Raw genomic sequence first — 72089 nt, forward strand, 5'->3', positions numbered from 1 at the left:
AAGAATGGGAGTTTTCAACAGAACAAAAAGTGTTCTCTCTCCAGAGCCATACTAACAGAGAACTCCTTAGACTGAGGAAGTGTAACTGAGATTCTAGAAGCTACCATGATAGGAAGGAAGAAGGACACACTTGTTGTAGTTAGGATGAGGTATCAGAGTTATTTCATTTGGATACTTAAAAGATCAGATCCTTTTTTTTAAGTTCCCTGAGTTGGTAACTTAGGATGGTTTCTTATTTACACCTCAGTATTTTGGAGACAGGATAGCATAATGATTAAGAATATATATTCTGGAGCTAAACTGCCTGGATTTAAACCCTGGTTCTGTCACTTACAAGCATTGTGACTTGTGCTTCAGTCTCCTCAAATGTGAAATCAGGCTGGTAATACTGAACTCATGGGATGTAGGGAGGAGTGAAGAAAGCTAATGTATATAGTGCCTGACACATAATAAGTGCTCACTAAATGTCAGGTAGTAATATTGCCTTTTTTTTTTTTTTTCCCCTAGAGATCTTGCATCCCCAGTGGAAACGGAGGCTCCCAAAAGGTTCCCAGAACAGGCTGAGTATGCTTACAATCAACTCTTAATGATGGAGCCCTTTCTTCAAAAGAAAGAGACTGAGATGAAAAGAAACAGAATGCCAGAATTCAGTTTGATATTAGTGTTTCCAGCTGAGGGTTATTTTGAAGTACGAGCAGATACTGTCACAAAGACTTGGGAGCAGCTCAGGGATCTCCCAGAGACATCACTGGCAAGCACATTATTGAGCAGAACCTGGGTGTTTCTCCGAGATCCAGGCGGGGGCCCCAAGCTAGATTACTTTTGTTTCCATTTCTAAGGTGAAGCTGGAAGGGAGGGGAACTTGGATTCAGAGAGTAAAATGAGGGCACTGGATGGGATGATCTCTAAAGACTGTTCCAGAATTCTGCAAGGCACTGAGTCTGTGATCATGACTAAAAGAAGGGAGATTAAAAAATATTCAAGGCAGGAGAATTCAGGCAGATGCTCAGGAAAATATGTCCCTACCAAATTCCTGCTGAGTCTCAGAATACCCTTGTAAGGGAAATGATGGGACTTTCATACTCGGTGTTACGGAAAATAAAGTGAAGCACATAAAGTTGGGGGGAAAACTTACACTGGTAGAGATAAGATTTTTATCCAGCTAGTCTCTCCTCATTTCACCATGGCTTAAAGTTATGTTCTATCAAAGGAAGCTTTCAAAGAATTTGGATGGACACGCTCAACAGTGGCTATAATCAAATTATTCCTATTGTCTTTTCAAATCCCGTTTGAGTGATAGTTATTAGGCCTAGACTTACAAGGGTAAAATAATTCATGAAATATATTCAAGTGTGACTGTCAGAAGATCTTAGGAATAATGTAATGGTCCCACATGTCTCTAAAAAGCAGTCCAAATAGTTGTGATATGCAGTATAGTTTGTGCGCTATAAGGTAATGAAGTTAGACTGTAAAACTCCATTTGATGGATAAGGATCTTAAAATGGAATTAAAGTATTGTTGCAAGAGAGGAATTCTTGTGCTTCAAGAGATGAAAGATGGGGGAAGCTTTGGCAAGTCCAGGGGCGAGACAAGCAGCTGCTGTACAAATCTCTTCGCTATTACTCTATCAGAGCACCCCTAAAGTTTCCAGTTCAGGATCTCTTGCCCTACACAAGCACCAATAATTCTGCCAAGATGTTGGCTCAACATTCAATGTAAGAGCTGAAGCCTCTCAATTCGGCCCATCAGCAAAGCCTCAGATTCATCATGCTCCTTCTCTCTTAGCCATTCTGTGTCCCTAAGATGGTCTTTGTCACCCTGCTTACCATTCTTTCTTTGGAGGAAAGGAGGGAAAGGAAGAGAAACCTTATAAGGTATCAACTGAAATCTGAGATAAGATAGCAGTCGTTTCCTAGTGCTGGCTTTCTACTCACACCAAACTTCAGCATCTTAAAGCACAGCACAATTTTGAAAAGCAAAGTAAAATTGTTAATTGTTAAGCATTAATGTTATAACTCCAGCTTGGGCAATCTTGAGGCACAGAGGACATGCCTATTAACACAGATTCCCTTTATCTCCAGCTATCAGCCTCTTTGGGAAAGGGATTCTCATGTGAGAATGACCTCTGACAAGACCAACTATACTGGTTCCTTACCATTTTGGAAGAAGTGGTTACACCCATGCAGGTTAGCACACCAGGTAGAGAAAATATACATTAAAAACAAAAATGGGCCCCACCTCTCAGTCACTTAGTGACTCCGATTTCCTACCTGAAAATTACAAAACTGGCATGAGCCAGTGTCTCTGGCTCACCAAAATGTCTGAATATTTGAAAATATGTGGATGTGGGGTACCAAGTACACTCATCCAGAGGACTGACTCACATTTTTGGCAGCTGGGTAATGCCAAATAGCATCTCGGTCAAAGATTTCATGGAATTAAAAAAAAGTCAGCAAAAGTAATTTTTGGCGTAAACAAAACAGACCCAATTGTTTGTTATAATTTTGTGAACCCCCGGGGCTGATTTAGCTCTGAGTGTGCCTTGGTTCGTTTGCTTCCAGGACACCTGCCTCACTTCCTCAACCTTTAGTATAACACGTGCAGTAAAAAAAAAAAAACATCTAAAAGTTGGGTTCAAATTCCAGCCTACTAGGAAAGTTTTTGGCCACCCTGAACCTCAACTGTATCATCTGTAAAGTGGGAATGAGTATAACTTACCCTGTGGTATTATTGTGAGGAGTAAACACACAACACAGCTTTCCCCCTCGCAGCATACCCTCAATAAATAAATAGTAGCTTAATGAGGGCAAACACAGTGTGAATTAGCACGTGCAGAGGCAGAATCAGTTATCAGGAACCTGCTGTTTAAAGTCCCTCCTACTGTCCCAGGGCTTGTCAAAAGTGTGATCTCTGACCATTTGCTGCAAAAACCCTCAGGGTGCGTATAAGAGAGACTTCCGGTCTCCATCCCAGATGTGGGATGTATAAGAGAGACTTCCAGTCCCCATCCCAGATGTGGCAAATCAGAATCCCTGGGAATCACCATTTCTAACGTCTCCCTAGTCTTCAGATGATTGTTTAGTATCTTAAAATTTGAGAACCACTGAATTAGAGTGCTAGTTAAAATGTATTACTCTTTTCAGTCATTGGTTGGTAAAGAAATAGACAAGCTATAAGTTTCAATGATTTTAAAGCACTCTCTGCAGTTCCTGAGTCCTGAGGTCCACAGATCCTCTGAAAGATTAGATAATATGGTCAATTGGGGGATGTTAAAAGCTAGTCCAGGTAGTTCGTAGGGAAGCTTTTTATTTTTCCTTGACTTGCTGGTCAACTGAGTAATTCTGGGCTATTATTTAGGCCCAATGGGCAGCACTTACCCAATTCCCTGGACTATTAACCACAGTTTTATAGTATTTGCTCATTTAGCTTGCTTAATAAAACTCCAACTACTGTAGACGATGCCTGGTCTAAAATCCACTTACTCTTAGACTCAATAGTCCTAAAGAAACTCTTGACCCAGGATCACTGAAGTCTTGAACTTACAGCTGAACAGAGAAAAATTATTTAGCAGCCATGAGACACTGGGCTAATGCAGATACATGTTGGCACAAAGGTGAGAGTCTGAACAGCAAACACTAGTCATTTTGGTTGGCAATGGATAAGTGTGGCCCTGGAGTCTCTGCTGAAAAAGTAAAAATAGAGTTGGCAGAGCGGTCAGGCTACCACTGTTCGTCTAGCAGTGAAACCAGGGAAGCACCATGAAGCCTGAAAAGTGAGCCAGTTTCACTGGCAAAGACTAGGAGCTCCCCCTCAGCATTAGTGGAGCCTTTATTAAATGGGCCCCACAGCTGAGTAGTGATATGGAGAATTTGGAGAAGGGCCATGAAGAGCAATCAAGATCAATCAGGCTTCAGAGGAATAAATTCTTTGAGGGTCTGTCTTCCTTTAGACCACAGTGAAGGAGTCGTGGGCTGGGAGGGTGAGTGCGAGGGGGAGATTAACAGTGCATTTAGATGGCTAAGTGGTAGTTAGGAGTGAAAATATTTCTACTAAGAAGATCAAAAGAAAAAGCTTGGGGTGCACTTCAGCAGAAATTGGGCCGAAAATTGAAGACCTGGCTGTGAGGCAGAGGGTTATTCTCTTTGAGTGTGTTAGGGAAAGCTCTAATGCTGCTTTCCCACTTCAGAGCACCCTCTCTCCTCCGCCCCCCTCTTGCCTCATCCCCTCACTCCAGTAGCTGCCACCCGTTCTTCATTTAGGGCCAAAAATATGCCAGATATGGGGCTAACTGCCTTACATTTCCATCTCATTTAATCTTCACAGACACCCTGCAAGGAGGGGAGCAGAGTGCTCATTTATAGAAAACAGGTTCCATGAGATTAAGCAACTTTCTCAGAGTCATACAGTCACAAAGTGGCAGACCCCGATGTGTCTTATTCCAAATCTCTAAGCACTGTTTTACCCTGTCCACTTGCCCATAGCCCAGAAGGCTAGTGTGGCTGGAAGCAAGAGAGTGAGGCAAGGGTTGGAAATGAGGACAGAAATATGATGGGGTGGGTGTGGCGACCTGATGGTAAGTGCCCTACAAGGCCATGGAGGATGCTGGATTTTCTTCTGAATATGAAAGGAAGCCACTGGAGGGTTTTGCACGGAGAAACACTAATCTAGGTTTTAAATAGATCTGTATTTTAGGGGAGAAGGGGCAAAAACCAGGAAAATAGTTGTGTATATACTTTAATAGTCCAGATGTGAGAAGGTGGCTTGCACTAGGTGTGAGTGGTAAAGACGTAGGGAAGTGGGTGGATTCTGGAGACATTTCGAGAGTAAAAACAGCATGTGATGAATTGGTAAGTGATATGCCCAAGGTCACATAGGTAATAAGGCTGGACTAGGCTGGAGTTGGAACAAGCCTCTATCTGACGCCAAACCCTGTGATCTTTCCCTAACTACAGTGAGCCATGCCACAGGTTCCTGAGAAAGGGATTTCCTGAACCTGAGGCCAAAATATAGATAGTTTCTAGCATGTAAAACTTACGACTCAGTTGTGTGTGAGTGCCTGTGTATGTATCCTGTATGTCCATGGCCTCTTCTCTTCACATACCAAAAAAGAGGAGAGGTGACAGCAGATTATCCAGAACACAGATAAAGAAACAATTACCAACCGTCTATCCAAACGTTTTAGCCCACTCTGATGACTACTAGAGCGAGGTCAGCTGACGCCTAGAATAGCTACCATGGGCATGGTGAAAGGTAAATGTTATGTTTTAAGCTGTACTAGGTAGAGGATGGGAGGAGCCACTTAACAGAAATGAAGAGACCCTGTGGCCACATTTACACAGCAAAAGCCAAGTGGAAGATTGAGCAATTACTCAGTAAGTGCAGGCTGGGGAGTCAGCCAATTTGGGTAACTCTGATAAAAGCATGTGCTTTGGATGCTTTCTCTTGCCTGAATTACTCAATAATGGTCCAACTGTCTATTCTGCTTAGTTGAAGAGAACAAAAAACAGGTCCATCTGAGTCAGAGACCTTCCGTGGACCATGGTGCAGCCCAGGCTGAGAAGCCAGCAGGGGAAGGCTGCCCACAGGAGCCCGCCTCCAAGCTGGGACAATGTAGCGAGCCTTGATAAAGAGCTTGCTCTGTCAGTGCCTTCTGCGAGGTTCTACAGACCCTAAAACGAACAGTCTTTATTCTGATGTTTCTCAAAGTCTAGTCTTGAGACAAACTTGAGAAAGAATAATTGTAATAATGTGTGTGAAGTATAGAGGTAGTCTTTTAGGAAATGATAGGAACACAAAGGCGGCAACTGACCTGCACTGGGATGGGCTGGGGAACAGTCGGGAAGGCTCCCTGGAGGACATGATGCCGGGGAGGTGGGGGGGTCCTGCAAGATGAAGAGTTAGTAGCTAGGAAGAGAGAAATGGAGAAGGGAGAGGGAAGGCTAATGGGAAAGCTGGTGGCATTTTTTCCTCTGGTGATAAGAGTTTACCCCAAAATAATATTCAATAGATGATATTCAGGCTTTACGACGCAGCAGACACATTACTAAGCACTTTATAGGCATTGTCTTATTGCATCTTCACAACAACCATTTGGGAATGGCACTGTTATAATCTTATTCTGTCTTGTGTGTGAGAAAACTGAGGCACGCAACAGCTCAATCACTTGCCCACAGTCACACCAGTGGGGTGTGGCAAAACCAGGACTTCAGGCTATATGACTTCAGAGTTTTTGCAATGCTTCTCCCTGTCCTGGTTTTGTCTGTAACATGGCTTCTGTAGCCCTCGGTGCTGCCATGCAGTTTCCACACATGCCCATGACAGATCAGAATAAACTCGTGCTTCACTGAGGCCAGAAGTCTGCTCTCAGGGTAGAACTCTAGCAGGCAAATGACACACAGAGGCAGCAACTTCGCCTTTGACCTGCCTGCTCAGCACCACCTCAACTCTGCCCTCTTTGCTGCCTGGCACCTTGTCCCCTGCCTTATGTGAGCTCAGGATGCTCCTCAGAACCCATGAATTCCTGGCAGACTCGGGCCCCCTCCACTTAGTTTCACCACAGTCTCCTTCCTTCCATCCTAACAGGAATACAAGCCCATCGGAGGGTGGGATCTATGTCTTGGTTAGAATTTTCCTGATTCCTCTCTCACCTTCCTTCCATTACTGATCTCCTACAAGTGCCATGCTCTGCTAAGGAGTCTGTGAAGCCAGCTTTGCCCACCAAGACTCCTGAGACATGTTTTTATCATTGTCGTAAAAAGCACCAGACCATGTTCCGAAAGATAAATGATTAACTAAGAATTGCACATGGTCTCACTTGGAGGAGTTTCAACCAAAGATGAAATTTTGTGATTCAGAACCATGCTGGCAAAGTAACAGACTTATTCCAGTGCATCTCAAAGAAATGAGCTGATAACTAGTAGTGGTCCTCTAGAGACTTTACCCTTGTTCCAGGAAATACATATTCTGAAATTGAATTTGTAGCAATGATTTCCATTTTCACATATAGCATCATCATTCCTTTAGATTTAAAAACTATTTTTGGAAACATTCACATCACCTCTGCAAGGTAAATTATATATAGGTTTTATCTACCCAAATCACAGAAGGTGACACCTCTACTTGCCTGAAAAGCTTTCTAAGATGAAGAAGGGATTCATGTGGACAATGAAAGATGTTTTCCATTTGTACTGAGGTTAAGAGGAAAACATCATTTGAGAACATGGAACTCATTACCAGTATAGATGCCCCACCTCTGACTTTATTTAAAGAAATGGATAGGGCACTGTCCTTCTGGGGTTGCTTGGGGTTGGGCAGTGCTTGCCAGACTTCTGGTGCTCTAATAGCCCAGCCTCAGTTTGCCTGATCTCCTGCTACTAGCCCCACCCTACTAAATTAATAGATCATGTTTTTACCACGTCTTTTCCATTTATCATCTCACATTAGTCTCATAAAAATCTTCCTTTTACTGTTGAGGAAACCGGCATCCAAGGAGGCTAAGTGTCCTTGTTCTACAGTTCACTGGTGTCAGAAATTGCTAAAACCGGGTGTCCCACATCTTAAGCTAAATGGTGTAAAAAGAATATAAAATGCAAAAGGTATATAAAAAATATTTGCTGAAGGAAGAACATTGCGAGAATTTAAGAAGAGTTCTTTCAGAATTTGAAGTTATCCTAGGATGCTCAAGCATGAGTATTATGCTAATTATTTTCCTACCCACCTCATTCAATCAATGAATTCAGTGAATGTTTACTGAACAATGGGAATGCAAGTCCCTCGCAGGACTCACTATCCCTTACTTCTTAACATACTCCCTACTTTTGTCCTGTGATAACCCCCACCACACACACACACGGTCTACCCCTAAACTCTGCTCTTAGCCCCCACCAAGTACAGATCCTTGGTAGGTCCTTAGTAAGTACTGTTGATACAATTAGAGAGGGAGAAGGGCATTTCCTGCAGGGGGCTTCACATCCTCTCAGCCTATGAAAGTCTATCTTCCTTGGAGCTGCTTATGAAACTCAAGCAATTGGGAACCACTTACAAATTTATTCTCCTGAGATCTCTACAGAGTTATAAAAATAATCTGATGCTCTGAAGAACTCTTGCATATTAAAACTAAAGGCCTAATTATGTTAATCAAAGTTCCCTAAATTTTAATTCCTTCGTCTGCTGAATGGGGACACGATGTACAGAAAAACATTTGAAAAGCATGAAGGGCTTTGTAAAAAAAAAAAAAAAAAGATACCAATAAAATCATCAACAAAGCTAATAAAATATGTTATAAAGAGTTCCAGGTGCTAAAGTAAAATATTTGATGTCAAGTAAACGATACCTCAGCTGAACAAATGCTAAAGAATGTTCACTTAGCCGTGTATGCAGAACAACTGAAGGAAGTCATAAAAGTGGTTGCTTGTGTTTAACTTTACCCCTTTTACAAGAAACTAGATCTCTGAAATGTAAATTAAAATTTCTTATCAAGTAATAAATAAGGCTTTAAAAATTATCTTTTTGACTATCATATTGGAAAAATAATCGATATTAATTCCACTGGTAGGCAAGATGGACAAGTGCTCTGGAAAGCACCTCAAACACAGCTGGTGGAGATGTAAATTAGTATAGCATTCTGGAAACAATTAATGAACTTCAAGAGTCTTAAAACTATTCATGCACATCTATTCCACTTCTAAGAATTCATAGTGGGGAAATAAGAATATGAATAAAAGGGTGGCTATCGAATGCTCATCATGGTGTTACCTAACATATAGTGAATGCTTCAAGTACAAAAGTTAAGAAGATGGTATCTGGAGTCACTCTGCAGCTAGATTCAAATCCTGGCTTTGTTACTTCTCACGGATATACTGGATGTACTACTTTTAATTTCCACAATTGTAAAATAAGGGTTATAGTAACAAAAACTGTTTCATGAGCTGGTTGTGAATATTGAACAAAATATATTTAAGGCTCTCAGGACAAACTGAAAGTGCTCACAATGTTAGATTATGTTCATTATAACGAAAACTTAAAAACAATCTACATATATAATTGTTTTTTCCAAGTAATGTAGTGCTGTGTACCAATTAAAATGATGCTGCAGGTGAGTAGTTCGCTTTGAAAGATTATTATATTAAAGGGGAAAAGCAGGCTATAAAATAGTTTCTACTATGTGACTGAATCCAAGCAGACATTTATTAGACATTATCCAGTGTACTTGTTTTGAATTCAGGTCCATTTCTTCTCTAAAAATTTGGTTGTATTTCAAAAGAGCAAAATCAAATAGTGCTAATTTCAGTTCCTTTATCTCCTGGAATGGAGATCACTGAGAATTTTTCCTGGGCTAATATACTTTTGGTACTTAGCGTATTGCAATCCAAATGACTTCTGTTCTAAATAAGAAAGTAGACTCATTTCTTTCACTAACAGGTAAAGTCCTTCATGCCACAACACAGTCCCAAGATCCCATTTAGTCTCATATAGCTACTAGAGTAATTATATACATAATTAACCAAGTCAAGAAATACTATAGCTATAAGTTTTCAAATGCTTATAACAATTTTTAACAGCATGAGCTATAATTCTAACAATATGTATTATGAGATATTCAAAACACATGTACTTTAATTTAAAGTAATGTGGAATTTAAGAATGACATTTGCATAATGTACAATTACTGCTAAATGTTAAAGCTACCCTGTCTTACTAAGAAGAATCACTTAAGGGTATAGACTTAGTGTGACTTCATTTTTAATGTCTGAATTGATGAATTCAATTGATTGCAGAGCAAGAAAGTTATCTTTACCCTCTTACAGCTCATGAATCTCTGAATGCCTAAGAGACAACTTATTTGTTACCCAGGTCTTCGCTAGTCCAACAATAAAACTTCTTCCTCCAAGCCTCACAATAGTCGTTTGATCACACCCTAATTTCAAGCAAATAAGTACTGTGCCTACATGCTTACACTGAGTATTACTAATATATAAATAATTCAGTTTTTCCCTAATTTAAAGTTATAAATTAGGACCTCTGACTTCCACTGACAGAAATGAAAACATAGTCATATATTTGTAACACATGCAAAATATTTTTAGTATTTTCTTATCTATCGTATTTTATTATTAACAACTTTATATGCTGGATATATAAGTCTCATTCATTCTGACAGCTTTGAAGCTCTCTGTTATGGAAAGTTTACTTCAACTTTGGGCATTCATCCTTGGAACTAAAAAGGGTAGTGATGTGGTTCGTAAAATTTCTCTGAACACTCAGAGGGTGGTGAGTATAGGAAAAACACAAGAGAGAGGAGGAGGAACATTCACAATCAAGCACCTCCCAAGATAAATGGTGCCAATTATATGCAGCTGGGAAATGCTATAAGCTGCTAACAGTGCAGAGGTTGGCTAGACTACAAGTGCTTTCCTCCACATCTGGTAAAGGTAAAGCTGACCTCACCACTTTGTGCCTGGGACAGGTAAACAAAAACACAAGGAGATTAGCATCAATTTCACAAGATCGGATGGAGTGACTACTGGCTATGTTTTTTGTTTTTTGGCCAGAAGGATTCTAACTGGAGTAGAAAGTTTAAAGAAAAACAAAACACTTTATTTCCTCCTTTCTCCCATAGTGGAACTTAGGATTGTTGCTTCTGGTTTGAGGTAGATAGTAAGTTACTGACATCCACATGACTGCTTTCTGGTTGCTTTTATGATTACTAGAATAGAATTACAAATACTCCACTATTACTTCCAGTCCTCAGCCAGATGTGAATCCGCCACGTTAAAGATGCAAACTTAAGATTCTTAAGATTTTTTTCTCACTACCTTTTTTTGCCCTGATTGGTATATAAAAGACAAGAAGTGAGTACTGATTAAATTCTTTAAACCCCAAAATTAGTGAGGGTGGCACTACTTACTTTTGTATTTCCGAGACAAGTGTCCACTGCTACATAGGATAAAGTCCTGAGGTTTAGATTTCAGCTCTCAGAATCACAATCCCTAAAGAAGGTTCACTAGGAAGAAAAAGTAAAGAGTCTCTGCTCTAGAAGCGTTGATCACAAACTCCAAATATTTCTAGTCCTCCTTTTTCAACCCTGAAGAAAAATATTCCTATGGCCCACATTTCATTTCTGATTTGGGACAGACACCCCAAAAGGTCATTTTGAAAAGTGCTCTGCCTTTTCCTTCATATTAATTTTATTAGATAGTTCAAAAGGGACAATCTGCCAAATTAGATATTTTCATGTATTCTTTTGTTGAGTAAGTGCAATCATCTACAAATAAGTTTTCTATTAAAATGTACTCACAACACAGCTCAAAACAAAATGACTTTTTAAAATTAAGAATTGTTATATTTGAAAGAGGCTAACGTCAACTTACTGCTGAAAACACACACACACACAAAGGATTAATTGGTTGAAACTTTCACAAGAATGGAAAATGTTTAATAAACTTAGAATGATGGGCTTATTAAACTATAGTGTTATTTACAGCCATAGTTCATCAACCACAAACACAATAATGTGTTTGCATGGCATGCTACAACAGAAGCTTTATTCAGTTCATTCAGAAAACATTGGCAAAATAAATTTCAGTTGCAAATTCACAGATACAAGCTTCAAAGTATAAAGCTGTATATAACAAAAAATACAGGTAATATTTATAACAATAACTTACAGATACAAACTAATGATACACTACAATTTCACAAAGGATTGTAAACATTTTGCACACTTGTCAGTCCTTTCTTTTAGGCAAAGTGCTCTTTTGATGACAAATAAATTAACAGATACACACTCGAGTGAACTATTTCCATACAATACAAAAAAAAGTTTTGATTTGTTTTCTTCTTGTAAACATAAGTTTTACAAAAAAATGAAGAATCAATAAAAGTGTCTTGCAGGCCAACTAGAGATACATACCTGGGCAGCAAAGTGATGTTGGAAATGCTTTGGATGTTAAATAAAAAATTAACATTAATATATTTTCAATGGTATTTTATACATAATAAATGACAAGTTTATATCCTTAATCATTTCTATCCCTGAAAAAAGGAATTAGGTATGACTTATTGGCAGTTGTGTCATTGAATGGGGTAACAAGGGCTGGAGTCCAAGGGTTGTTGGTGAATGAGCTACAAAATAGAAAGAAATTTGTGGATCAGTTTTGTAGGGTAAATAAAACTGATTTAAAAAACAAACAAAAAGCAATCCGAGGCAATGTTCTCTCACTACTGATTTTATAGCTGAGGGCACCAAGCTACACTCATTCCACTGACCTCAGCAGGAGCATTAGCTTATTCAGCACAGTGAGTATAGTATTAAATGAGAATCCAGGAATGGTTTACCACAAAATCTTTACTTGGGGTCACAAGCTTTTGCCACTTTACTGTCCTCCATCCATACCCCATTCACTGCACTTTACCCTGCAGCTAGAAACATGTGAGCTTTGCCTGCATAGACGTTGCTAGCTTTCATACGAAGGTGCCTCTATAGGGTGACCCCTGCCCCAAATTCTCATTTATGAATGCTGAGCTGCCTCGTCCCTAAACTACATCAAAACACATTTGACTTGGGCAACACTATAGTCATTCATGTGAACACACACAACTTTAATCCTAGTGTAGGTAAATGCATCAGTGGTACAGGCTCTGATTTTTTCTTTAATCAAACCTTAAAATGAACTTTCCACTCTCAGTAAGAACTATGTTGCTTCAAACCAAATGTCCTTCTAAGAGCAATTAAGAAAGCTGGACAAAATTTTTAGAAATCTATTTGAAGGCATCTGTTGGAAAGATACCCAGGTAGTGAGAACTTGCAAAGTCAAGTCCCAGAGAAGGAGAGAAATAAAATGAGGCTACATTTCCTCAAGTTTGGTAACAATTTTAAAAGAAAAGGAGTGTGAGAGGCTGAGACATTTAGCAAAGTTTTCAGGAGTTAGACTTTGGGTGGTGGGGAATAAATATGAAAGATCAGGGATCACTGAAGAGAAGCCCTCGTTAAAAATGACAGACACAAAACAAAACAAAATGTAAGCTTTTCTGGGGATCCCAAAAAGCTAGTTCCAAGGAGTAGTGACCCCGAAATACACCAGTCCTTGTGAGGACTGATGCCTTATTGGATATACAATGGAGAAAAGACAATCTCTTCAATAAGTGGTGCTGGGAAAACCGGACAGCTACATGTAAAAGAATGAAATTAGAACACTCCCTAACACCATACACAAAAATAAACTCAAAATGGATTAGAGACCTAAATGTAAGACCGGACACTATAAAACGCTTAGAGGAAAACATAGGAAGAACACTCTTTGATATAAATCACAGCAAGATCTTTTTTGATCCACCTCCTGGAGTAATGGGAATAAAAACAAAAATAAACAAATGGGACCTAATGAAACTTAAGAGCTTTTGCGCAGCAAAGGAAACCATAAACAAGACCAAAAGACAACCCTCAGAATGGGAGAAAATATTTGCAAACAAATCAACGGACAAAGGATTAATCTCCAAAATATATAAACAGCTCATGCATCTCAATATTAAAAAAACAAACAACCCAATCCAAAAATGGGCAGAAGACCTAAATAGACATTTCTCCAAACAAGACATACAGATGGCCAGGAAGCACATGAAAAGCTGCTCAACATCACTAATTATTAGAGAAATGCAAATCAAAACTACAATGAGGTATCACCTCACACCAGTGAGAATGGGCATCATCTGAAAATCTACAAACAACAAATGCTGGAGAGGGTGTGGAGAAAAGGGAACCCTCTTGCACTGTTTGTGGGAATGTAAATTGACACAGCCACTATGGAGAACAGTATGGAGGTTCCTTAAAAAACTAAAAAAAGAATTACCATATGGCCCAGCAATCCCACTACTGGGCATATACCCAGAGAAAACCATAATTTAAAAAGACACATGCACCCCAATGTTCACTGCAGCACTATTTACAATAGCCAGGTCATGGAAGCAACCTAAATGCCCATTGACAGACAAATGGATAAAGATGTGGTACATATGTACAATGGAATACTACTCAGCCGTCAAAAGGAATGAAATTGGGTCATTTGTAGAGACGTGGATGGATCTAGAGACTGTCATACAGAGTGAAGTAAGTCAGAAAGAGAAAAACAAATATCGTATATTAACACATATATGTGGAACCTAGAAAAACGGTACAGATGACCGGTTTGCAGGGCAGAAATTGAGACACAGATGTAGAGAACAAATGTATGGACACCAACAAGGGAAAGGAGCAGGGGGTGGGGGTGTGATGAATTGGGAGATTGGGATTGATATGTATACACTGATGTGTATAAAATGGATGACTAATAAGAACCTGCTGTATAAAAAAATAAATAAAATAAAATTCTAAAATTCTAAAAAAAATGACAGACACAAAACAAAACAAAATGTAAGCTTTTGGGGGGGATCCCAAAAGGCTAGTTCCAAGGAGTAGTGACCCCGAAATACACCAGCCCTTGTGAGGACTGATGCCTGATTGGATTAAGTTGATCTCCCTCTGACCTAACCGGCTGCCAAAGGCAAAACTAAATCCTCTCTGGTGGAAGATATTAACCAGAGCCTCAAATTATTTATAGTTTTCATACCTAACATCTGAAGTGCAACAAAAAAAACAACAAGGCAAATAAGACATGACTTGAATGAAAACAAAGAGGAAAAAACAATAGAACAGACCCACAAAATACTGGAGTTGTCAGATATGTCCTTAAGTGTAACTATAATTAATATAACAATTTTGTTAAGGAATAAAGCGATAAGATAGATAATTCTGGCACAGAAGTGGAAACTATATAAAAGAATGAAATGGAAATTCTAAAAATTGAAAACACAATAACTGAAATTAAGAACTCAGTGGATGAGTTTTACAGCCTAGACAGAGAGAGAATTAGTGAACTGGAAGATAGTTCAGAAGAATATCTAGACTGGAACATGGACGGTCAAAATGCTGGAAAATATGGACTTTTTCAATAAGGGTAGAAACCATACTTGAAGAGACAAAATCTGATCCTTTTGCATAGTGAAATACATCAAACTATGCTATTCAAGAAGCATATTTAGGCACACTATACTAAAACTGAAAACCAAACATAAAGAGAAAAGCTGGGGAAAAAAAGAGATTCACTTTTAAAGGAACAAGAGTAAGACCAACAGCTGACTTCAACAATAAGTGGTATCAAGTTAATTAACTATCTATATTCTAAACAACAGAAACAATGGAAGCAAGAAGACAATGTAATTCATACTGCCAAAGTGCTGAAAGAAAACAGCTGCCAACCTAGATTTCCACATACAGAGGAAAAACCATTTACAACTGCATCAAAACAAAATCTTAAGAATAAATCTAACAAAACATGTGCAAGATTACTAAACAGAAAACTCTAGAATATAAGAGAGCATTTGAAGATGACCTAAATAAATAGAAAGACAGACTAAGATCATGGTATGGAAGACAATATTATTAAGATAGCAGTTTCCTACAGATGGATCTAATAGATATCAAAATCTCAATTGTTTTCTCTTTTTTGGTGGAAAAATTTATGGCAATACAAATGAACAACAAAGTAGGACAAGGTTGTACTACTGGATATCAAGAATATAGGCCTAGCATTATTAAAACAATTAGGTATTGATATAAAAATAAATAGACCAATAAAACACAACAGAGGGTACAGAAATTGACACATAAATTATATGGACACTTGATTTATGATAAGTGTGGCACAGCAAAGCCGCTGAGAAATTGGTACTTTCATAAGCATAACAAAAACTTTGCTCCTTATTTTACACCACATACAAAATTCAATTGTAGATGGACTGTAAATCTAAATGTCAAAGGTAAAACAAATTTAACAAAATTTCTAGAAGATAACATAGGAGAAATATCTTCATTATCTTTGAGTAGGAACAATTTCTTGAACAGGTCACAAGAAAAGCACTCCCCATGAAGGAAAAAAACTGATGAAATGAACTACATTAAAATTAGGAACCTGTGCTCAATAAAACCTACTCTTAAGAGAGGAGACAAAGCAAACCACTGAATAGGAGATATCTGCAACACATACAATCATCAAAAAACTTATTTATATTCAATATATAGCCAAAACTAGAACAAATCAAGGAAAAAACAGAACAGACAAGCCAACAGACCAACAAGCAAAAGACATGAATAAGCTCTTCAAAAAAAGAATATACAAATGCCCAATAAAAAAACGCTCAGTCTCATCAGTGATGAGGGAAAAGCAAATGAAAATAATGAGATAACACTACACAACTAAATTGGCTAAATTAAGAAGTCACACCATACCAAGTGTTAGCCAGGATGTGAAGCACCTTGAACTCTCATGTGCCGCTGGTCTCAGTGTAAACTGGTTCAACCACTATTGGAAACTTTTTGGCAGAATCAACTAAAATTGAACATATGTGTAGCCAGGACCCTGTGTTCTACTCCCAGGTATATATCAAATCAAACTGTGAATTAATGGGCACCAAAAGGCATGTACAATAAGGTCCATCGCAGCATATGCATAACTGGAAATAACGCAAATGTCTATCAACCCTAAAGTGGATTGTGGTATATTCCTACAGTGGAATTCTGTATAACAATGAAAACAAACAAATCACTGATTCTTGCAACAATACAGATGAATCTCACAAACACTGTAGTTGAAGGAAGTGAGACACAAGAATACATTCTGCATGGTTCGATTCATATAAAGCTCAAAAACAGGCAAACCTAGAACATGACTTTAGAAGTCAACACAATATTACTTTGGAGGAAGAGGATAATGATTGGGAGGGGACATAAGAGAGGCTTCCAGGGTGCTAACTGCGTTTTACTACTTCATCTGGGTAGTACTTACATGGATATGTTCATTTTATTAATTCATCAAGCTGAATACTTATGTGTGCACTTTTCTATATGTATGTTTTGCTTCAATAAAAAAGTTTCTTTAACAAAACTCAGTAAACCCCAATCTAAAAATCTGAGTGTGAATACTTTCTCTGACCATAGGAAAATAAATTATTTAAATAGTTATCAGGAGAAAACAAAAAGAATGTTTTTCCTAAGTTAAAATCAAGCACTATGAGTCATTATCAATATTTGTATTTTAGCCGTAAGGTGAGTGTTAAACTTGTCCCTTAAAAGGCAGTCACCGAAATAAGAATGTTGGGTAGTTCTCCCTACTACACCCACCCCCGACAATATTTTTCAGCTCCTACTGAGGTAATAGTTAAAAATGTGAATAGTATATCAATAATATACTATTAGAAGGTACCAGAAATTGATTGCTTGGGAGGCAGCTGTTAAATATTAGGATACCTACCATCCATATAACTATGCAGCGCAGTTAACATTGTCCCATCTTGGGGCACATAGGCAGAATAAGCCATTTCTTCTAACATGGGTGGAGACAGCCTGGAGGGCGGGACTGCTGTGACTGGGGCAGAGGAGGAGTGATTAGGACTGACGTGTTTCTTGTGGCGTGCTCTACAGTTCTGAAACCACACCTGAGGGAGGAGAAAAGCAATGTAGCTATGTCACATCATCAGTTGAGTACATTACCAGTTCAGTTTACCAAGGAATGCAACCTCACTCTACCATATAAGTGCAGCATAAATCTAAATAAGCTTTCTAAAAAAGAATTCCGTAGACACAAGAGAAACAATTTTGCACAGTTATCAATGGTCATTTTCTTTGCCCAAATAATAATTATTTGTTGATTTACTTAAAAACTGATTCTATACTAAGCCAGCATCTTCCAAAATAAAAATGGGGTAAGGGATTCAAAATTCCAGAAAAGTTTCCTTGGTTTTACTACTGGCATTTAGGACAAAAAGGAAAACAGAAAAAGCCCTTTCATCAGAATACTTTAAAAAATGCACTACTAAATGTATTCTCAGACACCTGCTGGACTTACTTTAAATCTTTTTTCAAATGACTAAAATCCCTACTGAGGGCTTAAAGCTTTCTACAAACCTCTTGATTCAGTTATTCCAGTCACACTCTAACCTGCTGAGTTCAATTTCTCTTAGTAAATACATAGGCTATTCTCTAAGAAGCAGGTTAAGGTTAGGCTTATAATAAGAAACAACTAGTGCTATTTAAGCAGAATAAAATAACAAACACATCCACTGGTGAAACAGTTCACCGAATGTAAAGAGCTAACCAGCCTGTTGTCCACTCTATCACAGAAATAAAGGAAGCATATTCTGGGTAAGCAGAGTTTTATGTGCAGGTCAGGGTAAGTAAGGCTAGACTGCCCAGAATGCTTCCAGTATCTAAGCTACATGCATTTGAACTCCCTGCTCTTAGATAAAACTTGTCTACAGAGTGTTTCTCTATTAAAATATTATAGTATTTATTTGCTATCACTCAGAACAATTCTGTCATAAGAAGACAGAGAAGTGGAGGGATAAAAACATTAAGGAAATTAGGGTAAGAACATTTGGGGATCAGGGGAGAAGGCTAGGGGCATAAGTCTCTACCTAGGGCTGGTAGGTAGGTACTTGATGGCACTAGGGAATCAGGGCTAAATAATGTGGAACAGAAGGAAGCTGCAAAAAAGATTTATGTGAAAAAGCTGCCCTGATATCAAAAGGCACACCTTGTCCTTGGGACTCACAAACAGAAGTCTGCAAAGTATAAACTCAAGGGGTTAAAACCAAAGGAACAGAAACCGATAATACAATGGTGTCTGAGCACGTGGCTGAGCGGTAGCACCTGAGGTATATTTCAGGAACAAGGTTAGGCATGTATCAAGGAAAAGGAGTGAGAAGTCACAGCCTTCTCCCCCATCTTCTGGAGGGTTAGTTAGACTCTTAGGTACCTATACAGAGACTTTACCCAAAGTCTTCAGTCACAGTTCCTCCACAGGCTCCTTAACAGGTGCCACTGCTGTCACCCACCCAGCCAAGAAGACACACTCACATATTCTCCAACTTGTAAGCAGGAACTGCTGCCACCTGCCTTTTCCCCTGACAGTGCCCGGAAGACAAGCACCCCAGAGGACTACATATAACCTAAAACACATGGTGCTGTGATTCCCAGAGTGTCTTCAAAGTATCTTATGTCTCCAATAAATTATATATTGGATGGAAACTGTTCAGTTATTTTTAAAAATCTCAGACTTTGTAAATAAAGATGAAGAAAGCATGACATAAACAGTAGAATGACTACCTTAATGCTAATTCAAATAGCTCCTTGGAAAGATCAACAGGTAATTAAGCAGGGAGAGGTTTGAAAACACAAAGTGTCATGTAACTTGCACAGCAAAATATAGTTGAAGATTCCAGACATCAGAAAACAACTTCTGACATGAGGGCTACCTAGCTTCAGGAATAAAATGCAGTCCCTTTGACTCTCCTCACTGACTTAAAATTTCCTCCTTCTGCTTTCAAACCTCTAACCTCTAAAATTTCTTATGAGCAACATACTCTTTTAAAAAATTTGAGTTCTAAATTGTAAAATACATAAGCTGAAAGCAGGCCATGTAGACATTCTGCAAAAGAAAAGACTAATGCATAAGATGAATCTCTCAGAAAACCCAAAGAGTCAAATACGAGAATTTAATGTATGAAAAAGATGGAATTTTAAATTATTGGGAAATCAGTATTGGCATAATATTTAGAGGGAGCCGGCTAATAGTTTGGGAGAAAAGAAACAGAAAAATCCCTACTTTACAACATGTAACCAAAAGTCAATTCCAGATAAATTAGGGTTTAGGTGTAAATAATTGCGACCATAAATGTTTAAGGAAACAAAAGCCAACGTTGATATACTCTCTAGGTGGAGCCAAAGCTATGAGAAAAAAATATTAAGAGATTTGAATACAAAACCATGTAAAATTTCTATGTGGAAAAAATAAGTGAAAGGGAAACTGATGAACTATGAAAGTTTAACTATGATAAACAATAAACATCAGTACGATAAAGGGAAAAGAAATAACCCAATAGAAAAGAGCACTAAAAAATACAAATTTTATTTTCAAAATAAGCACACATGTTAAGGTTTACTGACAATAAAAGAAATACACATGAAAACAATGATATTTTCTGACTGCCAAATTGGAAAGGATGTAAAAGAATGACAGTTTTTAGGATTTACGTGCATTGGGGAAAGGGAAATTTCACACATAGGTCCTGGTAGAATAAATTGGTTATGAACCTTCTGCAAGGCTATTTTTGTACTATCAGTCAAAGGCCCAAAAATGTTTTATCTTTTGACTCAACAGTCCCACTTTTAGAAATTTATCCTACGGACACTACCGAACAAACGTGCAAGGTATACACACAACGTTGTTCACTACAGCATTTTTATGATAGCAAAAAATTGGAAATAAACTAAATAAATTGTGCTATGCTCAATATGTGTAGCAATAAAAATGATGTAGATCTTAATATGGAAAGAGAACTTCGAGCACACTGACTGGAAGAAATAGCAATGTTTTATCATGTTTCTGTAAGATACACAATTCATAATTCACCTCTCTGAAAGGGTATGTGAACAGTGATTGTATCTGAACGCAGAGTGAAAAGTAAAATCATCCATCTTTATTCTGTGATTTCAGCTCAATGACGATCTGTTCTGTTATAATGTCTCACTATGCAGACTTTAGCTAGTAAAGGTGAGACCTGTACTTACACCCTGTATAAGAACATTACTTCTACCTAATCTTTGGGTAGCCTAGTTTGCATATTAGAATCAAGGCCTAGTAATCAAATCTCTTTTCTTTAACTTTTCTAAAGTGTGCCCAATGCTAGGAAGTAGGCTAAGCGAAGAGGTTATGACTACTATTTGAGATCACTGTAATTAATCCTTCAAAAATACTGTGACGGACTATATATTTGAATTGCTAGTACTCCTTCCTTTGCCATCTTATCAAAAATATTTAAATTCAATCCTCACATATTAAAAGCCACCATCCAACAGCATATTCTCCAAGTTCTAGTGCTTGAAATGAAGTTAACTTGCTCATAATACTGGTGACCTAAACACCTGGAAATTACACGACAGATGTCTGTCTGCGGTCCTTATTTCTTCAAATAATAAGAAAAGCTCTCAGAAAACCCTCCGTTTTCCTTTCCTTCCAACTTCAAAATAATCTAAAACATAATAATCATGAATCTGACTTAGCTACAGCAGTCACTGTCATTGAACGTATAGAGTCTTAGATTACAAGGACCCCTCAGACCATTAAGTTTGAACTACCTCAACAAAGGAAGCTTCACTTCCAGGTACAGGGACTCACTACCTCGATGGTAGCCTATGCCATTTTTGTAGACTTACATACTGAGAAAATTCTTGATAGTGAGTGAAATCTGTTTCTTTCCTACATTCCCTTGCAGACACCCGATCCCACTGCCTGTGGGACAGCCTTTCACATACGTTTAAAGACACCTATTCTGTTTATACTGTCTATATTCCTTCCCTTACCATCTCTGGATCTTTTTTCCAGATAAATATCCCTGTTGCTGTTAATACCAGCACATAATTTCTAGACTTTCATGACCTTAACCTTCCTGTAAAGGGAGCACTCTTTTCACATTGGTTCCCTGTTAGTCCCTTTCTAAAATTTGGCACTCTGAAACAAACACAATACCCTGGACATTTGAAAAATACTGAGGTCATGGGACTTGCCTCTTAAGAGAGCCTCATTACACTGCACTCAACCAAATCCACTGGGAATCTAGGTCTTTGGAGAAGATACAATATCATCAGGTCTTTCCCACTGACTTCTTGGTATAAATGATTTTTTAATTATGAAATACTTCAGGCTTAATAAACTAAAGAATAAATACCTGTTTACCAATCACCCAATTTAAGAAGTAAAACATTAATTGTGCAGTGTTGGACTTAACCTTTTTTCTCCCCACTGAACTTCATCTCGATAGTTACAGTCACTAGCATTATTAATTCTTTACACCTTTTTTAACCTTAAATATTATTTAAAATTATTTTCCACTTCCCTGATCTGAAGGTAGTAGAAAATCTTGACACAGTTGACCACTTCCATCTTGAACCCACCTAACTCCTTGGCCCTCCATGATGCTTCTATACCAGATTCATTCCTTGATTCTGACTGTAATGGCCCAATTCAAACAGCTCTCTCCATAAAGTCCGTTCTTCCCTTTTTATTGTCCATGATATCTTTTGAAAGGATCTTACCCAATTTCAGGGGACTGGATCTCTCTGTTTGAGTCCTGTTCATCCTTAAAATACCTGTTTATGTGCTCAACTGCTACCTTCACTATCTGATTATCACAGCTAGAAGGGAATTCATCTCCCTTCCAACTACCAAACCCGTTTTTAAAAACACCTATAATATTTCTGTCAATAGCACCATTCCCATGGATACTTTGACTTCAAATTTAAGAGTCATCTTTGATGTCTCTCTGCTTCCCCATTACAGTATCCAGGTCCTTTTCTTGTCTCTCTAGCATCCAGTGCCTGCCATCAGTGTTCAGTCAATAAAACGTTTTCGGATGAATTCTAGGCCACTACCTCAGTTAAATCTGTTTTCAAAAAAATTACTATTTTGCTGGGCATCACACCTAATGTGTCAATTTCTATGCAGCCTCTCCCAACTCTAATTCTTCCCACGTACTGTCACCAGACCCTTTTTCCTAAAATCAAGTAAAATCTCTTCCTGCTCAGAAGAGAACTCTACATGTACAGCCTCTCCAAGTTCAGCTCCAATAATTCCATCCCCCACAATTTGCAAACATAAATCTTATCTGTCAACAGATTTGCTCTAACTCGTCCTTCCCTAGTTTTGTTTACATCAATCCCTCTACCAGGATCTTTAACAAAGGCCATAGATATCCCACCTCTTGCCCACCCCTCCCCCACTCACTCACATACACAATAATAGAAAAGTAGAAAAAAATTCTGGCCTCAAAACCAGATCTAGCTTGGAACCACAGCTGTCTTTTTAGCCTGAGGATCCTTAGGGTTGCTCTGAGCAATGAATGAATGGTCAACAAATGGAAGCCTATACCAAGCAGGCTAATTATCAGGTTTAAAAAAAATTGATTCGAGTGTGAAGAGACCTAAAATGGCAAGCTAATGCTTTCACATTTCTTCACAAAACAAAACAATGACAACAACAAAAAACAAAACAAACCCCCCCACAACAATTTACACTATTAAAGACCTAGAATAACTGGATTGTTTGTTTTTTTGATATTGAGCTCCGTGAGCTGTTTGTATACTTTGGAGATTAATCCTTTGTCTGTTGTTTCATTATGCTAACACGCATATATGGAATCTTAAAAAAAAAAAATGGTACTGATAAACCTAGTTGCAGGGCAGGAATAAAGATGTAGACATAGAGAATGGACTTGAGGACGTGGGGTGGCAGGGCGAAGCTGGGGTGAAGTGAGAGTAGCATCGACATACATACACTATCGAATGTAAAATAGTTGGCTGGTGGGAAGCTGCTGCATAGCACAGGGAGATAGGCTGGGTGCTTTGCGATGACCTAGACGGGTGGGATAGGGAGGATGGAAGGGAGGCTCAAGAGGGAGGGGATATGGGGACATGTGTATGCATATGGCTGATTCGCTTTGTTGTGCAACAGAAACTAACACAGTATTGTGAAGTAATTATACTCCAATAAAGATCTATTAAAAAAAAAAAGCTAAACACAGAATTACCATATGATCCAGCAATTCCATTCCTAGGTATATATCTAAAGGAACTGAAAGCAAGCGTTCAAACAGATACTTGTGTGCTGATATGTATAGCAGCATTATTCATAATAGCCAAAAAGTGGAAACGACCCAAATATTCATCCATGGACAAATAAAATGTGGTACATACACTGGAATATTATCCAACCATAAAAAGGAATGAAGTACTGATACATGTTACAACCTGGATGAACATTATGCTAAGTGAAATAAACCAGATACCAAAAGGGGGAAAAAAAAAGACCTAGAACTTTTAACATCTCTTGATTAACCTTTAAAATAATCACCTGTATCACACGTCTGCTCAAGCCTGTCCTTTCTGCCAGTTTCTGGAGGGTCTGTGCATCTGGGTTGTTGTCCTGAGCAAATTGTGCTTGCATAACCTGTTTTTTAAAAAAGTGTAGGTAGTAAATAGCTAAAAATAAGAAGCTCAATCTTATGCATTTTGATGACAGGAGAGATAAGACATGCACAAGAAAATGGGATACTTGCATTTTATTACTTGAAAATCAATATGGGGAAGTATGTATAAAAAAAGAATGCATATTGTGTACATTTATGCACAAGTTGCTATGTTGAAATCTTAAAAAATATCTATTTCAACATAAAAACTTGTCTCAACTATGCTGTTAAAAATAAGCTCATCTTTTCTTCCATTCTGACAACCCACAAATGCATAATAGTATAAGTCTCTTTACTATTTTTTCCGTTTTGTTAAAAATTGCTAGCATTAAAAAACTTAAAAGAATATTTTTTGAATCTTCAGCCTCTACTGAGCAAAACAAGTTCAAGGCCCCTACCACAATTTTTATCAGTCTGCAAAAGTAGACAGTGCAACAGATGGATTCCACTTAATTGTAATGACTCCATCATTAATTGTTTTGAGCACTTGCTCTATGCAAAGGAACATCTGGGATCTTAAAAAGAGACACCCATCAGCCCATTGAATAAGAATTTCCTGAGATCTAAACATTTATAGATGGAAAAGCTCCCAAGTGATTCTGGTCTCAACTTCCTAGGAGAAGATATACGCATGCCAATAATTAGCAACAATACAAGCTAAAGTGAGAGGTGAGGAGTGGGGGTGGGGGGAGGGAGGAGTACCAGAATAAAAGCACACGCCAAGGGCTTTGGATTCTTTCAGAAAAGGAAATCACGGAAATCAAGTGGGATATCTGAATTTTATTACTTAAAAGTCAATAGAGGGAAGTATTATAAAATATAAAGAAAGTATTATAAGAATGAGAAAGGGGAGTCTGGCACCCAACATGATTGTGCATGTGATGGGGGTAATCTACCTAATGACCTTAAGTCCTGCTGACCTCGACCCCATTTCCAGGAGGCAAGATTAACTGCATTCTCCACTATGCTCCTCATATAATACTATGTTTTGCCACTGCACTTGTCACTGGGTAGCTAACTAGTGTGTGAGCAAGTCGAGCTCTCCACAGCAGGTAGTGAGTTTCTTGAGGGCAAAGGGACTGTCTTATTCTTCATATCCGCAGGAGTTAATCCCCCCTCCTGTCACTCAGTGAAGACTTTGTGATGGAATGAACCTCGACAATGTGAGGAAAATCTGAAGATAGCGTGGAGAAAAAGACCGATGTTGTTCCAGGAAACCTCATGAAGTTTACAAATTATATAATTATTTTCAGTTAAGTTCTCGCTGATAGTGACTCTTCCAGAATAAGGTATTCCTGGCTTCCTATCCAACTACACTTGTCCACACACTCGCTGTAAACAGCACATGTATTTTTTCTTTAAAAAATGGGCAGAATCAGCCTAAAAGTTTATAATCTCGCCCAGCTCACTTCTTTCCTCCTCTCCTACTCCAAATGTGTTAACTTTAATATCTTCATGTACAAATAGAGTTGTGTTTATACGTAGTTGAGCATGTAACATCCCAAAGAGAAAAAAGAATGAACAAATTAATTATGTCTTTGTTTTTTAATTTTTCAAGCAGAAAAGCTGAACAGATATTTGAAGATTTGTTTGTAAGGCCATTATTGATAATTTATAAAACAAAAACAGCATGCTTTTCACAAATGCATTTCAAATTCACAAGTTTAATAATGGAAGTAAATTACATTTACTAAAGCAATTTCTCATTAAGGAATAAAGGAAAACTTAAATCAACACTGATGGTTTAAAGCTAGAATATGCTAAAGGAAAAGTAAGATGTGTTCATCAGTGTTTAGTCTCACAAAAGAACCCTTTTAATTTTAACTTGGTTTCATTACTCTCTGGTCACTAATGATGCCAAAACCCACCCTATTCCTTTTCTGAGCTCTTTTAACATGGTCAAGGAGCAAGCCTTTGTAGACACATCATTTTAAGGCCAGAATGTCTACCAGAAATGTGAGGAGTCTGCATAGTAGCAGCTGACCAACTTGATCTGAAAGCAGATTAAAGTAGGTGCTAACCCTGGCATGTTTAACATTAATAATCATTGAGCAAATACTTCCAATTACAATAAGCAAGCCATAGTATTGCCAGAACTTTTAAAATACAATTTATACAAATGAGACAATATTTGAAATATTTTTGCTAACACAAAATAGCACTCTATTCTGAAAGTCAAACTACTTTTTCTTCCCATAAGCTTCTAAAGAAGAATTTGGGAAATTTGTTTGTTCCTCTCATTTTAAGTCGTATAAGTCCAAACCAGGTAGTCTATGAATAGTCTTGACTTACTGATCACCTATATTTTATTGTTTTGCTAAATTCAAGCACTACTTAAATATATTCAGCTGTCTGAAAAGTAGGACAATTTGACAATGAGGTACACTGCCTGATTTATTAGAGGTTCTGGCAAAATATAATGATTCAACTTATCCTAGATTCCTAAGCTACAAAGAACACTTGAGGACAAGGATTGTGTCTCATTTGTTTCAGCCATTCCTGGCACAGATAGATGCTAATAAATACTGAATAAATGAGAACATGCTTTGAAAGTATATAATTTCTGCTTTCATTTTAAAAAACCTATGATTTTGATATAAATTTTTAAAACATGATTCAGATCACATTTTCATATAATAATGCATGGCTTAAATAGCTTATGCACATTTGCAATTTAAAACTATAAGGCTATCTACAAGATTCAGAATCTCACTCTTGTTTTAGCTGCCACTGCCATTAAGTGGAGCTTTGTTAAGGCACAGTTCTACTCATGGTCTCCTGGGAAGCCAAGCAAAATGAAAAGACCAGAGGTTTGGGGAGCAGGGTCCAAATCTCTTCTCTGCCATTCCCTTGGTGGTCTGCTCTGGGGGAGTCCCTACACTTCTTGGATGAGGCTACCTATATCAAGGAATTGTAAGAGATAAAAGAAGGTAATGTAGAGAAAATGTCTGGCATAAGACTTGGTATACAAAGACCTCCACAAATATTATTCCCTTTCTATTTAATTAGTGCCTCTATCTTCCTATATGAGATTGTATATCTACCTAAAGTGGTTTCAAATTTTCAGTTATCCTTTTACTAATAAATTTTTATATCAAACTAAAGCTATCAACCTTATGATTATTAAAGTTATAGCCAGGCTTTCATGGAAACAGCCCCCTTTATAAACAGAACATATTTATATTAGAGATTATATTTTAACTCAGACACCTTTTAACTACTGGGTATTTTGCTGCCAGATCTCCCACAGCTATTCATATCTCCTAACCTGGGGCTTTACGTGATCTTCATTACAACCAAATGAGGCACCCAGAAAAGCAAGGTTCAAACAGATATCTCTTTCAACTGCCTTATCTTTCATTTCCTACTTACTGACCATGCAGTCTATGCCTAAATTAAGAAATCAAAAACAATCTTTTGGAAATTTTTTAGAATAGATCTAGATTTTAATGCTAGATTGCTTCCAATGCCATTAAGTTCCCTTGGAATATTTGTGTCATATCAAGGCTTCTTTCTTAATCATTCTCAAAATAAAAATCCTCTCTTTTACTGCATTCATCTTAAATACTGCCCAGTATTAGAATACTATAAGTGAGTTTTCAAAATATTACCTTCATTTCTTAACATTGTATAAATATCCTTACAAGTCTGAGCTAAGATGGATACTATGTGTAAAGCACCCAGCCATACATGGTAGGCGCTTTACAGATGTTACCTCTCCTTAACATAAAACAAATATTTCAGTCACATTAACCTTTTAGAAAATGTGATTTCTTTATCTGAAAAAAAATGCCAGAAAGAATCATTGTATGCGTAGACTTAAATATAAAGCAAGGAGTAATTATTTCATTACTTTCAAGACAATCTGTATAAACAGAACTTATGACAATTATATTAAGGGCAACTAAGTTGAAAACAATCCCTCCCTTTTCAGGGAACATAATGAACCTTTAGCATCAAATTATAGAATTACTCCCTCTACCCTCTTTAAAAACAAGAAGGGTCTACTTGATTGGAGTCAATCGGTAGACTCCTATTTATGGTAAAGCGTTTACAATTCTTTCCTACTCAGAAAATGTACAATCTTGTCCATTAAAAGACTCAATGTGGTTTGTTAAAAAGACGAACACATTAGTGTCCCACAGACCTACACACTGAGCGTCTCTTTCTGTTAAGAGTCCCCAAATATTTTATCTTCTAGCACAATTACATGTAGTAATGGAAATGCCTGGGTTAAAGTAATTTTTATCAGGAAGTCAGAACAGATCAACATTTTGTTTCCACTTTGATGTAAATGCTAACAGACCCCAGGGAGATGAACTTGAATGATGAGTTCATATCACATCATGACTCTCAAAATATTGATAAACAATATTTAGGGCAATGATTTCATACATCTAACAAGTTAGTTTTCACAAAAAGCACAGGCTAACCTTTTTGAAAACAAAAATGTTTTAAGACACCATAGAGATTATTTTTTGTTTGGCTTTGTTAGTTTGGGTTTGGTGGTTTTTGGTTTTTTTTTTTTTAGGTGGGGAAGGGCTTCAAAAACTCATAAATTCATTGTCATGTCTACCTGGAGCTGATCTGCTGTAAAGCTTGTTCGAGCTCTTTTTGCTGGTTTTGGATGATTGACATCTTGCTCTGTGAGGAGGGCACCTTCGACACTAATCCCATTACCTGCATTTAAAAAACACACCATTCATACAATAATAGGTTGTTGTATGAACAATCATACAATAATAGGTTTCTTGCATCTCTTGGCTTGGTATGAAACTGTATACATCTAGTTTGCCAAATCCCTTAAGTTTTAGAACATACTAGAAACATACTGTGGAAACAATATTCCATCTGTAGGCTTGTATATTTAGTCAAAAGTGTACCAGTTTGGAAGTGCACATCTAAGGCTCATCCTTACAAAGGCAAATACAAGGAAACAAATGGTTACAAAAAGCAAAACAGAACCCTAAACTCAAGGCTGCTTCCTGAGAATATGGCAAAAGGCGAATACATATGCCATGGCTTTTCTTGTAAATAAACAGATGGAGACCATCACTAACAGTAGAGGGCTTAATGAGTTTCACCACAATTACACTGCACAAAGTAATGCTTTAAGACGACCTTAGGAAAAATCGTTATTGTCCCTGTGTTCACTGTCCCAAAAGATTCAAAAGTATTTTAAGTATATATTTACCATTTTCCACTTCTCTTTTTAAATTATCCAGCATGCAGTCATAATGCACTCTGCAGAGGACTTTTTCTTCCACCAAAGCAAACTCCTCTCCTGTGGAAAGTTGCCTTTTGCAAGAAAAGCAGGCAAAGCACGCCAAGTGATAGACATTCCCCTTGGCCCTCCGGACCCAGTCAGTAGAATGGATGTGCCTCCCACAGCGAGAGCAGCGAGTTCCATACCTTCTACATAAATAGAAGGGTGGGAGGTGAAGATTTTAATGCTTGGTGAGATATTCATCAGTCTAAGATTAAATTAACACATTATTTACTCATTGGATTAACCCAAGTATTTAAATCTTTTGAAAAGGAAACAGGAATCAATTATTTTTTAAAAGTCATATGGTACACAATCGAGACTTGAGATGGGATCATAATTCAAACCTGTTTATAAAACAAAACCTTCTCATTGTTACTCTAAAGGAGAAAAGGATTTTTTTTCTTTTAAAATAAATGACATAGGAGTTTCAGTATCCTTCTTGTAACAAATATCAGTGCATTTATAAATTACCTAGAGACTCAACATCACACACACACACACACACACACACTCGAGACTGAAACCTAAAAATACAAAAGCATACCATTGAAGATATAAATAATGACGTCTTAAAACCAAGTTGAGATAATTAGAAAATGCTCTAAATATTTTTTTAAAGTTAAAAAATTTTAAATTGATATTATCAAAGAATGAATAGAACAGAAATTGTTCACTCTGGTGTGAGGAAACCTCAGAAACCTCAGTGAAGGAAAACTCAGAAATGTTTCCTTTGGTGAACAAACTGTTGCAATACCATCCACAAGAGAAGGGGAGATATTACCTAAAACTTTTAGACACATATCTGGACACTAAATGCAAGTTAATCTTAACAAAATGCCAGATGTAAAGATTTCTTTTTTCTCTCAGTCCTAGTGACCAGACACTCTCTGTCATATCTCCTGCCACAATTGCAGTCATAACCTGGCATATCCACATTAAACTAGATAAGTATAGAGGTATTGCCAGTTTTTAAGTTAATCTGAAAAACTGTATCATAAAAATAAATTTCAGAATATAATAAAATATGAAGTATAAAAATAATCCTGAAGAACTAGACTTTCAATAAGTCTCTGAAACCAAACATTTCAAGGGGCTTTAAATTACCAAAAAATAAAAAAAAAATTAAGATTAGCATATCCTAAGTGAAAGAGGAGGCAAACTGCTACTATTTTTGAGGAAACAGAGACCAAACCTGAGAAATATATGTTTTGGGTAATTATGAAATTCTATGACTTTATAAAATAAAGGACTCTGGATTTCATGAAGTGTGCTTTAAATTACCTAGCAATTTTATTCAAATCAATCACTAAACTCTCTTAAATCAGTTTTTGAAATTGAGTATAAATAACATAATTAGTATTACACACTTCAGTATGTACTATTAACTTCCCAATTTCACAATGAACATTCTTCTTCGTTTGGAAATGCAAATAGGGAAAAAATGTGATAATTTTCAAAAGTCATGCTTAAGGATGATTTCAATTTCGAGATAGAATTTAATTCTTAGTGGATAGCTATCTTAGAAGAAACTTTACATTTAAACTATTATAAAGAGACCATGTGGAGAAAATGTTACATTTAATATCCTAGGCAAATACAGTCTCACAAAGCAAAGATCAAAGAACAGACAAAAGAAACAGGATTTTTAGGCAGAATACGTAATTAGACTTGGTGTATTTCCGATACTGGAATGGTCACTTCTTCTGAATAATATGGTTTAATCAGTTTCCAAACTGCTGGCATTTTATAGGTATATTCCGAGGGGTCATTCTATAGTAAACTGGAAAAAGCACAACAAAACCTTGATTTTTTTCCCCCATAATTACTTCATTTTTGTCTTGCTACTCCCCCTGAACAAAGGGCTTTGTTATAATAAGTCATCTTATATTTCATACTTTGTATCTCTGCACAGCAAAGAAGTTCCCTGTTTTTAATACCTAAAACTTTCATTCACCAAAGTGGAAATAATTATTTAAAATTAATTTTTGTATACTGAGTTCCTAAAACACATAAGCATGCTAATTTTATTTGTTTTAATACAAATTATACCTCAAAAATATGAAGCATTCTCATTTTGAAATCCATTGTATAAGAAAAAGTGGGCTTCAGTAAATAAAACCGGACAAGAAAGGCTATTTACAAAATTCTCTTTGTGTAATACCTTCTTGGAGTATCTACTTACTAAAAAAAAAAGTTTCGGTGTACCTGAAATAATCAAGTTTGCAGAAAATGTCTTTGTCTTTAATATAACAGCTGGTATGCCTTCCTAAGGAGGTCCTGCAGACACTACAGGAGAGACACCGAACGTGCCAGCACAGGTCATTCACCTGTGAAGAAGAAGGGGTTAGGATGAGAAGCCATTCTAATACCACACACTTAAGAGTATCCTTCATTGGTTTTCTGTATCAGGCAATTTTAAAAGCTGGCCTCTTAATATTTTAACACATGCTCTGAATGTTTCTATCTAAGAGGTGTCATTTACACAAATACGCATCTAGATATATTCTCTTTTAGACCTCAACCAGAAAATCACAGTAGCATGTTATACACTTTGTGTTTAATTTTTAAAATATACTTTTGAAAAATTCAGGTTTTTTTTTTAATTGAGTGTCTATTCAGGTTTTTTTGTTTTGTTTTTGTTTTGTTTTGTTATCGAATGTATATGAACACAGAGAAAATTTTGGCCACTTTAAAGTCCTACATACTGGTTTTATATTTTTTTCCTTAACCAAATTCTTCCCACCATGAAACATGGTAGCTAAAGAATTCAGGCCACATCCCTTCTCAATCTACTTTTTAGTTAAAGTGAGAAAGAAAATGGAAAAGAAGCTTTGTAAGAAATACTTACCCGTGTAAAGAAGCCAGGCAATCCATTTTACTTACAAAACAGAAATTCCTAAGGTAGATTTAAATGTTGAAATGGCCAAAGCCCTGGCTCCTGTCTAACATTAAATAATCAAAACAAAAAGCATTGGTAACCCTACTTTAATGATTTGGTTACTAGAGGAAAAAAATAAATCTATTATAAGCAGTTCTAAAAAGGTACCCAACTATTTGCCATTTATACTTCAGGAAGTAAGACATTAAATGCTTTGATTTAATTTAATAAATCACAGCACTTTATATTCTATATAGGAGCATGAAACATTGTCAAATCAGGGGACAAATCATAAATAGCCTTACCTTAAACTGTTGCTATCATAGTATAAGCGGCACATCTTTAGCCTTCAAAAACGAAGATGTGTACTGAATTCAATTTGCCTGTAATGCAGCCTCCTAAATTTTGCTCTTGTTAAATGGACACAAGAACTAGGCTTATGCTTAATTAAATTTCATTTAAAACAACGGCAATGATGCAAAAACACCAGTTATACTCTACAAATGGATCTAATGCCTAATATAAGAATTAGGAAATTGGAAAAATGGGAAATTGTGAAATACAGCTTTTGCTAAACTATTTCATAATAAAGACTATCTTGTCCAATGATTCTATCATATTAACGTTACTGTTCAACATTTTTTCTGTGATATGAAATATAAAGGGTCCTTCGAAGCTGAAGAAAGTTTCACTGGCTTCTAATTACATTTATGTGTCTCTTTCCAAAGCACTAATGAGAGTATCATTTTAGTGAAATTTTAAGTTTTGGTCTTGCTATAAAAGAACTACATGCTCACCATGCAAGAAAACAGGGAAAATAGCAATAGGAAACAATAGGGAAAAAAATCTGAGGAAATCGAAATAAAAAAAATTAACAATGGTGAATGCTGTCCTATTAATTAGAGATGCATTTTCTTTCTATTTTTTTCCTCAAACAGGCCCAATTAAGTTAAAGTGTAGAAATACAGGTTTCCTTTAGTATTCCACTGTTTAAGGCCTTCTGCATTTTGATGTTATCCAGGCTCTTTTTTTTTTTTTTTTTTAAGCAAGGCTAGATGCAGGCTTCAGGGCAAGAGTCATGGCCATTCTCTAGTTCCCTAAAGCCAGATGTAACGCCTGGTTTGCCACCTTTCGTCAAAGTTTACTTAAAAAAAAAATCTCCTTCATCTTCCATTTCTTTTCCAGAGATGAAAGTAAGGTGAACAGAGAAAATTCTGGCGACTATAAACCTTTCCTGATGGCTACATTGATCCAATCTCTGTATGTATACATATATAGGACCAAGCCAGAAAAAAATCACTCAAATGACAGGACACTGAAGTATTAGATGGGGCAACAGATGCATCTAACTCCTCTCATGTGTTTTGTTCTAACTCCATTTAACTTGCCTCACAATATGGTGTTTTTCTATATTAAACAGTTATACCCTCAAATATTCTATTAGGTCTAACAATTATTTTTTCACCAGTGACTCAAATTGAATTCAAACTTATCTGGAAGAATAAGCACACAAAATGGGGGCAAAAAAGTTAAGAACTCAGTTTTTAATCATAAAGTGTCAAACTTTTGTTAGAACTAGTTTCCTATATAATAAGCAGCAGCTAGTTTTCCTGTACATATACTAATATGTACAAAAAGGGGTGGACTAAGACTGTATGTAGAAGACTTCATTGAGAGGACTCTGGTCCTACTACAAAGGAAAGCTTTAAAAGACTCTTCAGATAACTTACATTATTTTATACAATACACATATATAACATATAAACATATGTTAACATATAAAAGATGAACACTAAAAATGATTTTATCTATTCCAGAGGATATGTTGAGTCACTTTATAATAACTTTTTTCTTTATCATCTCTGCTGTGTAGTGGATCCATTATAGATCCATCAAGAAACATTCTTAAAGATTAAGCTAATTACTGAGAGGGCTCATTGAAAATAAGAAACTAGTTTTGATCCAAAAGATGGTTTTTAAATATCCAAAAAGGCTCAGGTGTGGAAACACTGGAATGGGAATCTTAAGAATGCAGATTTAAAGAGAAAGCCAGCTTTAAGAATCAACCACCAATTAAGTAAATTAGTCACTTTTTAAACGTTTTCACCAAAACTCCTTTTGGTGCTTTATCTGGGTTGTATCTACAGGGTATCATTCCAACTCCCCAGATGAAGCAGCTTTGTATGTTAAGGGAGAAATTTAAAGAAACTCACTAATTTGCTTTTTGAATTCATATTCTCCATAATGAATTCTTTTGAAAAACTGGGGTGGGGGGAGGTGAGGAGAATAGAAAGTGAACTGGTTTGCTACTAAGTCAGTGTAGGAGAGATCATTATTTTAAACAGTGGTTTTAAAAAGCTATTGAAGTTGAAATTCCATGGTATTAGAATTAAGACACAAGGGACTATGATCCTTCATGCAATGACATGGGTAACTAGCCTGCCAGAATTTGTACTCCAAAACTCCCCCACAATATCTTGAGAGAAGTAAAACAAATCGAGACAGTCAACTCTCAAACCACCACTTGAAGCACTTCAACCCAAGTATTTTTCTTTCTTTCTGTTTTGTATAAATTTACATCAATTTCCATTTTTTTCCACTAAGCAATGAAGATGACATTAACAAAAAAAAAATCATTCGGTGGCCCTGAAGTATTAAACCTTAATGAGAGGAGGAAGATATTGAAAATGGTTTTCATTTAAATGCTACTACGAACATTTACTCTGGAAAAGCCTCAGGTTAGTGTAAATAAACATAAGACTGTAAAATATCTATCCAGAAAAGACCCTTTAAGGCACTTGACAGTGGTTCTCACCAAAGGAGACACTGAAAAGGGGAAATCGATCAACATATACAGACCTGGAGTCCTCATAAGCAGGCAGATGTGTGGGTGTTATTGGGGGTGGAGGGACCATAACCCGAGGCTCAGTAAAAATAATCGGGCAGGACCCTGTTTCCAGAATGGGTAAGCATTTCCCCACTTCTGTTTCTCTACAAGTAGGTGGCTAACTCCAGCATATCCACCCAGGGTATCGGCACGTCTAGACCAGGATGGGTCACACGTAAGCAGTTTTGCAACAGCGGGTATTCTAAGATTTCTTCTCCCACTCTTTCCCACCGCATGAGTTGCCCCTGACTGGGCCATAGTGCTGAGAAAGTCTACAATCTCCAGCGAGAACTTGAGTGGAAAAGAGAGGGAAAGTAAACTTTTCTCTTCTCCCAGAGCTCCCGGGGAACCCCGCTGCCCCTGGGCCTCGCGGCTCCGCCCTACCTTGAGAAGGTACTTGTCCACGATCTCCAGGCCGCAGCTGTTGCACACACACTTGCCAGGGGGGCAGACGGAGCCCGAGGCCATGGACCGGGGCGAGGACGACGGGGACAGTGGGGCCGAGGAGGAGCACGAGTCCTCGTCCCCCACTCCCTCGGGGCTCACCTGCAGGAAGCCACGAGGCGCGGTCTCAGGCGGTTCTAGACCCCTCCTTCTCTCCCCATCCCACAGACCCACGGGGGCTCCCTCACAGCCTCCCCTCCCTTACCCCAAACCACCCCCAGTTTCTGAGGTCCCGCTTCTCGCCCTCTCCCCCCGGGTCCATGCTCCCACCACGCCCCCGCCGGGGCTGCAGACCACTGACCTCAAGGACCTGGGGCGCCTGGCGGCCCTGCGCAGCCCGCCACACTGGCTCAGCTTCTCCCCCCGCCCCAGAACTCCTCTCCACCCGCTCCCCGAGGGGCCAACTGCGCCCGGGGAGGAGCGCGGGGACAGCAGCCCTTCGTCCTTGGGCTGCCTCCCCACGGCGCGGCTCGCCGCCACCCGGGTCCCTACCCACTCACCAGTCCCTCTTCCCCGGCGCCTTTCCGAGTCCTCCCGGCCGCCAGGGCTGCAGTCCGCCCGCACTCCTCCGACATGAGCCCCTGGCACTGAGGAGGTGAGGGCGGGGAAGTGGGGAAGAACAGAGACGAGAAGTTCAGAGCCGGCACGTGCGGCCCAGAGCTTCAGCTTCTCCGCACGCGGGGCGGACTAATGAAGGCCCACGGCGCTCCGGGCCGCACGTGCAGCCGTCTGGGCGCCTGGGCCCGCGCGCGCCTGGCAAGCCGACGCCGACGCAGCCTCCCTTGCAGGCAGCGGGCGGCGGCGGCGGCGGCGGCGGCGCAGCCTCAGCACGGGACTAGGCGGCCACCGGAGCACCAAGGGCTCGCCCGGCGCGCTGCCGCGCTCTCGGGGCTCCGGGTCCCCGCGCTCACCGTAGCACGTCGGTTCCCCGCCCCCCTGCCGGGGGTAACAAGTTAATAACAATCATCCCGGCACAAAGCAGTTTCTTTCTAGACGTCAATCACAGCGGAGCACGGATCACCCGGCTAAAGGGGGTGCATGGGGGTGGGGTGAAGTGGGAGAGAAGAAAAGAGGATTTGAGGAGGGGGTGAGGGTAGGAACTTGATTTCTTTAATAGCCTCAATTAAAAGAGCAAGACACATATATATTTTTAAAAGGGGGCTTTTTGAATTGGATAGCCCGAAAGGTGAAGAGGTTTAATAGGATACTTGAAAGCTAATTACAGCGGGATTTAAGAAGCCTGGTGTTTGTTCCGATGACAATTTGAATGAAAATGCTTCAGATTAAACCGAGCCAGCAGCTCTTTCGTAAACTTACAGCAATTAGAGCTGCGAGTGATTTATACTCGTTTCTTTAAGGTGTAAATTGCCACTTATTGCTCGGTAAGTCAACATTTGAGCTACTAGAGGATTATTTTTAGCTAGCGCAAAAAGCGGGTCGAATAATGGAAAATATCCAGCTGAATTTAATTTGTGTCATTAAATAAAACTCACCCAACCTCGGTCAAAATGTTTTAAAGCAACAACGCGCATTACTCAAGTGTTTCCAAGCCTTTGTAGGAGTTTTGTTCTTAAACGAAAACGCAGCCGCTCTGGTCTTTTTCTGCCTTCGTTTACGGAAACTCTAGCTTGGGGGGCGGGGGGGGTCCAGGAACTCGAACGGCCCACACTTCTGCATTTCTGTCTCTTCGCCTCCCTCTTTCCCTCACTCTGGTAGCACCAGAAGAGATACTGTCAGAGCCCCCCGGTCCCTCGGGCTCTCCGCCGGGACCCTCGGGTGCGCTCCCTACTCGGGACCCAGCGCCGCAGACACAAAGAGTTTAGGCAGAAGAGCCCCGAGTTCGCCGAGTGTTCCCCGCCAGCGACGGCGCGAAGACAAAGTCAGCGGTGCCCAGTGCGGGTCCGGCGGAGGCGCTCAAACAGGCTGCAGATGATTTTCAAACCTAAAACGCGAGATACGCCGCGGCTCCTGCCTCCAGAGTGAGGTGAGGGTTCCCCCCATCTACTCGAAGAATGGTGTGACTCGAGAGCCCTGGGGTTGGCTTCTTTCGGTTTTTTAAAGTGGCCTTCCTAGCCAGCCCTAGGATCCAGAGGCCTTCCTGGAGCCACGTCTGCTTCTATTTCGCTGTGGGGCCGCGGCAGCGCGGACCGCCTACGGCCGGTGGAGCTCCTTAGGGCCGGCAAGCATCCGCCGGCGGCTGGGAGCGGGAAGCCGCGCCTCTGTTCCTTCCCACCCCACAGCCGCCTGGACCTCCCGACTCACTCTCCCCACCGCCCTTTCACCACTGCAAACACAACAAAAGCACGACTCACATGTACCCGAGAGCGCCTTAGGCTTGAGGCTTCGTCTCCCAAATTACGGTCTCCATGGCCTCAGGTTAAGTGAGCTTGTGGGAGGGGAGGCAATGATTACTGACTAACGTTACTACGTAAGAAAAAAAAAAACCTGCCAGGTTTGAAGATGAGGCCGTTACAGGTAATTTCTGAACCTCATTTAGGAGCGCAAACAGCTCGCAGGAAACTGCGATTCAGCTGGTCTGGCCAGGCGTCGGGTTGCTCACCTTCTCGGGAGGAACTGCCAGCTCCGGCACGTCCTTTTCTTCTAGTTTACACACAAACATCTGCTCGCTTTTCCAATACATGGCACTGCTAGGGCTGCTTATCACATACCAACTCCAGAGGGTCAGAGGCTGTCCGTGTCTGCCGATCTGGCCCGCCTCCCCAGCCCCAGCGCACTAATAAAAGCTGACACCGAGAAGAGAAAGAATGCTACAAGTCTTCGTCCAAAGAGGCCGCTGTGACCGTAAGCACTCTGATGGACTGCTCTTAAGATTGTTTCCCAACTTCATTGAGGTCTGTCCCTCTAGGAAAAGGAAAAAAAGAGTTTTGTTTTTCCAGAGGGTGGAACCTTACATGAAGGGAGGGAAGAGGGTGTGGGGGGAAAAGTCTTTTCCTGGAGGAATAGCCTCACCTCATTAAGAAACACCCGCCTTCTCTACAAGTCAAGATCTTTATCAGGACAAGCCAACTTACTCCAGATTTAGTATTAAAGAAGAAGAAGAAGAAAAAACAAAAAACCAAAACATTGGGAATGGCCTGTTAACTTCTGACTTAAAAAAAAAAAAACTCCTCTCTGCATTTGCCGTGGCTTTTTGATTCTCACTCCCCAACCAAAACCTAAACAAAGATTCAGGTTACATCTCTTTCTGCAGCAAGCTGAAGGGGAAGCGGAGGTCTGGGTGACTTGAATGTTTCAGTCATTCTCCTGAAACGAGCAGCTCCCCTGTCTAGCTGAGGACAGAGACGGCTCCCTGGAAACCTGGGGGCTGACTTATCTAGAGGTTCGCACTCCCTTTGTGAAAAGTTTTCTTATTAAGATAAAGAAGGAACATCTGAGCAGCACAAAAGCTTATGATTTGCGACTAGATTTGAAATCAAGGCTACAAGAAAGACAAAAAGTATGTTGCTAATAGTATTGCTCTTTCATCTCATCCTAGGCAAAATTTAAGCCATAGAAGCAGCCAGCTCCTGCCTCAAATTTTGGCGGCGGGTTTGTTGGGGGGAAGGGGGGTGAGAGGGGGGTCTCAGAATACCGTAATTTTGATTAGGATTGGAGGGTGTGTTTAAATAACTTATTTATGGTATAGATTTTACTTCATTATGTAGTGTACAAAGAGGAATTTGGTAAGGCTAACAATTTTTATTTCCAATTTTCCCTTTGAGAAAACAAAGCAAGCTTCTGAAACAGTAATATAAGAATATTTAGGAGTCTCTGTTTCTTAATGGCATTTAACAAAATCATATGTTGCTTCGATAAGATATAAATGTTTATAATATTATTTCCTTGCCTTATTGTCTAGAAGAGGAAGATCGAAGTGCTCCGGCCCAGACGCGTCAGCAGCAGGCTAGAGGAAGGGCAGTGGGCAAACACAGGTAGACTTTACTGTGATGAAGTGAGCCCATGTAACAGCCTGGGACCAAGCAACGACTGCAAATTTAGTTTTTCTTCCATTACATTTTTCTCCCGTAAACACGAGGGTCTCTAGAGCATTTTCCTAACGCCATTGTTTACGCACAGCTGCGCCCACGTTAATATTAGCTATCCCCCTGCAGGTCCTCTCTGGGAGCTCTCGCTTAAATTTACGCAGTCGGGGTGGGGAGGGGACGCTATGATTAATCTGTGCCCTCTTACAGAATTGAAGGCTTGGAGTGGACCGACTTCTCGAAAAGCTAACCTGTGCTTGGAGAACAGAAAGACTTGTGTTTCTCATCAAGTGCAAAAATTAGTATTTTTTGAAAAATCCACATAATGCATTTTCCATGAAATAGCATCGGTCTCGAGATGGCTCTTCTGAATGGAAGGAGTCGTGTAGAATGTTGACTACCAGGCCGTGTATAGAGCAGGAATGAAAGTGGAATTAAAAATAAAGACCCAATTCGGAGATTTAGTTACAGTTTCTATGCGTGAGGGTCTGCAAAATGAATCTGGGGTACTGTTTGGCTGCTATCTGGGAGAATAAGTCGCGCGGGTCATTTGGAGATCCGGGGAGAGCTGGAGTTGTTTTTGGAAGTAGGGCGGGGGCTCGGGCGTTTATGCGGTCTTTCCAGCCCCCCCCCCACCCCCGCCTAATCAGGCGGCTCTCAATCAGGTTTTCAAAATACTAATCTTGATCTAAGAGCTCCTATCGCTGCATAAGTGGAGGAAATGATTCATTTTTAGAGGCTTCTGGGCTTGGGGAAGAAGAATGGTAGGCAGACATAAGAAGACCTAAAAGACTGGTCTGGCGGCCGCTTTACTCCTGGCGCCCGGCACTACGCGGACTTTTCCCGCGGGGTAATTACGCGCACCCAGCCTTGCTCAGTAGGCCTGCAGGTGATGAGCTTCTGAGTCCCAGGCGGTGTAGGCCTTTGGCTGGAGGTCGTGTGTGGAGGCGGGAGGAGGAGGAGGATGCGCAGGTGTTTGCTATGAATGTCAGGGCTGAGCTTCCCTCTCGTCCTCGACCCAACCACCCTGTGACCCCTTGCCAAGGGCAAGCATACCGAGGGGTCATTCCTGCACAGTGGCCCCAACTCCTCGGAGCTCGCGTCACACCTTTTACCCAGGCTCCTCCTCGGCTCCGGAAAAGGAAGGGTTCGCCTGATGGTTTGCAGACTACCTCTTCCTACGTTAGGTGCTTGTGCTAAAAGGCAGGACTCTTTTTGTCTTCGTAATGACGGTTTTTAGCTCGAACTCCAACTGAGACCAATTTTGGTCGAACAAGGACAGACCAAAAAAACATCATCATGTGTGTCTGCAGGTGGGTGAGGATTCGCCGCGTTGGGGCGGTTCCTACCTACTAACTTGAAATTTCTGGAATGCCACCGCTCCTTAAATGAAAATCTGAGACCCCAAGCCCACCCAGGGGGCAACCAACACCTCTGGAGGGCAGGGCTCTTTGCAAGGGTGGGAGAAAGAAAGCCAGAGACTTGGGAGTGCATCCTGTCCCGGGCTTTGCAGTGCCCAGCTAGTTGGGAGGCGCAGGGTGTCTCCCTAAAGCCCGAGGGGGTCAGGGAAGGGGTCTGGGTAGAGTCAGGCCTTGACTGGAGGTCCAGGGCTGGAGAGCTGGAACACCAACCCGCTCTGACCCCCGCAGCTTCCACTCACGGCGAAGAGCTGCCTAATTGGGCTACGAGCAGCTGCGAAATTTGTAATCGCCTAATAAGCCTTCCACCTCGGTAATTCTTATCCAGAGGCATAAAACTGATATTTTCACACTCGGCTTGCACCACAGGAACCGTTTATAAACATCCTTCATCAGTGGGATGAAATTAAGCCTGCATTGACAAGAGGTCTCTGGAACTCGATATTGAAAAGCAATAGATCCGAATTAGCAAATTATTACTTTAAGTAGGGAAAGTCCCCACAAACTTGACTGTTGAACCCATTGCCTCTGAGCTCCTCGCGGTGAGTAACCACATGTTTGACGGAACTTAACCTGGAGTTTCCGCGGTACTCAAGCAATCTTTCGGGATCTCGCTTCCTGAATCCGCGCCCGCCCCGGCTCCCAGCCCTCCCACCAGCCTTTGAGGACGCGCTCGAGTCAGACCTGTGTAGACCTGGGAGAGACGCTACTAGGGCCCGGTCGAAAACGCTGTCAAACGAGACGTGTCCAGGACTCCTGGGCCTGCAGGCGCAAAGCCAGCGCCAGCTCTTGGGGCCCTGCACTTTCCCGAGCCGGCGGCTCTCGCTGACCGCACCCCTACCACCAGGTACCCGCGCCGGGGGTCGGCCAGAGGACTGTCGGAGCGTGGAGGTGGGGAAGACCTCTGCGCCGGTAAGAAGACACAGCTTGTGGGTGATTCTTGCAGTGACCTCTTTACCCGTAAGCGGGAAAGCTCTCAGCCAAGAGCTCTCTGAAACTGCGGAGGTCACACTTGGTTCAGGGTATCCTTTGATTTTTGCCCACCTCGTCTAACCATTATTAATATTGATCTGGAAAGGGACGGAAAGAAGTAGCTTCCAGAGGTTTGTTCCCCCCCCGACACACACACAAATTTGCCCAGCTCAGAAGCCCCCTTAGAGATCGCGGAGTGGGAAATACGCTCACCTTGGGACTTACCGGTCCCAGGCTCCTTTTCAGACCTCGTCACCCAGTTTCCGAGGAAAAGGGAAGGGCACGTTTATTCATGCCAGCGGAGGTCGCCCAAGGGTGGCGAGGGCCTCCGTCTGGGACCCACCAGTCTCTCCCCCACTGCGGGCCGAGGCTGGAGGGGCTTCCCGGCGAGGCTAGCGTGCTCGGCGCGGGACAGCTGGAGTGCACGGCGCTCAGACCCAGCCTCTGCTCTCCGGCCCCGCCGGGAATCTGTTCCGCTATATGCTGTCGGATGCGCCCGCTGGGGCCAGTTGTCACCAGCAGTTCTAGAAACCCAATAACCGAAAACCGAGTCCTGCTTCCAAGAGGGTTGTACGTGTAGATTCGGTGTTCCTTGTCAGGCGGTGCGCTCGACCCCCTCCTCCCCCTTTCCCTCCTGAGCTCAAGTAAACTCGCCAGGTCCGCTGCGGCAGTAGAGAGCGGAAGTGTTTCTCGCCTGATAGGACGGATGGTAGGAGAGAGGGAATTAGAAGCCATATACAGCCCGAAATTAGGCAGGGCGCAGTCTGGGACGCTCCCGGGCTAAATGCTACTGCGCAAAGCGCAGAAGTCCACTACACTCTTTACTCGTTGTGACATTTCCAAGCCGACAATCTCGCCTTAAGCACGCTTGTGGTTTGGAGCTGCTGATTTTATATGCGTTTTATCGTTCAGAATGAGCAACAGGGTAGGACCAGCAGAAACCCGATTCTAACCTATTTCTACAGACCTCTGCCCACGCAACTCTGTAAGTGCCAAACTACGAGTTGGAGAGAAACAACAACAACTCACTAATTCCCTTCTCCCCGGCGTTTTCCTACACATCCTAGGCCACCAAGCTGATCTAGCTTGGAGCTCACTAATCTAGAAAGAGGACGGAAACCAATCCCCGCAGGCTTCCTGTCCTCCACTCCCCGCCCCCGCCTCGTTTCCCAGGGATCCCTGAGAGTTAACTAAAACCCAGCAAGGGAGGCAGGAGAGCCAAACTTGATCCGAGTGCAAAAACGTGGGCGCCTGACGGTGTTTTTTGGGTGGAGTGGGGAGGGGTAGTGGTGGCAGGGAGCTGTGTGAGCCTACCATTCGCAAGCGTCGATCCGGTTTTGATAAGAGAATTTGCAGCTCCGGTGGTTAGCCAGTGTGAGTGCACCCATAAAAGCCCACGCAGCTCTACCCGCAACCTCAGTGTCGAGGTTTCTCCCCCGGCAACACTTCCATGTCCCATTGTTGCTTATCAGATGTATCTTGTAAAATGATAACTTTTCAAAAGCCTGAGGAATAATCTTGAGCCATAATTTTTCAACTTAAATAACTTTTTATATGGATTTCTGCCACGGGAGATTGGTTCTTGTAATTGTGGCAGTGTTTTCTTCCTCTCCTCCCCTTCTCCCTTCCTCCTTCCCTGCATGCCTGCTTGCCTGCCTTCATGGGAGATCAGGGTTTAAGAGCTAGGCAATGTGTTATACTAAGAGCACGGTTTTTGAAGTTAGTCAAACCTGTACTGGATTTTCGAGTAATTTATTTAACTGTACTGGATTTTCGAGTAATTTATTTAACAACTTAACAACTTGGTTTTCTCATCAGTAAAATGGGGATGACAGCACTAATGATGTTGAATGTGTACACCGACAGACACAGTAGATTCTCAATGAATGCAATCTTCTTCCTCTCCTCCGCGTCTTCCTTCGCCACCCTACAGATGTCCGGAAGCAGAGGCATCACCAAAGGCTTCATTCCCCAGGTGAAGGGGACAGGCCATGCTCCTCAGCACTGACCTTGATTCCAGTTGACAATTTCGAGTAGTTCACCTGATCTGGTCGCCAATGCCGGAGGAGCCTCTCAGTGATGCAGGGCCTCTGGAGAAGAGCGCACAGTTGCGAGCCACCTCTAAACCGTGGCATCTCGGCCCGAGGACACACCCGAACAACTTTTCCTCCCACTGCTTTATTTGGGGTTTAATCTGGGGCATTTACATGCTTGGCACCCTGCCTTCTGCCAGTTTGTGCAAACTTCTGAGTATTGTGAAAGTGGCAGTACTCATAGCTGTTGCTTTTTGTCAAACGCCCCACTGGCGCCGAGGAGCATAATCTTACTTCAGTAACTTGCCTAAGGCCATTTTACCAGGCTGAGTCAGAATTCGAACCCAGACGCCGGATGCTAAGGCCCGACTTTCCTTCTTTTTTGAAAGCCCGCGTCTTAACCATTCTGCTATGTTGTCCTCTTTGGGGTGAGTTCAGAAAAGGACAATTTCATTCAATGGATTCATTTACCCCAACTGCACATGGTTTTTTACGTAGTCCAGTTGACCTGGGTTGCGGCTCCAGGGCAGGTGGTCCACCTGCCAGCCCCTTGCCCCCGCCCGCTTCCGGCTGAGTTGCAGTTAGCGGGCAACTGCCTGGAGTCGGGTATCCGGCGGGAAAGAGCTCCCTCTCCCCCACCTTTACTCTGCGGTACCGAGGTTTAAAAGCATAGAATGGTTTGGAGTGTCTAATAAGCCAACTACAAAGGGGAAAAAAGAGTCGAGATTTTAAATCGGTGGTAAAATCTTTCTCCTTTTCTTTGCAAATTACAGAATCCGATGACTAATCATCAGCGGGTGGATCAAAACCCGGACTGAACAAGTGACCACAGCTCTCCGTACCTCCTGCGGTGCAAAGGCCGGCGCCCACTTCCGGAACTTTCCTTTGGACTTCCACTAAAGTGGAGTCTGCAGAAGCCTCGGTGCCCAGCTCCGGCTGTGCAAAGGTCATCTCGCCGCACCCTCTATCACTACTCCGGAGAAGTCCTTAGAAATAGTTTTCCCTGAAACAAACAGGTGAATAAAGTCGACCCCAACAGATCTTTCACAGCTCCAGGCTTCAGGCACTCCAGAGGCAGGAACCATGTGCTGTTCTGACTCTCTGGAACCTAGTTCAGTGTCTGGCACCAGGCAATAAAGGATGGCTTTTTGAATGGGAAAAAAAGTATGTGCTGGCAGGTACAGAGGGTTTCACGCCTTTCTCTGTATTGGTAGTTCTAGCTTCCTATTTCTTTACATTGGCACCTTCTTGCCCAGGACCCAAAATCTTTTAATCCCTTAAATCGAAGTGAGGAAGGGCACAGATATTCTGAAAATTTAAATTGAGGGAATTGCCGGGCTCCACTTTTCTTCTAGGGAGAGGGTCTTATAATGGTTCATTTTGCACCTTAACTGTCCTTCAGACCTCAGTGTTTGCAATTGGAAGCCTACTCTGGGTGCCTCAGAGACCATCCAGGTCTGAACCTCAGTTATAGAGGAGGATGCTAACGGGATTAGGAATTGGAACATATTGGACCCCAGAAGCCCGGTAAGCCTCCATGGACTCACTCTGACTGCACACATGGAAATGCTGTGTGTGTTGGCCTGACATAAGTTGACATAAGTTTTGGCTTGCCCCAGGGCAAAAAGGGAGCCTGCGGTGGACAGTCAGGATGGGAGCTGAGGTCACTGAGAGCCAGATGCGGATGCTGTCAGGCTTCCCTGGCTTGGAAAGGAGATGCACCCCTGTTTACAGTCTGCAAAATTACAGAAGAAGGTGGAGGGGATGTGTGGGTGATGGATAGTCTAAAGCTAGGTAGATCCCCCTCTCTGCGCCACCCAACCCATCTCAAACAAGGACCGCTCCAGAGCAGGAACAGTAGCCATGGGACTCTGCAACTAGGGTCCCGAAGTCCTGGAAAATGGCTGGAAGAGTTCTCTTGGCCTGGGATGACTGCACCAGCCCCGTGGTGTTGAATTTACTGCGACACCAAGAGGAAAGCACTAGGGCTTTATCTTGAAGACTGGGGTCTCTTGGTAGATGCACCAAGAAGGTTTGCAAACTCAGCCACAGCCGCTGCAGGCAAAGAAACATGGGGGGGGGGCGAGGGAAATCCCTTTAAAAGAGTGTAATCCCTTCTCATTTCTTTCAAATAGCTGCCCCTTCCCCTGGAGGGACTCAGAGCAGCGTTTTTTAAAAGGGCACCTACACGTTGCACTACCTTTCAGGAATAACGCCTTGACCTGCTCAGCACTTAGTTTGCCTTTACTATTGCTTTTGAGTTTCAAAGTCACCCAAAACAATAAGCAGCCGTTTCTGGTGAAGGTTTAAATAAATACAATGCCTTTTCAAGGTTTCTTCTTCCTCCTCCTTTCAAAATACTTCTGCCCTAATAATTAATTTTAGGGATATTATGGGAGAAACCTCTCGCATTATAAAATATACATGGACTGATCTGGAAGTCTGTCTTTTAAAGGTCAGGGTGCAAAAAAATTAGTTAATAAACTAAGCCACAATTCCTGATTCTTTACACGGTCCCCCATCCCCAGCCAGGCCAAGATATCTTTTTTTCCTAAAAAGGCTTTGTATTTTTAGAGACGAATATGTGCATGTGTGTAGATACTCTTCTATAATAAGAAATACCATTTACTGTTTAGCTTCACCTAGATTTCACATGTTGTCACGTATATTCCTCACAATCATCAAGGAGGTAGATATTATTATGCCCAGTTCACAGGCGGCGAGCCTAAAGCTGAGAGGAGACTCAAGTTATCAAGGCAAATTAGCAAGAGTCGGGATGCGAACCGATTCCAAGGTCTTAACCATTGTACTATATATAAAGGATATTTGGTGAGCCTGGCAGAGTATGAAGCCAAGTGCCCCCTTCTGGCTGGTTGGAAGTGTGGCTCCTCCCTTGCTTCTGGAGTCCCAGAAGCCTGAATTCTCTTAGGAGCTGGCAGGGGGAGAGGGGGACTGCAAGGCTTGAGGAGCCCGACTGCCGCCGCTGTCAGTTACTTAGGGCTCAGAAGCGTGCGTGGAGCCCGAGGGGGGAGGAGAGGAAGGGCTAGAGGGGCGGGAAGCTGCCGGGGGAGGGGAAGGAGGTAGATCTCATGCTGGGCGAACACTTTCTCATCGCCAGGTCGTAAATATTGTTGCATTTCCTTGGTAACCCCCAAGCCCAAGGCGCAGGCCTGCAGGCAGCCTCCCGAGGGGGCTGAGGCCCTTCCCTGCCGGCACCGGCCTGGGCCTGCTCGGCCGGCGCCTGCCTTCGGAGGCGACCTCCCCAGAACGGCCCTGGAGCCCTGCAGGTCCTCGCGGCGTTCGGGCCGTGGTCCCCAGCCTGTTGGCCTTGGTCAGAGGCCGGCGGCGGCCCCGGGGCAGGCCGGGAACGTTCCGGTCGCGCGGTGCACCCCGGGAGCCTCCGAGGCGGCGCAAGCAGAGAGGGCGACGAGGGCGAGCACCCCAGCGACATGCCCCGGTTCCAAAGCAGGCGGAGACCCTGCGTGAACCCCTACATCACTAATCCAAGCTCCGGGAGAAGGCGGGAGGAGGGTGGCCCCGGCTCCGAGCGCCCGAATGCCCACCCCAGGCCAGGCTCTGAAGTCAGGCTGGTCGCCCTGGTGGGTTTGACCACCGCCCTCCTCGCCCCCTTTTCCGTGGGCGACCGTAGGGCGGAAGCTTTGGTTTCAAATGCGAAACATTCGTCTCCTGGAATCATATCTGGATTCCAGAGGATGTTAAGACTTTTCTTTCCCGAAAAAGTCAGCGCCTGGAGGAGACCCAAGGCCCAAGGCCTTCTGCCCCTCAGCTGTATCTGCCCGTAAATAGGTAGGTAATTCTTATTCAACCCTTCCAGCCCCCAGAGGGCACACCTTAGCATCCCACAGAAAGCTGTTACAGAGGAGGAGAAACCTAAAATCCAAGCCTGCAGCAAACCAGGCCGTGGAGCGAGGCCCGACTAGGTCAGAACAACGTGTGCCTTTACTGATCAGTAAAGTGGACAGGCTCGAAATACCCCGGTCGGGAATGCAGGCTGGCTCGGGACAGACGACCAGAGAGTCGCGTCGGGGACTGGTTTTCCTCCAGGCATGGCGTCTACGCAGGCAGGCCAAGGCCCTGGTGATCTAGGCCCTAGGACTTTGAACCTGACCTGCGTTTGGGAGGGGCAGGTTCTGGCCTCAGGGAGGGCGTTTCTAGGAATTCGAGTTTCTTCTACTTGGTCTTAGTTTCTGTGCCAGCCATAGACGCTTGGCCCTTGGTACTTTTAATACTGCTGTGCCATAATTGGGCAAATACTCGTAATGAGCAGGCACTTGTGTATAGCTCTGATAAAAGGTGTTTGTGTGTGTGTGTGTGTGTGTGTGTGTGAGACAGAGAAGGGAGGGAGGGAGAGGGAGGGACGGAGGTGGGGGGGGAGAGAGATTTTTCTGGGCTGATGAGAATATTTGCAGTTCCAAATGATGGATAGGGACTCTTAGATCCTCTAAATTTCCTAGGTTAATGCAAAAACCTATTTCCTTTTTATATGATCACTTTTTAAAAACATGCATGAAAGATTATATTCTTAATTTCGGCCACCCTGTTAGAGGTTTAATACCAACCATAAGAGGAAGCCAAAGGGAAAATATTTGTATGCCTACCTTGGTCTGGAAAAATATCAGTAGCATTTCTTATTTGACAAGGAAATGCGTTTGCTCACTCTTTTTCTTTCCCTTTCTTTTTCAGTTGGCACAGGGATCGTTTTTATTATATATCCCGTGTTTATTGTTTCTGTTTGGTACTTTAGTCATTTGCAGCACATCTGTTTCTGATATTGGTCTTGTGTTAAGCACACACTATTGTGTTAGTAAGATTTTACACCATCTGTTTAAGAAAATTCTTGCCAGTGCTATTTGATGCCCAGTTGAACTTTAGCCAAACTTCTTCATTTTATAATGTTCTCTCAGTCCTGAGCATATATATAATAAACTTTAATGAAATTATGCTTTTATAGTTGCTGACAGACATCAGAAACACATATGCCCAGGTCAACAGCAGTTTAGCTAATGTTAGATAGGAGGAACAATATTAAGGTAGTAAAGATGTTGAAAAAGAAAAATATTTAGAAATAAAACTATTAAATTTAGATCAAATGATCATCCAAATAAACAACTGCTACACGCACGCACACACACACATACACACACACACACATACACACACACATACACACACACAAGAATCTTGATGTGGCTATTGGGAGTTAATGTGTATTTCTGATGATTTATGTATTTCTTCATTATATATATTAAATTTGGCAATTTGTATTTTTGACGTTATTCCCAAGGGTGTAACTACTGGTTTAAAATGTAATAAAGTAGAATAACATTATAATGTGACCATATAAAATATATACTAAATTATATTAAGTACATACAGATAAACAATAGTTGAGCCTAACTAAAATTATATATCTATATATACATATAGATACTTTATCATGAGGTCATTCATAAAGGTTTTTCACTGTATTATCAAAAGGTAACAGGCAATGTTGCCCACATCTGACCTCTTTAAAAGTAGAGCTGCTATTTAGGGAATTCCCTGGTTGTCCAGTGGTTAGGACTCCGCACTCTCACTGCCAAGGGCCCTGGGTGTGACCAAAAAAAGTAGAGCTATTTATGACAATTCAAAAAAAATTAAAGTATCTATATTTGATGGCTAAGCATATATATCTAATAGTGGCATAAGACTGGAATTGGCTTGAAAAAGTGAATACTGGCTGTATGTTTTCAAATATCTTTTCTAGAACGCAACACTCCTATTGATACATTGACCTATTTTGTTTACACCCAATGTGTATACCCCAGTGTAAAGCCTTAAAAATGGTAATTCCACATGATACTTTAGTTAAAAGCATAGAAATATAAAGCTTGACACTTGGGTTAATAAACTTCTGACATTCATTCCTGAAAATCAGCATTCTTCAATTGACAAAGACATTTCCTTTGATTGAGTTATGCCAAAAACAGATTGTCACAGTCTTTCAGTTGTTACCTGGACAGACTGCTTTTATGGTAGATGCTATGATGAAAGATGTGTCCATTAGATAACTGCTTAAGGGGCTATAGTCTCTTTCTATTTGTTTCTTTAGGAAAACAAATCTTTGTTTTGGTATATTTAATTTCTAAATAAAATGTATCCATAATAATGTGGGTAACTGACATTATTTAATCAAGAGAGTTGGAATTCAGTACTGTGTTTCTGTGAGATAAATCTGGTTATAGAACTGGAACCAGTCTCATAACATTTCTGTCTATATATACTTCTAAAAAATTTTTTATCAAGATCTTCATTTTCCTTAAACTGTTAATTTAGATGTGTCAAATTTAACCTATAAATTTCTTTTTAATAACTGATATTACAAAAAGTCAAACCTTATGAATCTTCACATGTCTGGCTCCAATTAATCTGCTTAGACTATTTAATGGAAAAAATAACAAACCTAATTTTGTCAATCTGCAGTTCTGCACAAATATTCTGTGTGCCTCTTTAAGGTCAAATGCCTTTTCCTATACATATTTAATGCATAATTATCCTCATGTAAAACCTCGGATTAGAAGAATAATTAACTAGATGCATTTTCTTAAAAGATTATTTTTCAGTTACATCAGTATAAAAGTGGGATGTATAAAAGTGGGATGGTCTCAATATGATGTCAATGATTATTGAAAGAAAACTATATACATCTTTGGGGTTCAATTCATCAAGCATCTACAAAGTACCGGGTGCTGTGGATACAAAGAAGAGTAAGACATGGGTCGTCCTTGCTCTCAGAAAATTCCCAATCTATTAAAAAGACTGACAAAAATAGAACTAGCTCATCCCTGCAATTCTATAATGATTTCTGTCTATTCCTTGGGCTTTGAATTGGTAAAGTGTCAGATGATCTTATCATAGTACTTTCTATAGGTTTTTAAAATTTTTAAAAAAATTATAGAATTTATATGGAATGAAAGTGAATAAAAGCAGACTACCCCCAGAATGCTATATGGTTCTGAGAGAACCAAGACTTTTGGTACTTTTTCAGGTGTGGGAAGGGGACAGCATTTACTTGCTGTTCCTGAAACATCTGCTCAATTATTTTGAGTCTTGCATCATAGTTATTCTTCAGTCTGTTGTAGAATCTGTTGAAAAAGTAGTAGTGGGACGCCGTACTGGAGCTAGAAAAAATTTTAGGTTTGTTTAATTCCAAAATCTGGAACAGCTCTTTTCCTCTTGCCTTCTCCCTCTCCCCTACAAAATAATTTTATATTTTTATCACTGAAAAATTTTATAGGTGATTGGGAGGGGAGAGAAGGATTCTACAAAGACTATCATTTAAGGCAATGGATGATCGAGGTCAATATTGGCTATTTTTTTCCAACATATATTTGCTGACTTTGGGAATTAATTATCCCAAAACTACAAGACTGAGCTTATTTTTCATACAAACAATTTGGGATTAAGTGTTTAGCAGATTTTTTTAAAAAGTTGAATGTTTTTGTTTACAGAAAGTTTTGTTGGGAATTTAGAGTAAAAAAATGTAGATGTAAAATTTCTTTAGCACTTCAAAGAATTACAGCTAAGTTAATTTTAATTACTCTCATACTTTTAGAGATTAAAGTATAATTTTCTTCTTTTATTATACATTGATGAAAAATATCAGGAGAGAAAGGAGCAATCATTTGATTGAATTAATTGAATGCCTTTTACCCTTGAGGAAACATTGCATTTTAATTGTCTTCTGTCTAATCATGGTTTTTGGAGTAAGTCTACATTATGTTTTCCTTTTAGAGGATATTGCATCTCATTTGCCTCATAATCACAGATTTATTTATGTGGTCAGTTGATTCCTACTGGCTGTTGTACATTTCATTTCCGATTCTCTGCATTTTCCTCAACTCCTTGCTTCTTAGGAAGGCAAAATGATGATGTGAAAACTTTTACAGTTGGAATCTGCTGACCTGTATGTCAGTTTTAGCCCCTTCTCTTTTTAGTTAGTGTGATGACCTTGGGGAAACCACTTAACTTTCTAAGCCCCAGTTTCTGCATTTTTTGGGGGGAGATAGGGGGTCATCAGAATAAGTCATCATTGAAAATCTTCCTAGCTTTTAATGGTAAATCACTGTTCACAGAGTTTTAAGAACTTTTCTTAAACCAGCTTTGAAATCTTAGTTATGACAGTCCTCCAGAAGGAAATGTTTCTTCAGTTTATATTCCTGTTTAAGAGTATCATCACGTCATAGTTTATTTACTGAAATCAATTTGAAGCTGAACTCTGGTCTCTAACCAGCATCGGTTCCTTCCACAAAGCTAGATTAAATTATCTTAAGAGAAGTTAACTCTGACTCCAGCCCAGAGTATGGATCCAAGTTTAGCAGAATGAGAAATCCCCAAACAGGCTTCCTCATTATTCTGCTTCTTTTCCCTCAACCTTTAAAACCTACCTTAAATGCTGCTTTCTCCTTGAGCATTTCCATTCAAGTTGGAGGTGATTTCTCTTTTCGTTGAGCAGCCACGTTCATCGAGTTGGGCAGTTGCTTGGCTATATAGGGTCCATTGTAGGCACAGCTGAATGTGATTCTCCTAATGCTATAGCTCTGGCATCCTATTTTTGTTGATTCATCCTTAGGTTTGGTGTTAAATAAACCCCAGTAATGATGAAGATGAGGCAGAGCTAGAAACTGGTAATGTGATCTGATAGGTCATTTGTTAATGAGCTCAACATATTTAACTGGTGTCTTTTAATTCTAACAGACCTCTCACCCATCATGAGTGTGACATGTATTTTTTGGTTTGTTTTCTGGTAGTCATAATGACTTTGGACTGAAATGGACATCCCAAATTCAGGTCTCCTTAGTGGATATTTGCAGGGCAGTGGACTAAACTCAAGGATGAAGATTGTGGCCATGGAAGAGACTAAAGGGAACTAGGACACTGTATGCTTGGTTTGGAGAGTGATGATATTTTACTTTCCAAAATATAAATTTTATTAAAAAGTTATCCAACGTATTTCCTGACATTAATTACGTTGATAAAAAACATTGGCATGGCTAACATTTTTTTTAGGTGGTGGACAACTCAAGAGCAGCTGGGTAGAACTGAAGTCCCATCATCCTGTCTGGCTGAGATCCATAGCCCACTTCACAACTGCAGGGGATTACTTCCATTCTCCCCAAGGTATAGCTTATTTCCATGTAGAATAATTCCATATATATATATATATTTTTTTTCAACTCATATAGAATTGTGTATGAATTGATCTAATTGATTATCAATATCCATTGCCAAATATTAATAGGTGAGAGGAATAAACATTGCAGTTGCCTTACTGACATCTATTTTGTTCCATCATGCAGTAGCTGTGTAGTTTGATTAGGATTGGCTCTAACCCTAGGTCCAGGAGTGGCAAACTAATGGAGGTAAACCAGTTGTCACTGTGATTTAAAAATTGAATTATAATTAATCTAAAATGTTATATTAGTTTCAGGTGTGCAACCTTACTGTGGTTAATTCAGGGATGGTTACAGAAACTTAAGCTCCATGAAGATATGTAATCTGTTTTGTTCATGGCTGTATTCCCAGTGCCAAGAATAGTACCTGACATACAGTAGATGATCAATGAATATATGTTGAAAGAATAAAGGAAGCAAATTCTCTGATCAAAATGACCCTTGGGAGTTTTGTTTGATCCTCAGAATGTTGGAGAGTCCCTATTTTCCATAGATATAAACTAGGAAGCCTGTAGCAAATGTATCCATCTTGTGGCCATGAAAGAAATGCCCAAAGATGAAACTGACATATGGAGGAGAGAGGAGGGCAAAGCTGAGAAAATGAGTGAGAAAAAGAGCCTCTGTGTTAACCTGTACCTCTACTTTACCTCTATGGTTTAAACTACCTTGAATTAGATATTTTTGATTTGACCAAGAGCATCCTAAATGATATATGGAGAACAGTTGAAGGTATATAACAAAGACCAGTTAGCACATTCATTAGCTCTTTTCCTGTACACACTGATTCTTGAGGCTAAGAGTTTAAAGACTTGAATACAAAACTACCATCAGACAATCTGACTGAATTAGAGTATTTGGTAAAAACTCCAAGACATGTGAAATCTAAACAGTTTTCATGTTGTGGTTGAGCCAGACCGCCTTTAACAAATCAACAAATAGTTTTAAAAATATAATTCAGTTTTTCTAGATCCAGAGGCTTAGTGAGTATTAGGTAATACATAGAAAACTGGATATGTGCCTTTTAGGTAAATTTTGTTATGTGCTTTTTACCTTCCCTAAATTTGATATAATAAAAGCACATGTATTTAGAACACAGTGGTATACATAGTGCTAAATAAAACACTTGTGAAGTGGTTTTAATCTAACTATAATATAGAATATAGCTTATATATCAGAAATAAGGCATCTCTCATCTACCTCTTTGTTATATATTAAAGATCTATTTTTAAAATTCTTAAATCTATAGTAGAATTGTAGCCTTAGGCTTGCCTCCAAAACATAATTACTAATTTTTAACACAAATCTATAGTGATTTGAGCTTAACCTGAAGCTGTCTATAGTTTTCATTCCATATGACAGAATATTAATAAGAACTCAAAATTTAAACTTTGAAAGCTGTGCTCTGGAATGCTATCTGAAAACTAAGGAGGGTATTGGGAGAGAGGTGTTGGGGCTTATAATAGCCATACAATGATTACCTTTCATGATCTGATCTGCACATTCTGATTTAAATACCTTACCTTTGTGCTTGGCTGGTATTTTGTACATTTCTCTATCTGCTACCTTGTTTTTTTTTTTTTGTTTGTTTGTTTTTGTTTTGTTTTTCTATCTGCTACTTTGTATCCAGATGGCCTTATCTGATTCCCTTACTAGCTTGAAAACTTTTTGAGGGCAGTGACCATGTCTTATGGAAGTTGATAATCCTGGTGTCTAAATAGTGGCTATACTGTGTTTGTTGAACAAATGAATAGATCAGTGAATAAATGAATGGCTGTTCTTTTTGATGGGATCTCAATGCAAATAAATTTAGTGACCCAGTAGTAATATGAATGTATGAAGAGGTTCAATAAAATACAATAGGGAGTGGTAGGCCTGTGACATACCTTGCTTATGCACATTCAGATTAATTTTGGTTTTAAAAAAGTTGAGTGTCAAGACACAAAGATTGCTAGTTTGGGATTCCTGAATTAGGTCTTTAAAAAAAAAATCTGAAGTTAGAGTCAAAAGAATCAGCTATGCTACTTAGTGGCCTTGTGACCTTTCCATGTCTCTTTTTTATTTAGAAAATGAAGGTAGTAATGACTTTGACTAACTTAAAGGGTCATTGTGATCATCAAATGAGATAGTGTATCAGAGATGTCTACAACTTTAGGTAACCTCTTGAATTTCTAGAGCATAAATTGTGGAGCATATTCTAAATGCAAACAAACAAAAGAAGCCACAGTGATAAGGGCTCATTAGCACTTAGGGATTATATGAGAAAATCTGATAATGGTTTCTGTTGCAATTCATATCTAAACTGAAGTGACTTGATTTTGGTAGATAGTGTGCAACCTAGGGATTTAGAACTGCTTGGGGCTTTCTAAAGAGTTTATAAGGTGCGGTCCAAAAAGACTTGCTGCTAAGAGAAGACACACTGGGAAGTCTTGGTGGAATGGCAGATGAAACAGACACTGCTTGAACTAAAGTTATGAACCTACAGACTACATTGCTCCTCTCAAATTTGTACTGATTGTTGGTCTTCCCTTCTAGTCATCAGGAAAGCAAAGTCTAAAGCCCTAAATGTGGGGAAGGAAAAAGCTGTGGCACTAAGGTTCTTCTTCCCTCTAGAGGAAGAATAAGTAGATGGAACTCGTTTTTAAAAACATACAGAGTATATAGATAATCTAAGTGATAAGCAGAGCAGTAGTAGACCTTTTCTTCTGTCAGCAAGAGAATGGAAAATATGGCTTGTGGATATTCACTCAAGTATTTATTGAGCACCTGTTATGTGCCAAGCACTGTGACAGGCACTGGGGGCACACTGATGAACAGAACAGACACAGTCTTTCCTGATCCCTTGATGCTTCCAGGCAGTTGGCTGACATAGACATTTAACAACTTATTCTACAAATAATTTTTCCCACAGATGGGAGTAGATGATACTGCAAAATATTTATGAACCAGTTTTCTAATGTAGAATAATATAATTCTTTCATCTTTCCTCCCCAAACTAATTTTCATACATTCTCCAAAATAAATCTTAAAGTGCTTCTTTGTTTATCTTCCTCAAAGTTACCACTAAGTCTGATTATTTAAGGATGTAGAATTTAATTCAACACTGAAAGTAGACATGGGCAAATTCTCCAAAATCTCAAACTAAATAAAACAAATAATTGAAAAGCAAAAGAATTAAGAACAAAACCAAGTTGTGATAGTTTTTTTTTTTTAATTTTATTTATTTTATTTTTTGCTGTGCTGGGTCTTTGTTGCTGCACACAGGCTTTTCTCTGGTTGCAGCGAACGGGGACTACTCGTTGCGGTGCACGGGCTTCTCATTGCAGTGACTTCTCTTGTTGCGGAGCACAGGCTCTAGGCGCGCGAGCTTCAGTAGTTGTGGCACGCGGGCTCTAGAGCACAGGCTCAGTAGTTGTGGTGCATGGGCTTAGTCGCTCCGTGGCATGTGGGATCTTCCTGGACCAGGGCTCGAACCCTTGTCCCCTGAATTAGCAGGTGGATTCTTAACCACTGAGCCACCAGGGAAGCCCATGATAGTTTAACTGTAAACATTTTTGAAAACTTTTTAATTTAAATGAATCTTACTGGGTGTTTTAAAGGAAAAAGTTTATTAAAACATATTTCTCCTTATTACTTATCCTTATTTATCTCATTCGTAGTAAGTAATCAATAAATATTTGTTGCATAAATGAGTAAATTCATGGTCAGACTCTGAAGGATGTAGAAATACAGTGAGAAAAAAATATTTTACTTCCGTCCTACAGGCTATGACCTTATGAAGCTGATGACTGTAGTTTTAATTAAAAAAAAAAAACCCACAAACAACAATATAAAACAACCTGGTAGTCTATGTGGCAGGAAGAATTAAAAAAAAAAATAAAATAAAATAAAACAAAACAACTCCGAGGCAAATAAACACTATTAGAAGTTGCTGGCTTCAGAGTTGGTTGTAAATCTCAGAATGCCTGATCTTAAGTATTTACTACCTATCTCACTTTCTGCACAAACGTGCTGTTTACAAAACTGTATTGCAAAGAGGTTTTCCACATCTGTCAATTATTTCTAGCTACTAGCTAATCTGGTAGTTTAGATCAGAGAAAATTAAATAATCAAACTGGCTTGCTTATCATGATGCAGCTGAAGCTTCCATTTTTAGGAAAGTCTTTTGTACTTCTGAGTAACCATCAAATCACCAATTCCACTATTTTTTACTTTACAAAATATTTTTAAGCTGTTGGGTATGTAACTCAGTCATTAATTCAGTGTTTTAATTTTAATCCTGATAAAGGATTTATATATATATTTTTTGCTACAGTTTCTCCTAAATGCTTTTGAGAATTTGCTTTGAAGTATTGCCTTTTTTCTCTATATTGAGTTACTGTTCACTTGGCTTTTTTTGCTTTCCAACTTGTAGATTTACATGGGGGTAGATATTCCTGATAGATTACTTTTTTCTGGTTCCTAAGAAATAAAGAATATATTAAAATAAATTTTGATGTTATTAAATTTTGATGTAAAGAGAGAAAAATTATGGATATTTGTATTTTAAAGTAAAGCATAGTAGTCCCTTATTTTTGTGAATGTCTCTTAAAATGCACATCTGCCCTAAACAGAACCAAGAGGAGATTAAAAACTACAACTTTAAAGCTTTTGAAAATGATGAAATTCAGGGGGTACATATTTATTACTGATATTTGTTAACCAGAAATTCAGAATGAGTCAGACTTAAGCCTTGCTAGTTGAAATTTTCTACTGTATGTTCCATTCATCTAGACCTTTTTCACTGTTTTAATTGTGTGTGGGGGGGTGTTTTAAAAACTTTACAATAAATGTCTCTGTCTTCAGGTATTTGCCCCTCTTTCGCTTAGACTCTGGTTGTGAGTCTTTAATGGTGAGATTAAGTAGGAAAGTATGTAGTTCTCCTCTAGCATGGGGACTGAGTTCTAGAGCACACATTTAGAGTGGAGGACTCTCCTGGACTTACACGGCACTTTCTGCTTTTGTTTTTGTTTTGGTTCAGGTTTTTTTTACAATTTGCTTATGTAAGGCTTACCAGTTGACAAACTCTTAGGCTCTTGGATGGTCAGCAGTTGTGATGGCAATATGTAATTGACTAAAGGCATATGTATTAGTATTTCTAAAGACTTCCCAGAATATTGGTGGATTTTGAAGTAAGCTATTAATATACAGTACATGAAGTTTTAAACATGTTCACTGCTGACCCTTTTAAGTTAGGATTCTAGTATCTTTTCTTTTTCCTCTTAGTAAAACTGTAAGTATAGGAAAGTGCTTTGTTACAAATTGAGCATTTTACAAGTAAATACTATATTTGACACACTTAAAATGTTCACAGGTAACTAATTATTTCATATCTTTTAAGTTCAATGAAAATGTGATGGGTAAAGTACCATTATTTGTCTTCCAACCAGTGCTACTGTTAGGTCTACCTAGGATATTATAGTTTAATCAGCATTTTGTCTTTAGAAAGAATTGCTAGGCATCTGGGGGGAAGGGAAAATAAAGTAAAAACACTCTCATACTCAAGTTTAACCTATTTTGGCTGCCTGGCTATTGTATCTGTTGCTAAATGTGACTGGCTTGTTTTTTGTTTTTGTTTTTTAAGAGAACGCCAAGCCAAAAGTCTCAGCAAGATTTAAATTACAAGTAAAACACCTCAAATTTTAGAGCATTTTTTTCTTACTCTTCTCTTTGGAGAACAAAAAAATATTTAAAATAATACTGTTGATAAAACATCTTAAATTATCAAAGAGAAATGCTAAATAGATATTTATGAGTGACTAAAATAATTTCAGGAATAACCAAAATTTCATTTAAATTACACAAATGACGAATTGATTTTTTCTTCCATTTGGAAAAAATATTTCAAAACAATCGCATTGTAGAAAATGTTATAGTATTTTTAGAAGATTGGTCAGTAATATCTTGAATATATTATCTATGAATGTATAAAAGTAATTCATCAGAATTAGAGTGTAAATAAGGTGGATTTTAATAGACTCTTAGTTCCAAGTACATCATTTTTATCCTTTATTTTTGATAAAGAATTTGGAAAGTGAGCCATTGTTCAAGGTTAAATAGCTAGGAGTTTCAGTATTTTTTTTGTTTGTTTTACTAACACCTTGATTCTCCATGTTAAACTGCTCTTATGGTGAAGGGAAATACAGTATTAAGGCAGCAAAGATGAACTTCTGTTATGGATCTAGCAAAGTAAAATATTTTTCTGGGAAAAATAATATTAAAACAAATACTTTTTAAAAATTGTGATATATAGTTTTGAATATTTTCTGTGTAGACCGCTGAAATAATTACTAAAATGAAATTTAAAAAAAAGAAAGACTGTAGAAATTATGAGTTTATTTCCCTCCTGATAAGCTACATATTAAACAGTCTTTGTATTAAAGAAGTAATACTTTTAAATTTAAGCTTTTCTTACAGTAACAATAAATAATAAAATACTAGTATATATTTTATAAATATATATATTTATTTATTTATTTTTGGCTGTGTTGGGTCTTCGTTTCTGTGTGAGGGCTTTCTCCAGTTGCGGCGAGCGGGGACCACTCTTTATCGCGCTGTGTGGGCCTCTCACTGTCGCGGTCTCTCCCGTTGTGGAGCACAGGCTCCAGACGCGCAGGCTCAGTAGTTGTGGCTCACGGGCCTAGCCGCTCCGCGGCATGTGGGATCTTCCAGACCAGGGCTCGAACCCATGTCCCCTGCATTGGCAGGCAGATTCTTAACCATTGCGCCACCAGGGAAGCCCCAATACTAGTATATATTTTACAAACTATTAAAATATACAGTTTTATTCCTCATAATTAATATACTTAAACATAATTAAGTTGCATATTACATAATATTTAACATATGGGGTAATTATAAATATAGTTGACATTTATAATCCTTTGTTAATTATATTTGTATCTGTTAACAGAATAATATAATGCATGTTCATTAAGATTATAGGTCTTAAAAAAAAAAAAGATTATAGGTCTTTATAAACATATTGGAATTAAAATTTCAGGTTACAATTTAGGCATTAGTTTTCTATGAATTCGTCTGTGTGACCACAAATAAGAAATGAATCTGTTCCAAAATGTTGAAAGCCAATGTCAAAGCAAAAAAAAAAGACAACAAAAAAAGAACAAAAAACTTGACAAAGGCATTTTGAAATAATTGATGTGTTCAATCAAACTACAAAGACACTGCAATGAAGAGCCTAGGTTATTTTGTTTTCTTTTGCATTTCATAAGGTATGCCAGCACTGGATACATTTTTACATTTTATAATTTGAAATAATGAGTTATGTTTAGACAAAGTAACAGAGCATTCAGAGTTGGCAACTTTACTTTTTATTTTCTTAGCTGCATTCCATCTGTTTTGTCAAAGGCATGGTTCCAGCAGTTTCATGATGTCCAAATCATTATACACAAAGCTTTTCTATGTGTATGTGAATCAGGGTAGATTTGTTTTATGTTTGACTTACTTTGGAGAAAAGAACAGGAATGATCATGAGGTACTTAGATAATTCAGAAATGCTTGAAGAGAAAGCCATACATGGATCCCTGGTTATAATAATTTTTAAAAAAGTGTAACTTTGAGCCAAAATATTTGTTATTTATGAACTATTTGATTCCATTAATTTTAATAGTAGATATGATGACTTCATGGCTTCATTTTAAGGACTATTAACAGTTTCCCCCAACAGAAGTGAACATGTAGTGCTATGTTAAGCAGAGTTTTTTTTTTTTTCCTCATGAAGGTAAATCAGAAAAAAATGTTTGGGGACTAATTAAAAATTATTTTATTTTTTAACTATAATTATGGTATATGTACTCATTATAATAAAATTAAAATATTAAACATACAAATAAAAAACCTGATACATCTCACGTGCAGACTTACATTTTAAAATGATAGAAGATTGTTTTTCACTTTGTTGGATCTCATGGAAAAAGTGTATATTCTTAAATTGCATTTTGTTGATTTCATTGTTAATGAGAAAAATGGCTCTGCTTTCAGCCAGTAAAATTTAATATGTGAGCATATTTGTGTGGAACAACATGGAAGTTTTCCAATCTTTTATGAAAGAAATTAGAGAGAGCCATATCTTGAAGTTAGGTTCCATGAGTGTTGACCTTTTACCATTTCGCTACCTTCAGTTTATTACTGATAGAGAATATTTGAGTTAGCTTTAATTTGCATCATATTTTTTCAACCAGGAAAAAATCTAAATAATTTAGAATTGCTTTATTTCTGAAAATAATCTGGATTGTTTGGGCAAGGTTTTACCTAATGCATTCTAATATGTATGCTTGGTTAAACTTTTATGAGTAAAACATTTATGGGTAGTGGTACTTCTTAGGTAGAAATTCTTTTTCATCAGCCAGCTTGGTTAGCAATAAATTGATAGTAATATATTTTACTTATAAAATGAATGATCCAAATTCCTTTCTCAAGTAGGTTTCTAAGTGTATTTTTTACTCCAAATTTGCTAAACTCCCCAAAGCATCAAAATAAGAGGGCATAAATAATAACTTAATTTGGTTAGCTTTTTATAATTTACGAAATAATTTTCAAAATATATAATTAAATTAAAAGTATTCTAAAAGACTTTGTGGAGCTAGAAAGGCATTCCTTTATTTGAGAATTTTGTTTAATCATCATAAATACCTATATTGACCTAATATCCATGTCTGTTATTTAAATAACTTTCTTTTATAATCTTGAGTGAATTTTTAAAAATAAATTTATTTATTTTAGGCTGCATTGGGTCTTCGTTGCTGTGTGCAGGCTTTCTCTAGTTGTGGCGAGCGGGGGCTACTCTTCGTTGCGGTGTGCGGGCTTCTCATTGCGGTGGCTTCTCTTGTTGCAGAGCAGAGGCTCTAGACACATGGGTTTCAGTAGTTGTGGCACATGGGCTCAGTAGTTGTGGCTCGTGGGCTCTATAGCACAGGCTCAGTAGTTGTGGCACACGGGCTTAGTTGCTCCGCGGTATGTGGGATCTTCCCGGACCAGGGATTGAACCCGTGTCCCCTGCATTGGCAGGTGGATTCTTAACCACTGCACCACCAGGGAAGTCCCTTGCGTGAATTAAATAGTATTTTTGTGAAATCTATTCCCTACTATTAATGTAATGGATGGAGGAGCTTTGCCAAATTTATTTAGATTTTTCTCCATTAAAAGAAAAATCATTGTTTGAAAACTTGTTTGCTTATTTTGGTCTTTCATAATTAAGGATGCTGTAGAGACCTGAAGTTGATGCTGTACATTGTTTCTTATCTTCTGGAAATGCTTTTATGCTCAATTGGCCGTAAAAGAAATCCTTATATGAGTTTCCAGATCTAATAGTATCTCTGTATGTTCACAGGTTTTCTTAAGTGAAAACCCCATGTGAATTACCACTATCATTTTATAGTCATCCCTAGTCTTTAAAGTGACAAAAGGTAGGTAGTGCACTTAACCTACTTTCAGAAAAACCTTTTAAATTTAAACTCTGCTAATTTAGAGTTGATAATCGTGTAAGTGGAAGTTAGCCTTTCTTAAGGGAGAGTACTCATGAGTAATTTATACAGTATTATTTTAGTAATATTTAAAATATTTCAGTGAAATTTTTGATGTACTATGATATGTTAAACAAAGTTTGTCTTGTGTACTATTTAAACAATAAGTTTTCTAACAGGATGAAATAAATTTGCAATGAATGTGACAAAGAATTGATAACTTTGTTCAGTAAAGAGCTCATAAAACTCTATAAAAAAATAAGAAGTCTCATAAATAAATGGGCAAAAGCATGACTGTTTTGTAATAGAGGAAATACAAATGGTTGAGAAACATATGAAAAAAATTTCAACCTCAAATATATCTGAAAAATACAAATAATAGAGTAATGAGATTATTTATTACTCAAATCAGATTAGCAAATCGTAAAGGTATGTTATGCTGGTAAGGGTGAAGGTCATCTATACTCTTGCTGGAAGTAAAAATTGATTCAGCTTTTAACAATATGTAGCAAAAAAGCTTTATAAAATGTTTATAATGAAGTATTTTCCTTTTTATAGTCTGTGCAAAGGAAATAATATAAAAATTCTCACTAAGGTTTATACACTAGGATGTTTGTCTCAGCCTTTTGTATATAAAGGAAAAATTGTAAACAATCTAAATTCTCAGGGACATGGTTAGGTAAATTATGCTTCATTCAAACGATGGAACATAATGCAGTCATTAATAATAAATAAAAATGATTTTATTGCCTTATGAAAACACTTCTGATATGTTAGATGAGAAAAACTGGATGCAAAAGTAAATATACAAGATGGTTTACATTATAATGAAAGAAAAAAGACTGGGCAGAAATATGACAGAATGTAGTTGCACAAGGAGGAAAGTTACGGGTATTTTTTTCCTACTGCTTTTTTATTTACTACTACTAACCAATGAGAATTACCTTACTTTTAAATTAGGGAGGAGGGACCATATCCTTTGCCTCAGCTATCTCATATCTAGAAATCTACTCTGAGGAAATAATCCTAAATATTGACTTAGATTTGTGCAAAAAAGTACAACTTTTTGTTATTATTAATAGCATGCTATTTGAATCAAGCAAGATAGTCAAAATAGATGAATCATTAAGATGTGGTATATTTATATAATGGAATATTATATAGTTATTAAAGTTGTTTTTTGGAAGAAATTTTCACATGAGAAAATTTTATGATGTAATTAAGTAAAATGAGATGTCATGTATAAAGTATGATCTCAACTATATGCAAAATAACATTTGGAGAGAAAACAAGAATCAAATGAAATGTGTCAAAATGTTGGTGATTTTTATTTTTTTCTTTAAATGTTTCTGCATATTCCAAATTTTTTCAAAATGTATCTCCAATTACTTTTTCAGTCAGGAATACATAGGAGTTGGAATTTTTAATCAGAAAGTTTTCAAAAGATTTAGCTTGGGTGAAATTTGTTATCCTGAAAGTAATTATTTAAATAATAACTTGTATATTACTTACAACTTAAGTAATATCTTGCAAAGTAATAACTTGCAAAATAATAACAGCTTTTAAGTTTCAAATCAGACTTTTACCAGTAGAGAAAACTATTTTCTCTTAGCCTAAATTGGGGAGGTAATCTTGTAGAAGCATGTAATTTCATTAGTAACAAATAACTGGTGGTCTATTAGAATTTTGTTACCTGAGTCACACTGTTGAAACACATACTCAAAGAAAAGTGGAAAACCAAATCAGGAAGGCTAGCACATGTGCCTGTCAGCATGGTTTCATGCTTCTCACTAAATCAAAGTTTCACAGTATCATGGATAACTTTTTAAAATAGTCATGACTATCATAGATGAATCTTATTTTGCGTAAAAGTGCAGTCTCATGGGGGAAGGTGTAGAAGGTGGCTGTTTCACTGTCCTAGCTCCATGACCATGGGGAGCTATTGATGGCGCCTACTGTGGTGTCAAAGGTACAGCAAATCCTATTTTCAAACAATTCAGGATAGTATTGGACCCTCCCTGGTAAAGGTTAGGAAGATAGACCCACCTGACTGGGTACCATAGATTGTAGCTAGTTACAGAGTCTAAAAAATTTAGATTCTTATCAAAGAGTAATTATTTCTACCCATATAACATGCCAGGGATGGCTGACAAGATCAACATTTCACAGCGTGTTCACATTCCTATGGCTATAGAATCATCAGAAGTATTATCTTGGGGACTTCCCTGGTACAGTGGTTAAGAATCCACCTGCCAATGCAGGGGACACAGGTTTGAGCCCTGGTCCGGGAAGATCCCACATGCCAAGGAGCAACTAAGCCCAAGTGCCACAGCTACTGAGCCTGCGCGCCACAACTACTGAAGCCGCTGTGCCTAGAGCCCGTGCTCCACAACAAGAGAAGCCACTGCAATGAGAAGCCTGCGTACCACAACTAGAGAAAGCCCGCGAGCAGCAACGAAGACCCAACACAGCCAAAAATAAATAAATAAATTTATTTAAAAAAAAAAAGTATTATCTTGGAATGTCAAGCACATTAATAAACACGTAATTTTCAGAGTACATCGGTGGTCATTATAAAGAACTAAGACACTTGTGCTTTTTAAAAAGATGATTTAAAAGAGAAATTTGGGCAAAAAGTAAATAAAATAGTTTTTGCTTCATTTTAAAAATCCATTTCAAATGAAAATATATAGTACCATAATAAGCATGAGGCATCTACTCATAAATAAGACATCTTAATTTGAAAGTACTAGAATTAGCTGTTCCTACTTATTTCTTCCTTAGTCACTGTTTATAGATGAATAAATGTATGCTATAAACATATGTTCATTTAAAATATATATTGACGTAAAATCAGTTCAGATAATCACAAGCCCTATCTTCCTATCTCATCTCAGAAGCATACAATAAAATTTAAACTACCCAAGTTACCAAAATCAACTTTATTTCTTTTTAAAGAAATAACAGATCTTGAAAAGAAACATGGTTTCTGATAGTGGGGAACCAAGATTTTGAGAGTTCATAAATATCTAGTGCGGGAACTTGTAAAAGAAATATCTGTTATTACATATCACACTAAATTTTTTTCTTAAATTTAGGTCCATTTTCTTTCTTTCTACAAAAAAAGAGGCCTGAATCAATTTAAAAAATCCCATCCGCAACCTCCAAAAGCAAAAAACAAAAAAAAAAAACCCAATTTTGTTCATATGATATTTCCCTTGAGGTCTTAATCGGTTTAGTCTGTAGGATTTCCTTTTTGGGTGACATTATCAGAAGAAATTACCCTGTACCATTACCTTTGGTCAATGAGGTTTGACAGGCTTTCCTTCTCTCTCATCTGCATCTAAGTGGAGGTTGCAAGCAATTCCCTGAGACAGGAAGGTGTCGTCTAGACGTGACCCTTTGAAGTTTCTTTTGCTTGCATCTTCAGCTCACTGAAATTTCGTTTTGGAGGGTCATCAACCTTAAACACTTAGAGCCTGTGGATGCTGCTGCTTTATTTATTATACCCATTCACTGTACTACTCTGTACTGGAGAAAAAGTCAGGCTACCTATGGAATTTGCCTGGAATTCATTCAGTATCACCCTTGGTGGCCCTTACTTGGGCAGTGGCTTCAGGCCAGGGAGGAGGAATACAGGGAGAAGCTGGGAAGAAAACTTTGCAGATTGGGAAGGTCCAAGGGAGTGTATCTCAGTCACGCAACAGTAATTTTCGATTCATTTTGTTTTTCTGAGGAACAGAGCATTCATTGCAAATTCGCAGTTTAAAACTGGTAATAATCAATAATCAATAAAGAATGGTGCTCCAGCCAATTTCTTAACTAATTTTAAAAGCTTGCATTGTTTTTGTTTTTTTCTTCTTACATTACCTCCATAAAGCAATATAGTTGAATTCTCTTGATACTAGCACATTGGGCAAAGTTTCAAAAGAGTGGAAGTTTTTCACTTTAGGGAAAATGCTCATTTCCTACAATGTACCCCAATTTCCAATGGATGCAGTAGATTGTGGATAAGGGGTTACATAGTCTTTAGCATAGTCCTTTACTTGTTCATTGTGAGTACAACATTAAAGAAATGGTAACCTTAATAAACCCTGAGACTCCTTTAGACTTTTACCTAGAAACTAATAACAACTTCCAGAAGTCAGTCTTACAGCCAAACAGTACTTATTGGGAGGGGTGAGGGAGATGGGGGTTGAATGAGGGTTGCATAGTAATTCTAGATTTTTTCTTTTCCTGATAAAAGGATAAACTTTAGTGTTTCTTATTACATACCCATTTTGTTTGTTTTAATATCAGTTAACTGTCCTGCGTGTGTTCTTCATGCTGTAGGAAAAAGCTTTATTCACTTCAAATTTATTTCTGCCTTGTTTGGGTTGCAGTTTTAGGAAGTGTTCAGTTTCCTAAAACCTTTTTTTAAGTAGGGCTTTACAGTTATTCTGCAAAGCGCTTAATTCCAACAGGGAAACTTACTAATAAGTTAGACAACATGGTGGGAACAGGATCTTAGCCCCAAGAAATACACTTATATTTTTCAGGTAGTGATCTGGGTCTTTTAGTATCACATAATTGAACTGAGTCCTAAGATTTAGAAAAATGATGTTTTGGATCGATTTTTACCAAATATGAGTTAAAAAAGGAAGAGAGGTTGCAGCACAAATACTGCTAGGCCAGAGAGAGCAGTTTTATGGAGTGCTCTATAGTTTAAAACAGCATTTTACCTATATATCATCTCACTTTGGTTTTGATCCTAAAAATAATCCTTCTTAAGTAGGCCATCATCAAATGGCCACTATCAAATTTCCATTTTTCAAGGTATGGAAACTGAGGCTTCTGCTTAGTAACATTCTTAAATTGGCAAAGTTAATAAAGGGCAAAGGATTAAAACGAGATCTGATTGTAAGATCTTGCCACTACACCAAAATTTAATGAGGATTCTTTGGTGGGAAGGGAGGTATAGAAAAATTTGGTTTCTTGAGATTTTCCAAAGGCTAAACCTATATAAAGCATCATTAAGCCTGAGAATAAGTCAAACTTCAAAGTGCAGAGCAAATACGCATTGTTTTAAACACCCACAAATTGATTTATAAATGTTTTTTACATTCTTTTACAAAGCATTTTACAGATGTTCAGTTTTAATTTGATAGACTTTTTGCACATTTTCACTTGTATACATAACACTTCGATATGTCATAAATGTCCCCCCCAAATTATAACACATATCTTTAGGAGATGGTTTTCTAACTATTTTTCAGAATAAGTTACGTGGCGTGTAGGATAAAGTTTTAAAATCTGATATCTGTGGTTGGGGACTGAGAAAGGTAGATTCTTAAGACTCCTAAGAGATGAAAAATTATACATTATAACTATCTGAAAGAGTTGCTAAGATTATTTTCTTTGTGATTCAAATGGGTAGGTTTGTTTTTATTGTGGATTCAGTTATAGACTGAAATTTCTATTTTTGTTTATTTTTTAATTAATTAGAGCCTAGAAAAATTATTGTCTACATACTCTTAAAAACCCATCCATAAACCCAATAATGAAGTTTTAAAAAGTAAAATTTTATTATTTGTTGATTAGAATATTATATACCAATACTGTATGGTCACAAATATTTAAAACTAAGAGTAACAAAACTGAAAAAAAAGGATATAGTCAAACATTTTAATGCTGAGATTGTGTGATTTTTTTTTTTCTTTGAGGAGTTTGGTTTCTAATGTTACAATAAAAAATTATTGTGCATAATTTTTATAACAATTTTTAAATAAAGACAGATAATAGGAAAATAATTTAAATGTTGAGGATTTACCATGATATCGTTTAATAATTTTCTAGTTACTATTATAATTTTTCCTGGCCCATTACAACTTACTATTTTCTGATTTTGAAAATTCATGGGATTCGTCGTTAGTGCTTTATTGTCTAGCAGAACCAGAGGATTTCCACCAAAAAAAAAAAAAAAAAAGGATCTCACTGTGATCCTGAATCATTCCAGTAATTTTATTGGGCCTCAAAGTGTTCTGAGCCTGGAGGAAACACTCTGTGTAAAACTTACAGACTCATCTGGTAGTGATTTGTCATTGACTACGTTTTAGACTTGCATCCAGGTCAGCTGTTGCCAAGAGAAGGCAGACGGGGGAATAAAATTATTATCAAGAAAAGACTTGGAGATACACTGAATGAAGCAAACTGAGATAAACTCAAACAAAATTAAGGATGAAATGGACTCCCAGAAATAAAGGGGGATAGAAAAAGAAGTGGACTCAATTCCTCTAGGCTAGTTTTCTCTTTTTTCCCCCTGCCCTTGCCATATCAAGTATTAGTCTTTAAACTTATTTAATTAACTGACAACTAGGAATAGATTTTCCTATAACATTTAAGTCAAATCGATTCTGTGACCTGAAAATTTGCCCTTGTTGTTACTCCTTCACCACTGCTTTAGTCGTTTTTTTTTTGTTTTTTGTTTTCTTTGGCCACGTGGCATGTGGGATCCTAGTTCCCCAACCAGGGATTGAACCTGTGCCCCCTGCATTGGAAGTGTGGAGTCTTAACCACTGGACCACCAGGGAAGTCCCTGCTTTAGTAGTTTTAAATGTAATTTCTAGCAGGTTTATCTCTTGAACTCACTATTCCTCAGACTCAGTCAATAAAATATGTAAATGAATAATGTAAAGAAGTTTAAGGAAAAGACATAGTTTAAATCTAAGAAGAAAACATTATGGGCTGAGAATTTTAAGTGTAGGTGTAGGTCAAATTTGAGTCCTATAGTTTAAGTAAAAAGATACTGAATAAAGATGGAAATATATAGATAAATCCCTGCAATATACAACTCAAAAATATTTGTAACACACTTGCAGTTAATGTTCAAACATCTTTAGACTTGAAAAACATCCTTTAGGGGCTCACCAAACCTCAAGAGTTCTTTTGGCACTTTTAAATTGAGTAATTGTAATAATCACTATTATTTATTAGGTACTCTAAGTTGATACTATTTACTAAAAAGCTGAAGATAGAACTTGTGCATTCAGTCAATAAATTTCAGTTGAACCTTTTGTCTTATGGGAGCTGTTATTATAAAACAGACAATATCGATGATGACCAAGAGATGACAAATAGAAGACGAATAACTTGTTGTGATCTGTCTGAAATGTAGAAAACTTCTCAGGTTGATGACGACAGTTTATATATGCTCAAGAAACAAGTAAAATAATTTAGAATGTCAGATTGATTCATATGTCTAAAATAGTAGTTTGTATGAAATGGGTTAATTTTTGACAGAATTGTTTACTTAAATTAAGAAGATATTGTATAGGGACTTCCCTGGTGGTGCAGTGGTTAAGAATCCGCCTGCCAATGCAGGGGACACAGGTTCGAGCCCTGGTCCGGGAAGATCCCACATGCTGCGGAGCAACTAAGCCCATGCGCCACAACTACTGAGCCTGCACTCTAGAGCCGGCGAGCCACAACTACTGAGCCTGCGAGCCACAACTACTGAGCCTGCGTGCCACAGCTACTGAAGCCCGTGTGCCTAGAGCTCATGCTCCACAACAAGAGAAGCCACCGCAATGAGAAGTCCGTGCACCGCAGGGAAGAGTAGCCCCCTTTCACCGCAACTAGAGAAAGCCTGTGTGCAGCAACAAAGACCCAATGCAGCCAAAAATAAAATAAATAAATAAATTTATTTAAAAAAAAGAAGATATTGTATAATGTAAGTCAAAAGGGCACTGACTTGGCATCAGGCAAACCTGGACTGGAATCCCAACACTACCGCTAACAACCTGGATGATCTTGGGCAAATCATTTAAACAGTTTCCTCATACATAAAGGGGGCGTGTTTTGTAATAATATCTTCATCATAGAATTCTTGCTGATAATGTAGCTGTAGTGCCTAGAATGACAACTGTTACATGGAAGAGTTCAATAAATGGTGGCCCCCATTATTATTATTTTTTTTAATTATTTTTTTTGTAGTACGCGGGCCTCTCACTGTTGTGGCCTCTCCCGTTGCGGAGCACAGGCTCCGGACGCGCAGGCCCAGCAGCCATGGCTCACGGGCCCAGCCGCTCCGTGGCATGTGGGATCTTCCCAGACCAGGGCACGAACCCGCGTCCCCCGCATCGGCAGGCAGACTCTCAACAACTGTGCCACCAGGGAAGCCCGGCCCCCATTATTATAACATTTCTAATGATTAGTTTATTCTGAGCTTTTAAATTCCTAACACTTCATAATTTTAAAACGTATAAACTCCTTATGCTTCATTTCTTATGTGAAGTTCTTCTAGGATTGTTTCTTGATAATATTATGGTGACATCAGTCATCTTGAAATAGGCTGGAGCATGGTTTGGGGTAAATGAAAAAGACTTGAAACTGGGAGGTTGGTGTGCTCAGGTTTACCATGCTGGCTTTCTGGGCCGCTATCCTACTGAAGTCAAATTTATAGCTCAGGATTGTTGCTTCATGGCCATAGGAAAGGCAAAAATGTTATGGCCCACTTCTAGGAAAGGAAAAGAAAAAAGGGCAACTCAGGAATCCCTCTGCTATTTCAAGAGTCAGTACCATTATTACAGCCACTACTACCTATGGGGTAGACGTGTGTTTTGTTGCCAAACCCATCTGTCATGGATCCGTTAGTCCTATTATTTAAGAAAGAAAAGAAGTTGCTAAATTTTTTTTTTAATTAATTTATTTATTTATTTATTTTTGGTTGCGTTGGGTCTGTTGCTGTGTGTGGGCTTTCTCTAGTTGTGGCGAGCGGAGGCTGCTCTTCATTGTGGTGCACAGGCTTCTCATTGCAGTGGCTTCTCTTGTTGCGGAGCACAGGCTGTAGGCACACGGGCTTCAGTAGTTGTGGCACATGGGCTCAGTAGTGTGGCTCGTGGGCTCTAGAGCACAGACTCAGTAGTTGTGGCACACGGGCTTAGCTGCTCCACGGCATGTGGGATCTTCCCAGACCAGGGCTCGAACCTGTGTCCCCTGCGTTGGCAGGTGGATTCTTAACCACTGCACCACTAGGGAAGCCCAGAAGTTGCTAAATTTGAAGGTTATATTTATAACTTTATTAACAAGATGTTTTAGAAAGCTATTGTGTGGCAATCTTTTAGGACTCATCCGATCTGATTATTATTTTTTTAATGTTCGTTAAAGCAAGGGTTTGTCTTTTATTGCTTTGCATTCCTCATGGTGCCTAAGTTAGGGTCTTGCATGTATAGGTTTTTAAATAAAAGTGAATTGATTTAAAAATTCCTATTGCCCGTGAGGATTTGTCCTTTTCATGAGTTTTTTTTTTTTTAGTAATATAACAACATGGATTACTCCAAAGCTTTTCTACCATAACCACTTTGCT

General features: G+C 39.0%; 1 protein-coding gene across 2 annotated transcripts; it reads right to left on the reverse strand.

The window, feature by feature from the left end:
- Positions 1-11401: 11401 nt before the first annotated feature.
- LHX8 (LIM homeobox 8) lies at positions 11402-38376 on the reverse strand. 2 transcript variants are annotated; one of them, XM_029229662.1, is made up of 9 exons: positions 38150-38376; positions 36090-36176; positions 35530-35691; positions 31586-31707; positions 29306-29526; positions 28688-28791; positions 23997-24092; positions 17343-17526; positions 11402-12123 (listed from the first exon to the last, which is right to left on the reverse strand). In XM_029229662.1, exons 1-9 carry the CDS (start codon positions 38228-38230, stop codon positions 12047-12049), a joined length of 1134 nt encoding a protein of 377 aa, XP_029085495.1. In that variant the 5' UTR covers positions 38231-38376; the 3' UTR covers positions 11402-12046. The 2 variants fall into 2 exon arrangements, with proteins under 2 accessions (XP_029085495.1, XP_029085496.1); XM_029229663.1 differs by lacking the exon at positions 38150-38376 and adding an exon at positions 37902-37975.
- Positions 38377-72089: the final 33713 nt, after the last annotated feature.

Source organism: Monodon monoceros, unplaced genomic scaffold (genome assembly GCF_005190385.1).
Source record: "Monodon monoceros isolate NGI ecotype Baffin Bay Population unplaced genomic scaffold, NGI_Narwhal_1 Super_Scaffold_18, whole genome shotgun sequence".
Taxonomy (NCBI): Eukaryota; Metazoa; Chordata; class Mammalia; order Artiodactyla; family Monodontidae; genus Monodon; species Monodon monoceros.

Coding starts and splice junctions, on each gene's coding strand:
- LHX8 (XM_029229662.1), bottom strand. CDS start 38,230: ATGTATTGGAAAAGCGAGCAGATGTTTGTGTGTAAACTAGAAGAAAAG. Junction 31,708..35,529: donor TGGACAAGTACCTTCTCAAG/GTAGGGCGGAGC, acceptor TCTTCTTCACAG/GTGAATGACCTGTGCTGGCA. Junction 24,093..28,687: donor TTACAGCAGATCAGCTCCAG/GTAGACATGACA, acceptor TTTAAAAAACAG/GTTATGCAAGCACAATTTGC.